A 66,975-nucleotide genomic window follows, 5' to 3' on the forward strand; every position below is an offset into this window, starting at 1 on the left:
TAGTGATAGAACCCAGTCTGTTTCAGGTAGTGATGGAACCCAGTCTGTTTCTGGTAGTGATAGAACCCAGTCTGTTTCTGGTAGTGATAGATCGCAGTCTATTTCTGGTAGTGATAGAACCCAGTCTGTTTCTGGTAGTGATAGAACCCAGTCTGTTTCTGGTAGTTATAGTTCCCAGTCTGTTTCTTTTGGTGATAGAACCCAGTCTGTTTCAGGTAGTGATGGAACCCAGTCTTTTTCGGGTGGTGATAGAACCCAGTCTGTTTCGGGTGGTGATTGAACCCAGTCTGTTTCAGGTAGTGATAGAACCCAGTCTGTTTCTGTTGGTGATAGAACCCAGGCTGTTTCTGGTAGTGATAGAACCCAGTCTGTTTCTGGTAGTGATAGAACCCAGTCTGTTTCTGTTGGTGATAGAACCCAGTCTGTTTCAGGTAGTGATCGAACCCAGTCTGTTTCAGGTAGTGATGGAACCCAGTCTGTTTCTGGTAGTGATAGAACCTAGTCTGTTTCTTTTGGTGATAGAACCCAGTCTGTTTCAGGTAGTGATGGAACCCAGTCTGTTTCAGGTAGTGATGGAACCCAGTCTGTTTCTGTTGGTGATAGAACCCAGTCTGTTTCAGGTAGTGATGGAACCCAGTCTGTTTCAGGTAGTGATAGAACCCAGTCTGTTACTGGTAGTGATAGAACCCAGTCTGTTTCAGGTAGTGATGGAAACCAGTCTGTTTCTTTTGGTGATAGAACCCAGTCTGTTTCAGGTAGTGATGGAACCCAGTCTGTTTCTGGTAGTGATAGAACCCAGTCTGTTTCTGGTAGTGATAGAACCCAGTCTGTTTCTGGTAGTGATAGAACCCAGTCTGTTTTAGGTAGTGATAGAACCCAGTCTGTTTCTGGTAGTGATAGAACCCAGTCTGTTTCAGGTAGTGATGGAACCCAGTCTGTTTCTTTTGGTGATAGAACCCAGTCTGTTTCAGGTAGTGATGGAACCCAGTCTGTTTCAGGTAGTGATGGAACCCACTATGTTTCTGGTAGTGATAGAACCCACTATGTTTCTGGTAGTGATAGAACCCACTATGTTTCTGGTAGTGATAGAACCCACTATGTTTCTGGTAGTGATAGAACCCAGTCTGTTTCTGGTAGTGATAGAACCCAGTCTATTTCTGGTAGTGATAGAACCCAGTCTGTTTCTGGTAGTGATAGAACCCAGTCTGTTTCTGGTAGTTATAGTTCCCAGTCTGTTTCTTTTGGTGATAGAACCCAGTCTGTTTCAGGTAGTGATGGAACCCTGTCTTTTTCGGGTGGTGATAGAACCCAGTCTGTTTCGGGTGGTGATAGAACCCAGTCTGTTTCAGGTAGTGATAGAACCCAGTCTGTTTCTGTTGGTGATAGAACCCAGGCTGTTTCTGGTAGTGATAGAACCCAGTCTGTTTCTGGTAGTGATAGAACCCAGTCTGTTTCTGTTGGTGATGGAACCCAGTCTGTTTCAGGTAGTGATGGAACCCAGTCTGTTTCTGGTAGTGATAGAACCTAGTCTGTTTCTTTTGGTGATAGAACCCAGTCTGTTTCAGGTAGTGATGGAACCCAGGCTGTTTCTGGTAGTGATAGAACCCAGTCTGTTTCTGGTAGTGATAGAACCCAGTCTGTTTCAGGTAGTGATGGAACCCAGTCTGTTTCAGGTAGTGATGGAACCCAGTCTGTTTCTGGTAGTGATAGAACCTAGTCTGTTTCTTTTGGTGATAGAACCCAGTCTGTTTCAGGTAGTGATGGAACCCAGTCTGTTTCAGGTAGTGATGGAACCCAGTCTGTTTCTGGTGGTGATGGAACCCAGTCTGTTTCAGGTAGTGATAGAACCCAGTCTGTTTCAGGTAGTGATGGAACCCAGTCTGTTTCTGGTAGTGATAGAACCCAGTCTGTTTCTGGTAGTGATGGAACCCAGTCTGTTTCTGGTAGTGATGGAACCCAGTCTGTTTCTGGTAGTGATGGAACCCAGTCTGTTTCTGGTAGTGATAGAACCCAGTCTGTTTCTGGTAGTGATAGAACCCAGTCTGTTTCTGGTAGTGATGGAACCCAGTCTGTTTCTGGTAGTGATAGAACCCAGTCTGTTTCTGGTAGTGATAGAACGCAGTCTGTTCCAGGTAGTGATGGAACCCAGTCTGTTTCTGGTAGTGATAGAACCCAGTCTGTTTCTGCTAGTGATAGAACCCAGTCTGTTTCAGGTAGTGATAGAACCCAGTCTGTTTCAGGTAGTGATGGAACCCAGTCTGTTTCTGGTAGTGATAGAACCCAGTCTGTTTCTGGTAGTGATAGAACCCAGTCTGTTTCTGGTAGTGATACAACCCAGTCTGTTTCAGGTAGTGATAGAACCCAGTCTGTTTCTGTTGGTGATAGAACCCAGTCTGTTTCTGGTAGTGATGGAACCCAGTCTGTTTCTGGTAGTGATGGAACCCAGTATGTTTCTGGTAGTGATAGAACCCAGTATGTTTCTGATAGTGATAGAACGCAGTCTGTTTCTGGTAGTGATGGAACCCAGTCTGTTTCTGGTAGTGATAGAACCCAGTCTGTTTCTGGTAGTGATAGAACCCAGTCTGTTTCTGGTAGTGATAGAACCCAGTCTGTTTCAGGTAGTGATAGAACCCAGTCTGTTACTGGTAGTGATAGAACCCAGTCTGTTTCAGGTAGTGATGGAACCCAGGCTGTTTCTTTTGGTGATAGAACCCAGTCTGTTTCAGGTAGTGATGGAACCCAGTCTGTTTCTGGTAGTGATAGAACCCAGTCTGTTTCTGGTAGTGATAGAACCCAGTCTGTTTCTGGTAGTGATAGAACCCAGTCTGTTTTAGGTAGTGATAGAACCCAGTCTGTTTCTGGTAGTGATAGAACCCAGTCTGTTTCAGGTAGTGATGGAACCCAGTCTGTTTCTTTTGGTGATAGAACCCAGTCTGTTTCAGGTAGTGATGGAACCCAGTCTGTTTCAGGTAGTGATGGAACCCAGTCTGTTTCAGGTAGTGATAGAACCCAGTCTGTTTCAGGTAGTGATGGAACCCAGTCTGTTTCTGGTAGTGATAGAACCCAGTCTGTTTCTGGTAGTGATAGATCGCAGTCTATTTCTGGTAGTGATAGAACCCAGTCTGTTTCTGGTAGTGATAGAACCCAGTCTGTTTCTGGTAGTTATAGTTTCCAGTCTGTTTCTTTTGGTGATAGAACCCAGTCTGTTTCAGGTAGTGATGGAACCCAGTCTTTTTCGGGTGGTGATAGAACCCAGTCTGTTTCGGGTGGTGATTGAACCCAGTCTGTTTCAGGTAGTGATAGAACCCAGTCTGTTTCTGTTGGTGATAGAACCCAGGCTGTTTCTGGTAGTGATAGAACCCAGTCTGTTTCTGGTAGTGATAGAACCCAGTCTGTTTCTGTTGGTGATAGAACCCAGTCTGTTTCAGGTAGTGATGGAACCCAGTCTGTTTCAGGTAGTGATGGAACCCAGTCTGTTTCTGGTAGTGATAGAACCTAGTCTGTTTCTTTTGGTGATAGAACCCAGTCTGTTTCAGGTAGTGATGGAACCCAGTCTGTTTCAGGTAGTGATGGAACCCAGTCTGTTTCTGGTGGTGATGGAACCCAGTCTGTTTCAGGTAGTGATAGAACCCAGTCTGTTTCAGGTAGTGATGGAACCCAGTCTGTTTCTGGTAGTGATAGAACCCAGTCTGTTTCTGGTAGTGATGGAACCCAGTCTGTTTCTGGTAGTGATGGAACCCAGTCTGTTTCTGGTAGTGATAGAACCCAGTCTGTTTCTGGTAGTGATGGAACCCAGTCTGTTTCTGGTAGTGATAGAACCCAGTCTGTTTCTGGTTGTGATAGAACGCAGTCTGTTTCAGGTAGTGATGGAACCCAGTCTGTTTCTGGTAGTGATAGAACCCTGTCTGTTTCTGGTAGTGATAGAACCCAGTCTGTTTCAGGTAGTGATAGAACCCAGTCTGTTTCAGGTAGTGATGGAACCCAGTCTGTTTCTGGTAGTGATAGAACCCAGTCTGTTTCTGGTAGTGATAGAACCCAGTCTGTTTCTGGTAGTGATAGAACCCAGTCTGTTTCAGGTAGTGATAGAACCCAGTCTGTTTCTGTTGGTGATAGAACCCAGTCTGTTTCTGGTAGTGATGGAACCCTGTCTGTTTCTGGTAGTGATGGAACCCAGTCTGTTTCAGGTAGTGATAGAACCCAGTCTGTTTCTGGTAGTGATAGAACCCAGTCTGTTTCTGGTAGTGATAGAACCCAGTCTGTTTCAGGTAGTGATAGAACCCAGTCTGTTACTGGTAGTGATAGAACCCAGTCTGTTTCAGGTAGTGATGGAACCCAGTCTGTTTCTTTTGGTGATAGAACCCAGTCTGTTTCAGGTAGTGATGGAACCCAGTCTGTTTCTGGTAGTGATAGAACCCAGTCTGTTTCTGGTAGTGATAGAACCCAGTCTGTTTTAGGTAGTGATAGAACCCAGTCTGTTTCTGGTAGTGATAGAACCCAGTCTGTTTCTGGTAGTGATGGAACCCAGTCTGTTTCTTTTGGTGATAGAACCCAGTCTGTTTCAGGTAGTGATGGAACCCAGTCTGTTTCAGGTAGTAATGGAACCCAGTCTGTTTCAAGTAGTGATAGAACCCAGTCTGTTTCAGGTAGTGATGGAACCCAGTCTTTTTCGGGTGGTGATAGAACCCAGTCTGTTTCAGGTAGTGATAGAACCCAGTATGTTTCAGGTAGTGATAGAACCCAGTCTGTTTCTGTTGGTGATAGAACCCAGTCTTGTTCGGGTGGTGATAAAACCTTGTCTCTTTCTGCTAGTATTTATATTTGTATTTATTATGGATCCCCATTAGCTGCTGCCTGCTGTCTAGTCTTCCTGTGGTCCAGCAAAAATAAGGCAGTTTTTAAAATGTTTAAAACATTACAATCCATTTTCAGCACAGAATACTCAACACATTAAGTCACTTTTAATTTTTTTGAAATTTTATTTCACCTTTTATTAAACCAGGTAAGCCATTTGAGAACAAGTTCTCATTTACAACTGCGACCTGGCCAAGATAAAGCAAAGCATACATACATTGGCAAGAAGAGTACTGAAAAAAAGGGGAAAAAAAGTATGCATTCACTCTGGATAAGAGCGTCTGCTAAATGACTAAAATGTAAATGTAAATGTAAGAAAAAGTATGTGAACCCTTTGGAATTACCTGGATTTCTGCATACATTTGACATCTGATCTAAATCTAAGTCACAACAATAGACAAACACAGTGTGCTTAAAATAATTTTAAACTAATAACACACATTTTTGTTATTTGTTATTTATTTGTCTTTATTGAATACATAATTTAAATATTCACAGTGTAGGTTGGAAAAAGTATGTGAAACCCTAGGCTAATGACTTCTCCAAAAGCTAATTGGAGACAGGAGTCAACTAACCTGGAGTCAAATCAATGAGACGAGATTGGAGATTTTGGTTAGAGCTGTCCTGCCCCATAAACACTCACAACATTTGAGTTTGTTATTCACAAGAGGCATTTCCTGATGTGAACCATGGCTAGAACAAAATAGATGTCAGAAGACAGCTAAAGACTTACAGACATCTCTGGAAGATGTTAACATCTCTGTTGACGAGGCTACAATACGTAAAACACTAAACAAGAATAGTGTTCATTGGAGTACACCTTAGAAGAAGCCACTGCTGTCCAAAAAAACCATTGCTGCACGTCTGAAGTTCGCAAAAGAGCGCCTGGATGTTCCACAGCGCTACTGGCAAAATATTCTGTGGACAGATGAAACAAAACTTGTGTTGTTTGGAAGGAACACACAACACTATGTGTGGAGAAAAAAAGGCACAGCACTCCAACATCAAAACCTCATCCCAACTGTAAAGTATGGTGGAGGGAGCATCATGGTTTGGGGCTGCTTTGCTGCCTCAGGGCCTGGACATCTTGCTATCATCGACTGAAAAATGTATTCCCAAGTTTATCAAGACATTTTGCAGGAAAATGTAAGGCTATCTGTCCACCAATTGAAGCTCAACAGAAGTTAGGTGATGCAACGGGACAACAACCCAAAAGACAGAAGTAAATCAACACCAGAAAGACTTGAACAAAAGAAAATACGCCTTCTGGAGCGGGTGGCCCAGTCAGTCCTGACCTCAACCCGATTGAGATGCTGTGGCATGACCTCGAGAGCGGTTCACACCAGACATCCCAAGAATATTGTGGAAATGAAAGAGTTTTGTAAAGAAGAATGGTCCAAAATTCCTCCTGACCGTTGTGCAGGTTTGATCCGCAACTACAGAAAACGTTTGGTTGAGGTTATTGCTGCCAAAGGAGGGTCAACCAGTTATTAAATCCAAGGGTTCACATACTTTTTCCAACCTGCACTGTGAATGTTTACATGGTTTGTTCAATAAAGATGTGAAAAATTATAATTGTTTCTGTGTTATTAGTATAAGCAGACTGTTTGTCTATTTTTGTGACTTCGATGAAGATCAGATACCAATTTATGCAGAAATCCAGGTAATTCTAAAGGGTTCACAAACTTTTTCTTCCCACTTTACGTGTACATATTACCTCAGTTACCTTGACTAACCTGTGCATCCTCACATTGACTCTGTACCGGTACACCCTGTATATTGCCTCGCTACTGTTATTTTATTGTTGCTCTTTAATTATTTGTTATTTTTTTCTATTTTCTTTCTTCTTAATTTTTTACCTCAATTCATTTTAGTAAATTCTTTTCTGAGAAAAAATAAGAAACCCGCACACTGCTCTTTAATAAGCTTTATGTATCGACCTCAAGACCTTTGTCAAAGAGTTGACGAAAGCCTTGAAGCCGACACGTAAAGCTTATTAATTTTTGTTTAAATTTAACTAGGCAAGTCAGTTAAAGAACAAATTCTTATTTACAATGACGGCCTAGGAACAGTGGGTTAACTGCCTTGTTCAGGGGCAAAACAACAGATTATTACCTTGTCAGCTCAGGGATTGTTCCAGAAACCTTTCAGTTACTGACCCAATGCTCTAACCACTAGGCTACCTGCCGACCCCACTAAAGAGCAATGATACTATCAAGAGCAGTGTCCGGGTTTCTTCTTTTTTCTCATTTTATTCAACTGTTACCATGCACCTGAAAAAAAGATAGCTCAGATGTGCGAGTGCCTTTTGAATAGTAAATATTTGCATTGTTGGTTAAGGGCTTGTAAAAAAGCATTTCACTCTAAGGTCATTTTACTGTAAGATTTGATTTGAAGTGTGCCCTCGGGCCACTACTCCAGCATCACCTATCTACAACACTAAATCCGTGTGTACGTGTGTGTGTGTGTATAGTGCGTATGCTTTCATGTTTGTGTGAGCATGTGTCTGTGCATGTGTGTGTGTCTCTTTACAGTCCTCGCTGTTCCTTAAGGTGTATTTTCATCTGGTTTTAAATCTGATTCTACTGCTTGCATCAGTTACTTGATGTTGAATAGTGTTCCATGTAGTCATGGCTCTATGTAGTACTGTGCGCCTTCCATAGTCTATTCTGGACTTGGGGACTGTGAAGAGACCTCTGGTGGCATGTCTTGTGGGGTATGCATGGGTATCCGAGCTGTGTGCTAGTAGTTCAAACAGACAGCTTGGTGCATTCAACATGTCAATACCTCTCACAAATACAAGTAGTGGTCATGTCTTTGGCATCATTAAAGTGAAGTCTGTTATTTTATCAAATCAATTCCCTGTAATTATTATTATTATGTGAATAAACTTATCATGTAAATGTCATTAACTAGGAAAATCTTCAGATTACAAAGTTATAATTTTCCTAATATAACTCTTCAGGTATTTTAATATCTGATCAATTAGTCTTCTAATTAATGAATCATTCTTTACCTCATGTTAGTCTCATTCCAAACATTGTAAATTGTTGGTTATCTGCACGAACCCAGCCTTTACTATGAATCATCCATAGTCATTTATTTACTAACTAAATAATCACAGAAATGCATAAACACACAAACAGTAGATATGCTTACAAGGAAATTATTATCCACTAGGGAACCTCCCCTGAGCCGATATAACGGCTTGGTGGACAAAGGGAAGTGGGTGTGGCCTGAGAAGGGCGGGAAAGACAAAAGGGCTCACTACACACAGTACTACTATAATTATATTAATTGAAAAGCTAATCCTTTGCACATGAACACTCACTCATTCGGGAATAATTGCAATCAATATATATTTACACCAAGTGTGTCGTCATGATCTCTGTTGGAATCGTCAGTCCTTCTGTTGGAGAGTCAGTTCATCATCGTCTCTCTCTCTGCTTCCCTGAAGATCAGTCTTTCATGGTTAGAATGGTTACTTCAGAGTACCATTCAGAATGTTCTCATAGAATAGATGTTTCGGCGGTTGTCGGTCTTCGCATCCCAGGTTGACATAATTTCTAGCTGCAGACTAGTAATTATTATCTACGATTTGCTCTTATTCTGTAGGGATTTCCAGCTGTATAGCCAATGCTCCATGTGGTATGGTTAGGAATTCAATAACTATTCGCAATCACAGCTCACGCTTTGGGTTTGCTTAGTCTAAACTGAAATCTGTGCCACTTCAGCTTACACCGAGGCACTCGTGGTCTGATGAGGATTTCCTCAGGAGGGGTTTTTATTAATAACAATAGAAAAGGCGGGTCTATGACGCCAGATCATGTCTGTGCTCACGGGGGCGGGCCAATGACTTAGTTAAACTTTAAAGGGAATACAATCCTCTTTCATTCAAGTTTTAACATGACCTTACATCATTTCACAAATCGTTTCATCTTTACTCATTCATTTTATACAAGAATTAGATGCAAACCCCATAATTGTGAAATGTACATATTCAGAGATATAGTTACGTGTGTTTCCTGTCCTCTCTGAGGTCACCAAATGAAGGACACTCGTTATACCTGTCCCTTAAGTGTCCATGGACCATTGCCATCTTCTCACAAGTGTTTGGCCCTGTCCGGGGGTATCATCGGATGGGGCCACAGTGTCTTCTGATCCCTCCTGTCTCAGCCTCCAGTATTTATGCTGCAGTAGTTTATGTGTCGGGGGGCTAGGGTCAGTCTGTTACATCTGGAGTATTCTCTTGTCTTATCCGGTGTCCTGTGTGAATGTAAATATGCTCTCTCTAATTCTCTCTTTCTTTCTTTCTCTCGGAGGACCTGAGCCCTAGGACTACCTGGCATGATGACTCCTTGCTGTCCCCAGTCCACCTGGCCATGCTGCTGCTCCAGTTTCAACTGTTCTGCCTGCGGCTACGGAACCCTGACCTGTTCACCGGACGTGCTTGTTGCACCCTCGACAATTACTATGATTATTATTATTTGACCATGCTGGTCATTTACGAACATTTTAACATCTTGACCATGTTCTGTTATAATATCCACCCGGCACAGCCAGAAGAGGACTGGCCACCCCTCATAGCCTGGTTCCTCTCTAGGTTTCTTCCTAGGTTTTTGGCCTTTCTCAGGAGTTTTTCCTAGGGAGTTTTTCCCAGCCACCGTGCTTCTTTCACATGCATTGCTTGCTGTTTGGGGTTTTAGGCTGGGTTTCTGTACAGCACTTTGAGATTTCAGCTGATGTACGAAGGGCTATATAAATAAATTTGATTTGATTTGATTTGATTTGATTTGATATTTTGTATCAAATCCCCATTTTGAGGATTTAGGAGTTCGCCATCTGAAATCCTTTGTTCTCTCTGTGTCTCTTTCTGCATGGCCAGAGGGAGAGAGTCTCCTCCAGGAATTTACGACTTGAGATAACAGAACCTGGGTGTAGAAGAGAGGGGGAAGCCACTAGCTATACCCAAAAAGGGCCACGTCATGACATAATGATGAAGTCAATCTCTCCTCCACTTTGAGCCAAGAGAGATTGGCATGCATATTATTAATATTAGCTCTCTGTGTACATCCAAGGGCCAGCTGTGCTGCCCTGTTCTGAGCAAATTGAAATTTTTCCTAAATCCCTTTGTGACACCTGACCACATGACTGAACAGTAGTCTAGGTGCGACAGAACTAGGGCCTGTAGGACCTGCCTTGTTGATAGTGTTGGGGCTAGGGGGTAGCCTTAATCCCCCAGTTGGGATTGCTAGCAAGGCGGGAAATTCAAAACATCAAAAATCTAATAATTTCAATTTCTCAAACAATCAACTATTTTACACCATTTAAAAGATAAACATCTCCTTAATCTAACCACATTGTTCGATTTTCAAAGAGGCTTTATGGCGAAAGCATAAAGTTAGATTAAGTTAGGACAGTACATAGCCAAAAAAGTACAAACATCCATTTTCAATTCAAGGACAGGCGTCACCAAAAGCAGAAACCAGCTAAAATTATGCACTAACCTTTGACAATCTTCCTCAGATGACACTCCTAGGACATTATGTTATACAATACATGCATTTTCTCACTCTGCCCCTACTCGGATGGTATTGCGTCGTCCCAACCTTCGCTCTCTCTCTCCCGCTACTCTCTCCTCTTCCATCCTATCATCTCTTCCCTCTGCTCAAACCTTCTCCAACCTATCTCCTGATTCTGCCTCCTCAACCCTCCTCTCCTCCCTTTCTGCATCCTTTGATTTTCTCTGTCCCCTATCCTCCAGGCCGGCTCGGTCCTCCCCTCCTGCTCCGTGGCTCGACGACTCACTGCGAGCTCACAGAACAGGGCTCCGGGCAGCCGAGCGGAAATGGAGGAAAACTCGCCTCCCTGCGGACCTGGCATCCTTTCACTCCCTCCTCTCTACATTCTTCTCTTCTGTCTCTGCTGCTAAAGCCACTTTCTACCACTCTAAATTCCAAGCATCTGCCTCTAACCCTAGGAAGCTCTTTGCTACCTTCTCCTCCCTCCTGAATCCTCCTTCCCCTCCCCCCCCCTTCCTCCCTCTCTGCGGATGACTTCGTCAACCATTTTGAAAAGAAGGTTGACGATATCCGATCCTCGTTTGCTAAGTCAAATGACACCGCTGGTCCTGCTCACACTGCCCTACCCTGTGCTTTGACCTCTTTCTCCCCTCTCTCTCCAGATGAAATCTCGCGTCTTGTGACGGCCGGCCGCCCAACAACCTGCCCACTTGACTCTATCCCCTCCTCTCTTCTCCAGACCATTTCCGGAGACCTTCTCCCCTACCTCACCTCGCTCATCAACTCATCCTTGACCGCTGGCTACGTCCCTTCCGTCTTCAAGAGAGCGAGAGTTGCACCCCTTCTGAAAAAACCTACACTCGATCCCTCCCATGTCAACAACTACAGACCAGTATCCCTTCTTTCTTTTCTCTCCAAAACTCTTGAACGTGCCGTCCTTGGCCAGCTCTCCTGCTATCTCTCTCAGAATGACCTTCTTGATCCTAATCAGTCAGGTTTCAAGACTGGGCATTCAACTGAGACTGCTCTTCTCTGTGTCACGGAGGCTCTCCGCACTGCTAAAGCTAACTCTCTCTCCTCTGCTCTCATCCTTCTAGACCTATCTGCTGCCTTTGATACTGTGAACCATCAGATCCTCCTCTCCACCCTCTCCGAGTTGGGCATCTCCGGCGCGGCCCACACTTGGATTGCGTCCTACCTGACAGGTCGCACCTACCAGGTGGCGTGGCAAGAATCTGTCTCCGCACCACTCGCTCTCACCACTGGTGTCCCCAGGGCTCTGTTCTAGGCCCTCTCCTATTCTCGCTATACACCAAGTCACTTGGCTCTGTCATATCCTCACATGGTCTCTCCTATCATTGCTATGCAGACGACACACAATTAATCTTCTCCTTTCCCCCTTCTGATAACCAGGCGGCGAATCGCATCTCTGCATGTCTGGCAGACATATCAGTGTGGATGACGGATCACCACCTCAAGCTGAACCTCGGCAAGACGGAGCTGCTCTTCCTCCCGGGGAAGGACTGCCCGTTCCATGATCTCGCCATCACGGTTGACAACTCCCTTGTGTCCTCCTCCCAGAGTGCTAAGAACCTTGGCGTGATCCTGGACAACACCCTGTCGTTCTCCACTAACATCAAGGCGGTGACCCGATCCTGTAGGTTCATGCTCCACAACATTCGCAGAGTACGACCCTGCCTCACACAGGAAGCAACGCAGGTCCTAATCCAGGCACTTGTCATCTCCCGTCTGGATTACTGCAACTCGCTGTTGGCTGGGCTCCCTGCCTGTGCCATTAAACCCCTACAACTCATCCAGAACGCCGCAGCCCGTCTGGTGTTCAACCTTCCCAAGTTCTCTCACGTCACCCCGCTCCTCCGCTCTCTCCACTGGCTTCCAGTTGAAGCTCGCATCCGCTACAAGACCATGGTGCTTGCCTACGGAGCTGTGAGGGGAACGGCACCTCCATACCTTCAGGCTCTGATCAGGCCCTACACCCAAACAAGGGCACTGCGTTCATCCACCTCTGGCCTGCTGGCCCCCCTACCTCTGAGGAAGCACGGTTCCCGCTCAGCCCAGTCCAAACTGTTCGCTGCTCTGGCACCCCAATGGTGGAACAAGCTCCCTCACGACGCCAGGACAGCGGAGTCAATCACCACCTGAAACACCTGAAACCCCACCTCTTTAAGGAATACCTGGGATAGGATAAAGTAATCCTTCTAACCCCCCCCTTAAAAGATTTAGATGCACTATTGGAAAGTGGTTGTTCCACTGGATATCATAAGGTGAATGCACCAATTTGTAAGTCGCTCTGGATAAGAGCGTCTGCTAAATGACTTAAATGTAAATGTAATTTTTGTTCCATCAAGTTCATATTTATATCCAAAAACAGCATTTTACAGTGGCAGAATTTTTTTTTCCCTCAAATGCTTCCGGTAAATCAGGTTACAATTTACAAAAGTACTATTCGAAAACATTGGTAAATTATAATATTGTCATTCAAAGAATTATAGATTAACATCTCGTAATGCTACCGCATTGCCAGATTTCAAAATAACTTTACTGGGAAATCACACTTTGCAATAAACGGGGTCCTATGCTAAGAACATGCTAAGAACAATAGGCTAGGATATACAGGTTAGCACCATCTAATATCAAAAATACTATTGTTAATAATCCCTTACCTTTGATTATCTCCATCAGAAGGCACTTCCAGGGATCCCAGGTCCACAACAAATGTGGTTTCTTTTGACAAAGTTCATAATTTATGTCCAAATAACTCCAAATTGTTCCATGTTGTTAGGCGTTCAGTAGGCTCCTCAAAAGTAGGACGGGGGGAAGTCACGACAAAAAGTTTAAAAAAAAATCTATTTACGTTCGTTCAAACATGTCAAACGTTGTTTAGCATCAATCTTTAGGGCAATTTTTAGCGTGAAACATCAGTAATATTTCAACCCGACCTCTCCTGTGTCTCCTATGTCTTGAAAACCGTTTTTGATAAATGTCTCGCCTCACATGCATGCGCAGGTGCGCACAATAATGAAGTGACGACATCCCAGGGACGTCAACTTCCCTTGCTTGTCATCCGGTCTCTGTTCATCATAGACGCTTCAAACAACTTTATAAAGATCGTTGACATCTAGTGGAAGCCGTAGGAAGTGCGAAATGAATCCTTTGTCACTGTGTGATCTATTAGCAATGACTCGAAAATAGTACAGCCACAAAATTCTAATTTCCTGTTTGTATTTTTCTCAGGTTTTTGCCTGACATATGAGTTTTGTTATACTTACAGACACCATTCAAACAGTTTTAGAAAATTCAGAGTGTTTTCTATCCAAATCTGTCAATAATATGCATATCCTAGCTTCTGAGTTGGTGTAGGAGGCAGTTAAAAATGGGCACATATTTTTTTCAAAATTCTCAATACTGCCCCCTAGCCCCAACAGGTTTTAAGAAGGTAGAAACTAGGGCCTGTAGGACCTGCCTTGTTGATAGTGTTGTTAAGAAGGTAGAGCAGTGCTTTATTATGGACAGACTTCTCCCAATCTTAGCTACTGTTTTATCAATATGTTTTGACCATGACAGTTTACAATCCAGGGTTACTCCAAGCAGTTTAGTCACCTCAACTTGCTCAATTTCCAAATTATTCATTAGAATATTTAGTTGAGGTTTACGGTTTAGTGAATGATTTTCTCCCAAATACAATGCTTTTAGTTTTTGAAATATTAGGACTAACCTATTCCTTGCCACCCATTCTGAAACTGACTGCAGCTCTTTGTTAAGCATTGCAGTCATTTCAGTCGCTGTAGTAGCTAACATGTAGTGTTGAGTCATCCGCATACATAGACACTCTGGCTTTACTCAAAGCCAGTGCCATGTCATTAGTAAAAATTGGAGAAAAAAAATATTTTTCTTGTGGTCATAGAACCCAGTTCTACCCAGTCTGTTTCTGGTGGTGATAGAACCCAGTGTTTCCCTACGTGGAGAACACCATAATACCATGGAGCGTGAGGAACAAGATGATGATGAAGAGGACAATGATGAAGAGGCTGATGATGATGTGTCCAATGCCCCTCAGTGCTCACACTCAGATGTCTGTAGTGATGCAATGAGTATCTGATACTAGCTTGAAATACATGTCTGCCTCAAGACGTTTATCATTGCTTTCAGACACATGAAATATTTCTTAATGTGTTATTTTTTCCTATAAATTGTTTTATTTTATGAATTAGATTCTCAGAAGTCGGAAATATGATTTATTTTGAATTATAAAAAGATATTCAATCCCATACCATCATGGATCAAGATATGAACTGGATCATAGGCAGCGCAAATTGATTTGAACTTGACAAAATTATATACTGTAATTAGACTACTCCTGTCTATACAAAACTAAATAAAATCCTTCAAAACACTACACATGATTTAGCCACAGAGTATCATTAGCTTCCTTTAAATTTGGGCCAGCGCACGCAGCCTTTCAAATATCTGATTGTTGATCTGCGGCTGTCAGTGAAAAGCATCTCAATAGTCTATCGCAAAGTTTAACAACACAATAGCTGGAAAAACACAAGAGAGAGGAGACAAAGAAAACCTCTAACCTGTCTTTAGTTTGGCTATCAATAGGCTTTTGAAAGAACAGTAGTCTATCTTATCGGCACTAGGCCTATAGCGTAAGACATCGGCCATATCCCAGGTGAGTGAGCATATTCACTGTCTTTATCAGTGGGTGAGTTCGTTCTCCTGGATTTTTTTTTTTTTTTTTTACAATAATTTTTTCCTCCAGGCTAGATGGACGTCATAGCCTATAATATGTCTCCCCTTTTCATAGGCCTCCATTAGATGGTTGCATTCAGTTAGTCAGTGTCAGCATGGTATTACAGATTGTCTCCAATCATGGAGAGTGAAGTGTTGTAGACTTGCATGAGGCCACATTTTTGGGGGATCCTGATAAATAATGTCCCTCTAGCTGGGGCTGGGCTAGCTGGGGCTACAGGATGTGTGGAAAGGAGAAGAAAAGCAGAACAGAATTTTTGCGAACAGTGAGTCAGTTATATTATTAGCCTAATTTATCCAATCTACTCATCACATTAGGAATAGTAGGCCCTCTTCCGTTAGTCTGGGAATGTGATGATAGATGCATTCAACTGGGCCCACACTGGTTGAATCAATGTTGTTTCCACGTCATTTCAATGACATTTCAATTTTCTATTCCACCCATGTGGAATAGAAAATGAATTGATGTCTCTCTTTATAAAGGTGTTTTTTTCCCCGTGGATTTATTTTAGTTTCCACCTAAAATGATATTGTGTATGATTTGTGTCTAAAGAACATTATATTCTGTATGAGGCGTGTCTAAAGAACATTAAATTCTGTATGAATTGTGCATAATTAAGCAATTAGACCCAAGGGGGTGTGGTAGCAGCAGCCCTTACCCTAACCCTTAGCCGTGTCGGCCCTTAGCCGTGTCGGCCCTTAGCCGTGTCGGCCCTTAGCCGTGGCGAGTCGGCCCTTAGCCATGCCGAGTCGGCCCTTAGCCGAGTCGGCCCTTAGCCGTGGCGGCCCTTAGCCGTGGCGGCCCTTAGCCGAGTCGGCCCTTAGCCGTGGCGGCCCTTAGCCGTGGCGGCCCTTAGCCGTGGCGGCCCTTAGCCATGCCGAGTCGGCCTTTAGCCGAGTCGGCCCTTAGCCGTGGCGGCCCTTAGCCGTGGCGTCCCTTAGCCGTGGTATATTGGACATATACCACAAACCCCCGAGGTGCCTTACTGCTATTATAAACTGGTTACCAAAGTAATTAGAAGAGTAAAAATAAATGTTTTGTCATACCTGTGGTATATGGTCTGATATACCACAGATGTCAGCCAATCAGCATGCAGGGTTCGAACCACCCAGGTTATAAAGAACATTTTATTCTGTATGAGTTGTGTCTAAAGAACATTATATTCTGTATGAGGTGTGTGTAAGTAACATTTTATTGAGTAAGATGTGTGTCTAGTTTTGTCTGAAGAGCATTCGAACATTACCATGCCTCCTTGAGGTTTATTATCTGGTTGACAAATGCTCTGTCACTTCCTGATGGTTTTCCCCCAACGAGGACCCTGGGTAATGGAATCCTAGCGAGGAATCTGGGTAATGGACATGAGCAGGTGCTGCTAGCCCGATGACATCACAGGGGAAGACGCCAAGACAATAATTTTAATGAATTTCAATTAATGGAATATTAAAGCTAATGAGGAAAACGATCAGCCAGAAGACATGTACTAGAGACTGAAAGACAGAGACAAGACAAGGGCCTTACTGCAGGGTGGAGTTGGGATGCAGACAATACGTGTGGGTACAACAGATGGAGTTATACTGTAATATATATAACAGATGGAATTATGCTGTAGTACATATAACAGATGGAGTTATACTGTAGTCCATATAACAGATGGAGTTATACTGTAGTCCATATAACAGTTGGAATTATACTGTAGTACATAACAGTTGGAGTTATGCTGTAGTACATATAACAGTTGGAGTTATGCTGTAGTACATATAACAGTTGGAGTTATGCTGTAGTACATATAACAGATGGAGTTATACTGTAGTACATATAACAGTTGGAGTTATGCTGTAGTACATTTAACAGTTGGAGTTATGCTGTAGTACATATAACAGTTGGAGTTATGCTGTAGTACATATGACAGATGGAGTTATACTGTAGTCCATATAACAGTTGGAATTATACTGTAGTATATATAACAGTTGGAGTTATGCTGTAGTACATATAACAGTTGGAGTTATACTGTAGTATATATAACAGATGGAGTTATACTGTATTCCATATAACAGATGGAGTTATGCTGTAGTACATATAACAGTTGGAATTATACTGTAGTATTTATTACAGTTGGAGTTATACTGTAGTACATATAACAGATGGAGTTATACTGTAGTCCATATAACAGTTGGAGTTATGCTGTAGTCCATATAACAGCTGTAGTACATATAACAGCTGGAGTTATCCTGTAGTATATATAACAGATGGAGTTATGCTGTAGTCCATATAACAGCTGCAGTACATATAACATTTCGAATTATGCTGTTGTCTTGACGTTGGCCTGTGGGTAAGGTTTATGACCCCCCCCCATAAATAACTTTCTCCCTTCCCTCTCTCTCTGACTCTACTGAAGGACTCTTGAATAGCCTTTGTTAGCTTCTCAGGGCTACGTGGGACGCGGGACACACTATTCAACAGCCAGTGAAATAGCATGGCGCGAAATACAAAACAGCAAAAATCTCATAATTTCATTTTCTCAAACAATCAACCATTTTACACCATTTTAAATATAAACTTCTTGTTAATCTAACCACATTGTCCGATTTCAAAAAGGCTTCACAGCGAAAGCAAAACATTAGATTATGTTAGGAGAGTACATAGACAAAAATAACCACACAGCCATTTTCCAAGCAAGGATATATGTCACAAAAACCCAAAACACAGTTAAATGAAGCACTAACCTTTGACGATCTTCATCAGATGACACTCCTAGGACATCATGTTACACAATACATGTATGTTTCGTTCGATAAAGTTCATATTTATATCCAAAACCAGCATTTTACATTGGCGCGTGATGTTCAGAAAATGTATTCCCACCAAAACGTCCGGTGAATGTGCATCAATTTACAAAAATACTCATCATAAACGTTGACAAAATATATAACAATTATTTTAAAAATTATAGATAGACTACTCCTGGATGCAACCGCTGTGTCAGATTTTAAAATAGCTTTACGGAGAAAGCACATTTTTCAATATTCTGAGTACATAGCTCACCATCACAGCAAGTTATACAGACACCCGCCAAGTTCGGGGTCACCTAAACTCAGAATTAGTATTATAAATATTCTCTTACCTTTGCTGATCTTCGTCAGAATGCACTCCCAGGACTGTTACTTCCACAAGAAATGTTGTTTTTGTTCGAAATCATCCATATTTATGTCCAAATACCTCCGTTTTGTTCGTGCGTACAGAGCACTATCCAAAGGCATAACGCGCGAGCGCGGTACCAGAGACGAAAAGTCAAAATGTTCCATTACCGATCTTAGAAGCATGTCAAACGTTGTTTAAAATAAATCTTTATGGTATTTTTAACGTAAAATTGCGATAATATTCCAACCGGACAATAGCATATTCATTCAAGAAGAAAAAGAAGGAAAGATGCGCGCGGGATCGCGCATATCCAATCCCTTTGTCCCCAGGCAGTCCACTCATTGACTGAGCTCCTATACTCTGCCCGGATACAGGAGACGGATGAAACAACTTTCTGAAGACTGTTGACAGCCAATGGAAGCCTTAGGAAGTGCAACGTGACACCACAGACACTGTAGTTTTGATAGAGATTCAAAAGAAGAACTACAATTCTCAGACTTTCCAATTCCTGGTTGGATTTTTCTCAGGTTTTTGCCTGCCATATGAGTTCTGTTATACTCAGACACCATTCAAACAGTTTTAGAAACTTCAGAGTGTTTTCTATCCAAATCTACTAATAATATGCATATTCTAGTTTCTGAGCCAGAGTAGTAACCAGTTTAATTTGGGTATGTTTTTCATCCGGCCGTGAAAATACTGCCCCCTATACTTTAAGAAGTTAAACATAGAGAGTCTGGGAACATCAAAGAAGTGGGGGGAAAGGAACCATATTTCGGTAATAGAACCAGTTGAAAATATGCGTTGGTACTTAATGAATATGATGTCAGTTCGGTTGTCATCTGAGACATTATGACTGATGACAGGATGACAAAAACTGTATCTGGGAAAGTCTACACATTATAGTTATCAGATTCACATGGAATTGTTGTGCAATTTAACTTCTCTAGGGCCAGTGGGACGATTTCGTCCCACCTACGTAACAGCCAGTGGAATCCTGTGGCGCGTTATTCAAATACCTTAGAAATGCTATTACTTCAATTTCTCAAACATATGACTATTTTACACCATTTTAAAGACAAGACTCTCGTTAATCTAACCACACTGTCCAATTTCAAAAAGGCTTTACAACGAAAGCAAAACATTAGATTATGTCAGCAGAGTACCCAGCCAGAAATAATCAGACACCCATTTTTCAAGCTAGCATATAATGTCACATAAACCCAAACCACAGCTAAATGCAGCACTATCCTTTGATGATCTTCATCAGATGACAATCTTAGGACATTATGTTATACAATACATGCATGTTTTGTTCAATCAAGTTCATATTTATATCAAAAAACAGCTTTTTACATTAGCATGTGACGTTCAGAACTAGCATACCCCCCGCAAACTTCCGGTGAATTTACTAAATTACTCACGATAAACGTTCACAAAAAGCATAACAATTATTTTAAGAATTATAGATACAGAACTCCTCTATGCACTCGCTATGTCCGATTTTAAAATAGCTTTTCGGTGAAAGCACATTTTGCAAAATTCTAAGTAGATAGCCCGGCATCACAGGGCTAGCTATTTAGACACCCAGCAAGTTTAGCCTTCACCGAAGTCAGATTTACTATAAGAAAAATGTTATTACCTTTGCTGTTCTTCGTCAGAATGCACTCCCAGGACTTCTACTTCAATAACAAATGTTGGTTTGGTCCCAAATAATCCATAGTTATATCCAAATAGCGGCGTTTTGTTCGTGCGTTCAAGACACTATCCGAAAGGGTAAATAAGGGTTATGCGCCCGACGCATTTCGTGACAAAAAAATTCGAAATATTCCATTACCGTACTTCGAAGCATGTCAACTGCTGGTTAAAATCAATTTTTATGCCATTTTTCTCGTAAAAAAGCGATAATATTCCGACCGGGAAAGCGTGTTTACGTTCAAAGAGAGAGAAAATAAAAACATGGGATCCCCTCGTGCACGAGCCTCAGTCTGATGGTCCTCTGATCGGCCACTTACCAAAGGCGCTAAAGTTTTTCAGCCAGCGGCTGGAATTACATCATTCAGATTTCTTTTTCCCAGGTTCTGAAATCCTATGGGAGCCGTAGGAAGTGTCACGTTACAGCAAAGATCCTCAGTTTTCAATAAACAGAGCCAAGAAGCTCAAGGAATGGTCAGAGAGGGCACTTCCTGTACAGAATCTTCTCAGGTTTTTGCCTGCCATATGAGTTCTGTTATACTCACAGACACCATTCAAACAGTTTTAGAAACTTTAGGGTGTTTTCTATCCAAAGCCAATAATTATATGCATATTCTAGTTTCTGGGCAGTAGTAATAACCAGATTAAATCGGGTACGTTTTTTATCCGGCCGTGTAAATACTGCCCCCTAGCCCTAACAGGTTAAATGCAATTTAAATGAAACTATTTGTGAAAAGATTAAATGTAATTTTAGCTTCCAAATGAGAGAATTGTGTTTTCATAAGGTTAGAGCCCTGCTCAATCAGTGGTCCGCCCCTGTGAAGAGACATGAGTTATAAACTATGAAACACACCCTTCTCTCCCGTCACTATATAAACCCTTGATGAAAATGTAACCTCCTGTTCCAAGGACGATAGGACGACGGTCCATACGTTAAAAAGGACTAACATGTCAACTACAGAACTAAGCCAACCTCAGCGTGAGCTTTGGTTGTGAATGGTATGAACTTTGAACTCTTATTCACTAAAGAAGTGAGACATCCTAGCCATTGAGTTAGGAACAGCAACTGTAAATGTGGGCTAGGAAAGGACGGACGACGTATCCAGTCTAACACACACCGAATATAGTACAACGTATCCAATTTACCACCAGAGACATTCTTCCGAGGACAGGAAGATCTCTGTTGGCCAACCCGGCCAGCATCTACGACCAACCTACCAAAGCGCAGCTCAAAGTAAATATTTATTGCATTTTCCTTTTCCAAATGGGCGGTAATTTAGAATGCATAAGATACTGTATTTACGATAGCACAGCTTCTCCCTTTGTTCCTCAGTCTTCCCGCTCTTTCATTCAAGCCCAACCCCCTCTCTTTGTGTAACAAGCCATCATACAGGTTCCGTCCACCAGGGACGTTTTCTGTATGACATAATTAGCATTCTGTGTATATGTAATTCTGTGTGATTAGCTAGGTATTTAGTAAATAAATAATTAAACCCAATTTTGTATTGCTGATTCAACTTGTTAGCCAGGGTTCGTGAAGATAACCAAGAATTTACAACTTTCAGATGAGACTGAAATAAGGTGACGATTAATATTGACTGCTATTGCTATTGATGTAAAATATTACTAGATCTTTAATTGTTTAATCGGAAGATAACAGCTCTATAAACAGTCTTTCGTGGTGCCCCGACTTTCTAGCTAATTACATTTACATGATTAGCTTAATTAGGTAATATTAATTACAGAAAAAGGATTTTATAGAATAGCATGTCATATCACTTAATCCGGCATAGCCAAAGACACGACACTGTAGTACATATAACATCTGTAGTTCATATAACAGTTGCAGTTATGCTGTAGTATGTGTAACAGTTGGAGTTATGCTGAGTATATATAACAGTTGGAGTTATGCTGATGTACATATAACAGCTGTGGTATATAAAACAATTGGATTTATGCTGATGTACATATAACAGCTGTTGTACATATAACAGTTGGAGTTATGGTGTGGTACATGTAACAGCTGTAGTACATTTAACAGCTGTACTACATACAGTGCTGTGAAAAAGCATTTGCACCCTTCCTGATTTCTTTTTTTTTGCACATTTGTCACTCTTAAATGTTTCAGATCATCAAACACATTTTAATATTACACAAAGATAACCCAAGTAAACACAAAATGCAGTTTTTAAGTGATAATTTGATTTATTAAGGGAAAAAAGCTATCCAAACCTTCATGCCTCTATGTGACAAAGTAATTGCCCCCCCTTGTTAAAACCTGTTGGGGCTAGGGGGCAGTATTGACAATTTCGGGAAAAATATGTGCCCATATTAAACTGCCTCCTACTCAAACTCAGAAGCTAGGATATGCATATTATTAGTAGATTTGGATAGACAACACTCTGAGGTTTCTAAAACCGTTTGAATGGTGTCTGTGAGTATAACAGAACTCATATGGCAAGCAAAAATCTGAGAGAAATCCTACCAGGAAGTGGAAATCTGGATGCATGGGCTCTCTTCAAGTTGTTTCCTATTGAATACACAGTGACGTAGTAATAATTGTGTACTTCCTATGGCTTCCACTAGATGTCGACAGTCTTTACAAAGTTGTTTGAAGCTTCTATGATGAACAGAGCCCGAATGACAAGGAGGGGAAGTTGTTGAGGCAGGGGGTGACATCCCTTCTTGGGGCGCATTCACGAAGGTGGATCCTCCCATTCCAAAACCTTTTTCAAGACACAGGAACCGTCCGGTTGAAATATTATTGAATCTTCACGTTCTGAAGGCCCTAAAGATTGATGTTTTACAATGTTTGACATGTTTGAATGAACGTAGTGTCGTGTCTTTGGCTATGCCGGATTAAGTGATATGACATGCTAACTTATAAAATTATTTCTCTGTAATTGATATTACCTGATTAAGCTAATCATGTAAATGTAATTAACTAGAAAGTCGGGGCACCACAGAAGAACGTTTATAGAGCTGTTATCCTCTGAATAAACTCTTAAAATACTTAGTAATATTTTACATCGATAGCAGTCAATCTTAACCCGTATGTTGTTTCAGTCTCATCATGAAAGTTGTAATTCTTGGTTATCTGCACGAACCCAGTCTTTACTAAAATCATCCATACATCAATTGTCTTAAAATCATTTATTTACTACACTAAGTAATTAACAGAAAACATACAAACAGTAATTATCGTCACACAGGATTGGTAGGGGAATGTGCCCTACTGGCTAACAAGCATGGCTGGTCTGTTAGACAATGGGTCATAAAACGGTAAGCTGAGAAGTTACACAGAGTTCATTAATATTAACAATTGACAATTGAAGGCTCACTCATTCGGGAACCTTTGCAATCAATATATATTTACGCTCATGTGTCGTCGGGATTCTTGTTGGAGAGTTTTGTTCTGATGGAGAGTTTGTCAGCGTTCTCTCTCTCTCACTCTCGGTTAGAATGGATCTGTCAGAGCGACATTCATGAATGTCGTCATAGAATGGATGTGGTTGGTCTTCGCATTCGATGATATAATTTACTTAGCTGCAGACTAATAATTAATATCAAAGACTTGTTCTTATTCTGTCGATATCGATAGTCTAAAAGTTAACCACGTGGTATGGTTCACTTTCAGTAGAATACTTGGCTGGTCAAACCTCTGGGCCAAACTCACGATGGAGTGGAGGCCTGGTCTGTAGAAATGTAAATCAGGGGGTCTTTTATAGTACCCAGAGAACAGGCTTGTCAAATGACGCCTGGTCCTGTATGTGTCCCTGGGGGCGTGCCTATGACTGAGCTAGACTTGGTTACAGAAATATAATTCTATCACATTAACATCAGTACATAGCATCTCAATGTATTACAAATAGCTTTATCCTTAATAATACATTGTATACACCCATGTGGATTCAGTCTCATCGCTGAGGCTATCATGTAGACCGTTTTAGGGTAATATGGCTATATTGTCTCTTCTGAGTATCACAAAATTGTACCAAGCGGATCAGTTCGTAGCTGGAGTCTTCATCAATCTTCCATATCTTCTCCAGAACACACATGTCGCTAGGTTCTCCAATTCTATGAGTTGGAAGAATTTCCTTTGTCTCTCTATGAAACATGTTGTAGTAGATTCTCCTCTTGGAATTTTTACAACCCTGGGTTGGGGGGGAAGGTAGGTTGGGTGATGGTACAAAGGGGAGGGGGTCAACTGTCCTTCCTGTAGCCAAAGAGGCCAACGTCATGACAGTAGATACAACTTTTTTTAAACTTTTCGTCGCAACATCGTCCGCACGCTTTCTACACTTGGAGTAGCTTACTGGACGCACGAACAACAAGGAGTTATTTGGACATAAATTATGGACTTTATCGAACAAAACAACATTTGTTGTGGACCTGGGATTCCTGGTAGTGCCTTCTGATGAAGATGATCAAAGGTAAGGGAATATTTCTAATGCAATGTATGATTTAAGATGACTCCAAGATGGCGGCTATCTGTATAGCCTAGTGTATTTTTCTGAGCTCAGTACTCAGATTATTGCAAAGAGTGCTTTCCTCGTGAAGCTTTTTTGAAATCTTTCATAGCGTTTGCATAAAGGAGATGTTCATCTATAATTCTTTGAATGACAGTTTAATTTTGTATCAATGTTTATGACGAGTATTTTTGTAAATTGTGGCGCTGATTCACCGGCAGTATTTGAGGGAAAATATTTTCTGAACGTCACGCGCCGATGTAAAATGCTGTTTTTATATATAAATATGAACTTTATCGAACAAAAAATGCATGTATTGTGTAACATGATGTCCTAGGAGTGTCATCTGATGAAGATCGTCAAAGGTTAGTGCTGCATTTAGCTGTGTTTTGGGTATTTGTGATGCATGCTAGTTGCTAGGAAAATGGCTGTGTGGTTGTTTTTGTCGATGTACTCTCCTAACATAATCTAATGTTTTGCTTTCGCTGTAAAGCCTTTTTGAAATCGGACAAAGTGGTTTGATTCAGGAGAAGTGTATCTATAAAATGGTGTCAAATAGTCATATGTTTGAGAAATTGAAGTTATAGCATTTATGAGGTATTTGTATTTCGCGCAACGCGATTCCACTGGCTGTTGACTAGGTGGGACGCAAACGTCCCACCTTGCCCAGGGAGGTTAAACCATGAATTTACTGTGGTTAATCACATTTTTTGGAAAGCTGAGTTCAATTTCACTAGCCACACCCAGGCCTGATTACTTCCAGACCTGTTGAATCCAGAAATCACTTAAATAGAACCTGTCTGACAAAGTGATCTCAAAAAGCAAGACATCATGCCGCGATCCAAAGAAATTCAGGAACAGATGAGGAACAAAGTAATTGATATCTATCAGTCTGGAAAGGGTTACAAAGCCATTTCTAAAGCTTTGGGACTCCAGCAAACCACGGTGAGAGCCATTATCCACAAATTGAGAAAATTTGGAACAGTGGTGAACCTTCCCAGGAGTGGCCGGCCTACTAAAATTACCCCAAGAGCGCAGCGACGACTCATCCAAGAGGTCACAAAAGAACCCACAACAACATCTAAAGAACTGCAGGCCACACTTGCCTCAGTTAAGGTCAGTGTTCATGACTCAACCATAAGAAAGAGACTGGGCAAAAATGGCATCCATGCCAGAGTTCCAAGGCGAAAACTACTGCTGACCAAAAAGAACATAAAGGCTCGTCTCACTTTTGGCAAAAAACATCTTGATGATCCCCAAGACTTTTGGGAAAATATTCTGTGGACTGACGAGACAAAAGTTGAACTTTTTGGAAGGTGTGCGTCCCGTTACATCTGGCGTAAAAGTAACACAGCACTTCAGAAAAAGAACATCTTACAGTGGAGGAAAAAAGTATTTGATCCCTTGCTGATTTTGTATGTTTGCCCACTTACAAAGAAATGATCAGTCTATAATTTTAATAGTAGGTATATTTGAAAAGTGAGAGACAGAATAACAACAACAAAAATCCAGAAAAACGCATGTCAAAAATTGTATGAAATTATTTGCATTGTAAGGAGGGAAATAAGTATTTCATGCCCAGGGAGGTTAATAAATAAAATAATCACTTAAAAACTGCATTTTGTTTTTACTTGGGTTATCTTGTGTAATATTAAAATGTGTTTGATGATCTGAAACATTTAAGTGTGACAATGTGCAAACAAATAAGAAATCAGGAAGGGGGAAAATACTTTTTCACAGCACTGTATAACAGCTGTAGTTATGATGTAGTAAGTATAACATTTGGAGTTATGTTGTAGTACATATAACAGTTGGAGTGCAGATGTATTAGCCTACATGTACGTACAACATTTGACAGTAAATTGAGTTAAAAGTTCGATTCAATCTTTAATTACTACTAATTCTCTATTAACCAAGATAAAAAGCGATTCCAAATGTTAGACCTTTTCCTCCGGGTGTTTAACATGACAACAGTGACATGACCTCTACTAGTCTAATGATCAGCTCAGGATAAAGAACCCAATAACTGATCAACATAATATTATTCTATGATTGTTTGAATGTTTGCTATAACCACTTTTTTTGAATGTTTCTGCGATTATAGCCTTTGAGGAGTCGCCAGAAAGTGCTAACATCTGTTTTTCCGGTATTTTCAACATAACTTCATTCCCCTTGAAAAAAGGAAGTGGGAACTCCGCTCAGGTGTCTTTCTATGCCTGCTACATTAGGTTACTGAGAGTATTAGACAAATTAAGTGCCATAAGAGATAGTAGAAACTGCAGTATCATCAGCTGGTGGTCATGATGTTTTATTTTATTTTACCTTTATTTAACTAGTCAAGTCAGTTAAGAACAAATTCATATTTTCAATGACGGCCTAGGATGTGAGCATGTACAGTCGTGGCCAAAAGTTTTGAGAATGACACAAATATTAATTTTCACAAAGCCTGCTGCCTCAGTGTCTTTAGATATTTTTGTCAGATGTTACTATGGAATACTGATTTATAATTACAATAATTTAATTAACTTTTATTAACAATTACATGAAGTTAATGCAAAGAGTCAATATTTGCAGTGTTGACCCTTCTTTTTCAAGACCTCTGCAATCCGCCCTGGCATGCTGTCAATGAACTTCTGGGCCACATCCTGACTGATGGCAGCCCATTCTTAAATAATCAATGTTTGGAGTTTGTCAGAATTTGTGGGTTTTCGTTTGTCCACCGGTCTCTTGAGGATTGACCACAAGTTCTCAATGGGATTAAGGTCTGGGGAGATTCCTGGCCATGGACCCAAAATATCGATGTTTTGTTCCCCGAGCCACTTAGTTATCACTTTTGCCTTATGGCAACGTGCTCCATCATGCTGTAAAAAGCATTGTTCATCACCAAACTGTTCCTGGATGGTTGGGAGAAGTTGCTCTCAAAGGATGTGTTGGTACCATTCTTTATTCATGGCTGTGTTCTTAGGCAAAATTGTGAGTGAGCCCACTCCCTTGGCTGAGAAGCAACCCCACACATGAATGGTCTCAGGATGCTTTACGGTTGGCATGACACAGGAATGATGGTAGCGCTCACCTTGTCTTCTCCGGACAAGCTTTTTTCCGGATGCCCCAAACAATCGGAAAGGGGATTCATCAGAGAAAATGACTTTACCCCAGTCCTCAGCAGTCCAATCCCTGTACCTTTTGCAGAATATCAGTCAGTCCCTGATGTTTTTCCTGGAGAGAAGTGGCTTCTTTGCTGCCCTTCTTAACACCAGGCCATCCTCCAAAAGTCTTCGCCTCACTGTGCGTGCAGATGCACTCACACCTGCCTGCTGCCATTCCTGAGCAAGCTCTGTACTGGTTGTGCCCCGATCCCGCAGCTGAATCAACTTTAGGAGACGGTCCTGGCACTTGCTTGACTTTCTTGGGTGCCCTGAAGCCTTCTTCACAACAATTGAACTGCTCTCCTTGAAGTTCTTGATGATCCGATAAATGGTTGATTCAGGTGCAATCTTACTGGCAGCAATATCCTTGCCTGTGAAGCCCATTTTGTGCAAAGCAATGATGACGGCACGTGTTTCCTTGCAGGTAACCATGTTTGACAGAGGAAGAACAATGATTCCAAGCACCACCCTCCTTTTGAAGCTTCCAGTCTGTTATTCGAACTCAATCAGCATGACAGAGTGATCTCCAGCCTTGTCCTCGTTAACACTCACACCTGTGTTTAACGAGAGAATCACTGACATGATGTCAGCTGGTCCTTTTGTGGCAGGGCTGAAATGCAGTGGAATTTTTTGGGGGGGATTCAGTTCATTTGCATGGCAAACAGGGACTTTGCAATTAATTGCAATTCATCTGATCACTCTTCATAACATTCTGGAGTATATGCAAATTGACATTATACAAACTGAGGCAGCAGACTTTGTGAAAATTAATATTTGGGTCATTCTCAAAACTTTTGGCCACGACTGTAGAAGAGCCAATACTGCTGTCTGGACTAATGACTCCATCTACTGGCCTATTATCTTTTAGTAATGGCTCGGTCTACTGGCCTGCTATCTGGACTAATGGCTCCATCTACTGACCTGCAATCTGGACTAATGGCTCCGTCTACTGACCTGCTATCTGGACTAATGGCTCCATCTACTGACCTGCTATCTGGACTAATGGCTCCGTCTACTGACCTGCTATCTGGACTAATAGCTCCATCTACTGACCTGCTATCTGGACTAATGGCTCCGTCTACTGACCTACTATCTGGACTAATAGCTCCATCTACTGACCTGCTATCTGTAGTAATGGCTCCATCTACTGACCTGCTATCTGGACTAATGGCTCCGTCTACTGACCTGCTATCTGGACTAATAGCTCCATCTACTGACCTGCTATCTGGACCAATGGCTCCATCTACTGGCCTGCTATCTGTAGTAATGGCTCCATCTACTGACCTGCTATCTGGACTAATGGCTCCATCTACTGACCTGCTATCTCTACTGACCTGCTATCTGGACTAATGGCTCCATCTACTGACCTGCTATCTGGACTAATGGCTCCATCTACTGACCTGCTATCTCTACTGGCCTGCTATCTGGACTATTGGCTCCATCTACTGACCTGCTATCTGGACTAATGGCTCCATCTACTGACCTGCTATCTGGACTAATGGCTCCATCTACTGACCTGCTATCTGGACTAATAGCTCCATCTACTGACCTGCTATCTGGACTAATGGCTCCATCTACTGACCTGCTATCTGGACCAATGGCTCCATCTACTGGCCTGCTATCTGTAGTAATGGCTCCATCTACTGACCTGCTATCTGGACTAATGGCTCCATCTACTGACCTGCTATCTCTACTGACCTGCTATCTGGACTAATGGCTCCATCTACTGACCTGCTATCTGGACTAATGGCTCCATCTACTGACCTGCTATCTCTACTGGCCTGCTATCTGGACTATTGGCTCCATCTACTGACCTGCTATCTGGACTAATGGCTCCATCTACTGACCTGCTATCTGGACTAATGGCTCCATCTACTGACCTGCTATCTGGACTAATGGCTCCATCTACTGACCTGCTATCTGGACCAATGGCTCCATCTACTGACCTGCTATCTGGACTAATGGCTCCATCTACTGACCTGCTATCTGGACCAATGGCTCCATCTACTGACCTGCTATCTGGACCAATGGCTCCATCTACTGACCTGCTATCTGGACCAATGGCTCCATCTACTGACCTGCTATCTCTACTGACCTGCTATCTGGACTAATGGCTCCATCTACTGACCTGCTATCTGTAGTAATGGCTCCATCTACTGACCTGCTATCTGGACTAATGGCTCCATCTACTGACCTGCTATCTGGACTAATGGCTCCATCTACTGACCTGCTATCTGGACTAATGGCTCCATCTACTGACCTGCTATCTGGACTAATGGCTCCATCTACTGACCTGCTATCTGGACTAATGGCTCCATCTGCTGGCCTGCTATCTGGACTAATGGCTCGGTCTACTGACCTACTATCTGGACTAATGGCTCCATCTGCTGGCCTGCTATCTGGACTAATGGCTCCATCTACTGACCTGCTATCTGGACTAATGGCTCCATCTACTGACCTGCTATCTCTACTGACCTGCTATCTGGACTAATGGCTCCATCTACTGACCTGCTATCTGGACTAATGGCTCCATCTACTGACCTGCTATCTGTAGTAATGGCTCCATCTACTGACCTGCTATCTGGACTAATGGCTCCATCTACTGACCTGCTATCTGGACTAATGGCTCCATCTACTGACCTGCTATCTGGACTAATGGCTCCATCTGCTGGCCTGCTATCTGGACTAATGGCTCCATCTACTGACCTGCTATCTGGACTAATGGCTCGGTCTACTGACCTACTATCTGGACTAATGGCTCCATCTGCTGGCCTGCTATCTGGACTAATGGCTCCATCTACTGACCTGCTATCTGGACTAATGGCTCCATCTACTGACCTGCTATCTCTACTGACCTGCTATCTGGACTAATGGCTCCATCTACTGACCTGCTATCTGGACTAATGGCTCCATCTACTGACCAGCTGTTCCCCGTCCCCCGAAGACAAGGATGTCGATTAAGGCAGCCCCTCGTACCCCTCGTAGATTGGTTAGGTTTAATGTGGAAGACACATTTCAGTTGAAGGCATTCAGTTATACAACTGACTAGGTATCTCCCTTTCCCTTGCTATCTGGACCAAATGGCTTCATCTACTGACCTGCTATGTGGACTAATGGCTCCATCTACTGGCCTTGGCGTGTTTCTGATATTTGTAACAAAATAGAGCATGATATTTGAAAGAATGAGAGGACACTTTTATTGAAAACACTGAAAAACTATTTGGTTTGAAGATAGAAAACCAACATGTTGTATTTCAGAAGATATATAGGTATAGCCTTTGCTACAAAGTGCACTATAGCCACTTAGACAAACTCAGAGCCATATACTGTGTACAGTAGATCTCTTCGTATGACTCTCGGCACTCTCATTAAACACCACACATGGTTCAGGAGTAAACCAGGAGACAACTCAAGCTGCAGTCGAACAGTATCCTGCCCTCTTTCTCTGTGCTGCATCGGTTCCGGAGAAGGTCCAGGATGCTTGCTCTAAGGTCAGGGGTCAGAGACTGGTGGAAGTGGTCCTGCTCTGTCATGAAGTCCAGCAGCAGCTCTCCCATCTCATCCCCAGTAGTGAAGCAGTCTGTGATGTCCAGGGTGTTAGGGATGAGGTGCTCATCATACTGAAGCTCCAGCCGCTCCAGATGAACCTTGATGTCTCCAGCAGACAGGTAGTCAGAGATGGACTTGGTGCAGAGCTCTTTCCTGTAGGTCTTCCACAGGGTGTCCCAGCCGCTGCCAGCTGGAAATAGTATGATAGAGAACAGTGAAATAATGGAGGATATATTTAAAATGTATAACAATCTGTACAAACCCCAGAACATATGTATAAATCTGCAACCAATACTATAGGTTACTACCCTGCTAAAGAGTCTGTAGCTCATGTTACTGTACTGAAAATTATACATTATATGTTGCTGTACTGTATATATATACATATATATATATATATATATATAAAACTATATATATATAATATATATAATATACAGTAACATACTATATATATATATATATATATATATATATATATATATATAGTATGTTACTGTATATTATACATTACAAGTTACTGTACTGCATGTTATACATTAGATGTTACTGTATAATGAATTATATGTTACTGTACATTTTCATTATCTTACTGTACATTATATGATAATGCACTGTACATTATATGATAATGCTACTGTACATTATATATCACATGTTACTGTACATTATCAATTGTGTTACTACTGTATATTATACGTTTTATGTTAATGTGCTGTATATCATACATTGTTACTATTGTATAGCTTACATTAAATGTTACTGTATATTATACGTTACAGTATATTATATGTTACTGTACATTATACGTTACTGTACTGTCTAAGCTAGATGCCCTCAATCTCACACAAATCATCAAGGAACCCACCAGGTACAACCCTAAATCCGTAAACATGGTCACCCTCATAGACATTATCCTGACCAACTTGCCCTCCAAATACACCTCTGCTGTTTTTAACCAAGATCTCAGCGATCACTGCCTCATTGCCTGTATCCGCTATGGGTCTGCGGTCAAATGACCACCCCTCATCACTGTCAAACGCTCCCTAAAACACCTCTGCGAGCAGGCCTTTCTAATCGACCTGGCCCGCGTATCCTGGAAGTATATTGACCTCATCCCGTCAGTCGAGGATGCCTGGTCATTCTTTAAAAGTAATTTCCGCACCATCTTAGACAAGCATGTCCCGTTCAAAAAATGCAGAACTAAGAACAGATATAGCCCTTGGTTCACTCCAGATCTGACTGCCCTTGACCAGCACAAAAACATCCTGTGGCGGACTTCAATAGCATCGAAAAGTCCCCGCGATATGCAACTGTTCAGGGAAGTCAGGAACCAATACACACAGTCAGTCAGGAAAGCAAAGGCTAGCTTTTTCAAGCAGAAATTTGCATCCTATAGCTCTAACTCCAAAAAGTTTTGGGACACTAAAGTCCATGGAGAACAAGAGCACCTCCTCCCAGCTGCCCACTGCACTGAGGCTAGGTAACACGGTCACCACCGATAAATCCATGATTATCGAAAATTTCAATAAGCATTTCTCAACAGCTGGCCATGCCTTCCTCCTGGCTACTCCAACCCCGGCCAACAGCTCCGCCCCACCCGCAGCTACTCGCCCAAGCCTCCCCAGCTTCTCCTTCACCCAAATCCAGATAGCAGATGTTCTGAAAGAGCTGCAAAACCTGGACCTGTACAAATCAGCTGGGCTAGACAATCTGGACCCTCTCTAAAACTATCCGCCGCCATTGTTGCAAACCCTATTACCAGCCTGTTCAACCTCTCTTTCGTATCGTCCGAGATCCCTAAAGATTGGAAAGCTGCCGCGGTCATCCCCCTCTTCAAAGGGGGTGACACCCTAGACCCAAACTGTTACAGACCTATATACATCCTGCCCTGCCTATCTAAAGTCTTCGAAAGCAAAGTTAATAAACAGATCACTGACTATTTCGAATCCCACCGTACCTTCTCCGCTGTGCAATCCGGTTTCCGAGCCGGTCACGGGTGCACCTCAGCCACGCTCAAGGTACTAAACGATATCATAACCGCCATCGATAAAAGACAGTACTGTGCAGCCGTCTTCATCGACCTGGCCAAGGCTTTCGACTCTGCCAATATCGTATTCTTATCGGCAGACTCAATAGCCTTGGTTTTTCTAATGACTGCCTCGCCTGGTTCACCAAATACTTTGCAGACAGAGTTCAGTGTGTCAAATCGGAGGGCCTGTTGTCCGGACCTCTGGCAGTCTCTATGGGGGTACCACAGGGTTCAATTTTCGGGCCGACTCTTTTCTCTGTATATATCAATGATGTCGCTCTTGCTGCGGGTGATTCCCTGATCCACCTCTATGCAGACGACACCATTCTGTATACTTCTGGCCCTTCCTTGGACACTGTGCTAACAAACCTCCAGACGAGCTTCAATGCCATACAGCAAAATTGTTATCAAGGCAAAGGGTGGCTACTTCGAAGAATGTCAAATATATTTTGATTTGTTTAACACTTTTCTGGTTACTACATGATTCCATATGTGTTATTTCATAGTTTTGATGGCTTCTTTATTATTCTACAATGTAGAAAAATAGTAAAAATAAAGCAAAACCCTGGAATGAGTAGGTGTCCAAACTTTTGACTGGTACTGTATATTATACATGCTATGTTAATGTCTACTATACATTATGTTACTGCACTGTATAATATATATTGTTACTGTACTGTATATGTAACTGTGTAGGTTCCGTCCCTCTCTTCGCCCCAACCTGGGCTCGAACCAGGGACCCTTGCACACATCAACAACTGACACCCCATGAAGCATTGTTACCCAAGGGGAAACCCTACTTCAAGTCTCAGAGCGAGTGACGTCACCGATTGAAATGCTATTAGCGCGCACCACCGCTAACTAACTAGCCATTTCACATCGGTTACATATATGCTACTATACTGTAATATACATTATATATTACTGTATATTATACATGTTGTTACTATACATTATATGTTACTGTACATTATATGTTACTGTATATTACACAGTTTGTGACTGAACTGGTATACTAACCTGCTTCATGAACTATGAGCAGTTTGCTGTTTTCCTTCAGAAGATTGTGGAAGAACTTGATGGTTCCTGGATAGTCATCTACGTAGTATAGCATCTATGGGGTTGAATAGGGATGCATGTGAGGTTGAGGATGGAAGAGAAATACTGTTACCACTTAGACTAGTGGCCAATTCTCTCACTTTCAGATATTTGAAAAGGAAATCATCTCCCAAATATCTCTATTTTAAAACAAGCCATAGAAAGTAGGTTGCCATTTCAATTTAATCAGAAAAGACAGAACAAATAATACAATAAATGTGGTTATACTCAAATATACTAATTGATCAAAAAAACGTTATTGGTTGTACTAGATTTTAATCCACCAGAACAAATAATACAACACATAGAGTTAGAGTGAGTTAAACTCAAATATACTAATGATTAAAAAAAAGTTATACTCTTTGTAAATTATATCATAAATACCACTGGTAAAACATATGGAAATGTCTACTCTACCTAAAATTACAACCAACTAATTGCAGCATTACCGCAAAAATGGAAGAGGAAAGTGGAAGGGGGAAAAAGGAACTTGTCTGTCAGCCTTGTCTGTCACCCTGCATTAAAGACCATAATTGGTTAAAGAAAATTGTGATAAATAAAAAAAGTATACCAGTTTCATTTAAGGACCAAAAAATGTACAGCCGTTCCATATAGATTGCAAAATAGTTGGGAAGAGATTTTTGACGTACCGATTCCATTGCACATGGTTTATGAACTGATGCGCTAAGACACCGGATTCAAAACTTTGAATTTTTAAACAGAATTCTTGCAGAATGTTATTTATATGGGGGATACAATCTTCCCAGCTCTGCAGATTTGGCTGTGAAGAGTAAGAATCATTAGATCATTTGTTTTGGTACTGCCCATATGTAGCTTGTTTTTGGTCACAGGTCCAGGAATGTTTGAAGAACTGCAATATTTACCTGGAGCTAAACCTGCAGATAGCACTACTGGGCGATCTAAAAAGTCATAGTCAATCGATCAATAATATAATAATACTTCTGGCAAAAAATGTTTATTTTCAATTTACAATCTGTACAAAGAATGAGAATAGAAAGGTTCAGAACATTTGTGAACCATCCCAGCACAGTTGAAAAATATATGGCAAATATAAATACAATATGGATGGTGTTAAGAGATAGACGGGAGGGGTTGGGACTAATAACAACAAGATAACTAATGGAAAACATACTGTGCCCGTAAAACGTATATGGGTTAGGTTAAGAACTTTTGTAAAAGAGCACCGTTTGAAAGATATGGCAAATAGAAATCAAACCGGATGGACATCATAAATCAAATCAAATGTTATTTGTCACGTGCCGAATACAACAGGTGTTACAGTGAAATGCTTACTTACAAGTCCTTAACCAACAATGTAGTTAAGAAAATACCTCCCCCCAAAAAGTAAGAGATAATAATAACAAATAATTAAAGAGCAGCAGTAAATAGCAATAGCGGGGCTATATTCAGGGGGTACCGGTACAGAGTCAATGTGTCAATGTGCGGGGGTACCGATGTCGAGGTAATTATGTACATGTCGGTAGAGTTATTAAAGTGGCTATGCATAGAAAAGAGAGTAGCAGCGGGGGAGGGGGGGGCAAGGCAAATAGTCTGGGTAGCCATTTGATTACCTGTTCAGGAGTCGTATGGCTTGGCGGTAGACGCTGTTTAGAAGCCTCATGGACCTAGACTTGGCGCTCCGGTACCGCTTGCCGTGCGGTAGCAGAGAAAACAGTCTATGACTAGGGTGGCTGGAGTCTTTGACAATTTTCAGGGCCTTCCTCTGACACCACCTGGTATAGAGGTCCTGGATGGCAGGAAGCTTGACTCCAGTGATATACTGGGCCGTACGCACTACCCTCTGTAGGGCCTTGCGGTCAGGGGGCCGAGCAGTTGCCATACCAGGCAGTGATGCAACCCATTTACATTTTACATTTTAGTCATTTAGCAGACGCTCTTATCCAGAGCAACTTACAGTAGTGAATGCATACATTTCATTATTTTTTTATTTTTTTTTCCCTGTGCTGGCCCCCCGTGGGAATCGAACCCACAACCCTGGTGTTGCAAACACCATGCTCTACCAACTGAGCTACAGGGAAGGCTACCGTCAGGATGCTCTCGATGATGCAGCTGTAAAACCTTTTGAGGATCTGAGGACCCATGCCAAAATCTTTTCAGTCTCCTGAGAGGGAATTGGTTTTGCCATGCCCTCTTCACGACTGTCTTGGTGTGCTTGGACCATGTTAGTTTGTTGGTGATGTGGATGCCAAGGAACTTGAAGCTCTCAGCCTAGTCCACTACAGCCCCGTCGATGAGAATGGGGGAATGCTCGGTCCTCCTTTTCCTGTGGTCCATGATCATCTCCTTTATCTTGATCACATTGAGGGAGAGGTTGTTGTCCTTGCACCTCACGGTCAGGTCTCTGACCTCCTCCGTGTCTCATTGTTGTTGGTGAACAGGCCTACCACTGTTGTGTCATCGTCAAACTTAATGGTGTTGGAGTCGTGCCTGGCCGTGCAGTCATGAGTGAACAGGGAGCACAGGAGGGGACTGAGCACACACACCCCTGAGGGGCCCCCGTGTTGAGGATTAGCGTGGCAGATGTGTTGTTACCTACCCTCACCACCTGGGGGCGGCCCATCAGGAAGTCCCAGATCCAGTTTCAGAGGGAGGTGTTTAGTCCCAGGGTCCTTAGCTTAGTGATGTGCTTTGAGGGCACTATGGTGTTGAACGCTGAGCTGTAGTCAATGAATAGCATTCTCACATAGGTGTTCCTATTGTTCAGGTGGGAAAGGGCAGTGTGGAGCGCAATGGAGATTGCAACATCTGTGGATCTGTTGGTGCTTTATGCAAATTGAGGTAGGTCTAGGGTTTCTGGGATAATGGTTTTGATGTGAGCCACGACCAGCCTTTCAAAGTACTTCATGGCTACAGATGTGAGTGCTACGGGTTGGTAGTCATTTAGGCACGTTACCTTAGTGTTGTTGGGCCCAGGGACTATGGTGGTCTGCTTGAAACATGTTGGTATTACAGACTCAGACAGGGAGAGGTTGAAAATGTCAGTGAAGACACTTGCCAGTTGGTCAACACATGCTCGGAGTACACGTCCTGGTAATCCGTCTGGCCCAGCGGCCTTGTGAATGTTGACCTGTTTAAAGGTTTTACTCACATCGGCTGCGGAGAGTGTGATCACACAGTCGTCTGGAACAGATGATGCTCTCATGCGTGTTTCAGTGTTACTTGCCTCGAAGCGAGCATAGAAGTTATTTAGCTCGTCTGGTATGCTCGTGTCACTGGGCAGCTCTCAGCTGTGCTTCCATTTGTAGTCTGTAATAGTTTGCAAGCCCTGCCACATCCGATGAGCGTCGGAGGCAGTGTAGTACAATTCGATCTTATGCCTGTATTGAAGCTTTGCCTGTTTGATGGTTCGTCGCAGGACATAGCGGGATTTCTTATAAGCTTCCGGGTTAGAGTCCCGCTCCTTGAAAGCGGCAGCTCTGCCCTTTAGCTCAGTGCGAATGTTGCCTGTAATCCATGGCTTCTGGTTGGGGTATGTACATACAGTCACAGTGGGGATGACGTCCTCGATGCACTTATTGATAAAGCCAGTGACTGATGTGGTGTGCTCCTCAATGCCATTGGAAGAATCCCAGAACATTTGAGTCTGTGATCGCAAAACAGTCCTGTAGTTCAGCATCTGCTTCATCTGACCACTTTTTTATAGACCGAGTCACTGGTGCTTCCTGCTTTAATTTTTGCTTGTAAGCAGGAATCAGGAGGATAGAATTATGGTCAGATTTGCCAAATGGAGGGCGAGGCAGAGCTTTGATAGCGTCTGTGTGTGGAGTAAAGGTGGTCTAGAGTTTTTTTTCACCTCTGGTTGCACTTTTAACATGCTGATAGAAATGATGTAAAACTGATTTAAGTTTCCCTCCATTAAAGTCGCCGGCCAGTAGGAGCTCCACCTCTGGATGAGCGTTTTCCTGTTTGCTTATAGCAGAATACAGCTCATTGAGTGCGGTTTTAGTGCCAGCATTGGTCTGTGGTGGTATGTAGACAGCTACGAAAAATACAGATGAAAACTCTGGATAGATAGTGTGGTCTACAGGTTATCATGAGATACTCTTCCTCAGGTGAGCAAAACCTTGAGACTTCCTTAGATATTGTGCACCAGCTGTTGTTTACAAATATACATAGGCCGCCGCCCCGTGTCTTACCAGAGGCTGCCGATAGAGTGTTTAACCCGCCAGCTGTATGTTGTTAATGTCGTTGTTCAGTCACGACTCGGTGAAACATAAGATATTACAGTTTTTAATGTCTCGTTGGTTTGATATATATATTACACAATGAGTTGTTAATCATGGAACATACACCCCTCGCCCTTCTTCCCGGAGAGATGTTTATTCCTGTCGGCGCGACGTACAAAGAATCCAGGTGGCTGTACCGACTCCAACGGCATATCCCGAGAAAGCCATGGTTCCGTGAAACAGAGTATGTCTCTCTGGAAAGCAACTCTTGCAACTAATTTCGTCGACCTTGTTATCTAGAGACTGGACATTAGTGAGTAATATACTCGGAAGCGGTAGGTGGTGTGCGCGCCTCCGAAGTCTGACCAGAAGACCACTCCGTCTACCTCTTCTCTGGCACCGTTGTTTTGGGTCAGCCTCTGGAATCAGTTCAAATGCCCTGGGTAGTTCAGACAAAGGATCCTCTTCGGGAAAGTCGTATTCCTGGTTGTTGTGCTGGTAAGTTGACGCCGCTCTGATAACTAATAGTTCTTCCCGGCTGTATGCAATAACACTTAAGATTTTCTGGGCTAACAATGTAAGAAATAATAGACAAAAAAACAAAATACTAAGGACTAGAAGCAAGACAGCCCTCTGTCGGCGCCATTGTTGACTGGTTAAGATCACTGGGTATTTCCAAAGCAACTTCAAGCCTTTCACCTGAATCATGTGTATTAAGTAAAGCCGTTTACATGAATCATTTGTATATAGTCAAGCTTTTTACCTGAATCATTTGTATATATAGTCAAGCAGTTTACCTGAATCATGTGAATGAAGTCAAATCTTTTGATCTGTCTTTTGTCTTTGACCTGTTTCTCATATTCTCCACACGTCACGGTGTGCCAAGAGAACGGGATCTTCTGAAGGCTGGGAGTCTTTTCCACTAACGCTACAAAACAGTTACAAGACAAACAGGCAAAACATCTAGTGAGAGTATTTGATCAAAGTCATGACTCTGTATGGTATCACAATAACTCCTGGAACAGATGACAATGCAGACGTGAATCTGTAGCTCTTTGACCTGTAGCTCTTTGAGAATCAGGTCTCCCTAGCAAAAGAGACACCAATCTCAATGTGACGCCCCTGTATAAATACATGTGAAATAAATCAGTACCTTTGAAATTGTCAGTGAGGTGGATGCTGGGTTCCACTATGTCTGCAGTAAGAGCGGTGGCTGGCAGTTTAGACTGTAGAATAGACAGGATGTGGGCATCTATCTCCCCTGAAATACCATAACACTTTAACTAGAACACCATAGCATTATAACCATGAAGCCATAATCAGTCCACCGCAGGACGCGATTGTAGAATGTGCTGCAAAATCAACAATTCCCTGCATATTATGTGAGGGCTTGCACATTTGACCAATCACCGCTCTATTACAACATACAACTGTCAAATCACAGCAATATTACCATATAAAACTGGAGGGACTGAATAATTCTATACTAGTATTACTAGGACTATATAGGCTGTCACTGTGGCGGTATAAATCTGGAGAAACAGTTGAGTATTAATAGTTGAGTGCAACTCAGACTAAATTACGTACCGCCACCACTTCCAACACCTAGAACATCCATTTTGGATTTCCCCTCTCCAATTCTACAGAAATCAAAGAGAACAGTTTACTATAAATATATCCCAGATGATCATTAGTAAAGTACTAACCAAACTAGATGAGTTATAAATCATTACCTGGTGAATTCTCCAGGGAGAACCTTGTCGACATACCCAAGGATGGCCTTGTGTTCCTCCGAGTGTTTCAAGTAAAACTGGAACCCCTGAACATAACGGCCCTCGTACCCCGCTGGCTTCACAGTGTCCATGGCTGCAGCCTGTTGATGTAAAGACCAAACTGACATTAACCTTAGTATGCAGTTAGAATACTGTTATTTTAAGTTCTACATGTCACAATTCAACATAACATATGTCATATAAATCATCAAGATCAGTCAATTGAGAAAGTACCGTGAGAAGCATTGATTACCTTGCCGTAGTGTACAGTGAAATGAGAAGTCTCTCCTGAGTAGACCTGAAAGCCCTCCCTCGCTCCCTCTGACTGGGTGGACTCTGTCCCCAATAATATAACTAGACAGACTGTCTGTATGCACAGTACTGGTCTGTTCATAGAGTCCATGCAGCTGTGCTGTCACATTCCATTCCCATCCAGTCTATGAGTCAAATATCCATGGATCCATTTCCAGAACCAAATCAAAGTGCCCGGAATACAACCTCTCAAGGTTAATCCATCTTTCAACCACATCTACATTAATTATTTTTACAGACAACAATCATTTCACACACTGAATGGCTATGTTAAGCATCTTGAAGGACACAAGGAATGGATTGAGAACAAATGCATTGCCTTATTTTAGCTGACGTTATACTATACTTTACAGTGGCAAGTCTCTCAGACTTACGGCTCTATTCAACCTGTATTGCTGAAGCGTTAGAGATGGCGTGATAGAAATATAAAGGTAATTTCAAATTGAACCAACATATGCAGCATTTACCGTGACTGCAGTCTCCGCTAATGTGGGAACATTGAAATTTAAAGGCAATCACACTGTAACCCTGAACGCTGCTGCTACTCTCTGTTTATCATATATGCATAGTCACTTTAACTATACATTCATCTACATACTACCTCAATTGGGCCGACCAACCAGTGCTCCCGCACATTGGCTAACCGGGCTATCTGCATTGTGTCCCGCCACCCGCCAACCCCTCTTTTACTCTACTGCTACTCTCTGTTCATCATATATGCATAGTCACTTTAACCATATCTACATGTACATACTACCTCAAACAGCCTGACTAACCGGTGTCTGTATGTAGCCTCGCTACTTTTATAGCCTTTCTTTTTACTGTTGTTTTATTTCTTTACCTACCTATTGTTCACCAAATACCTTTTTTGTGCTATTGGTTAGAGCCTGTAAGTAAGCATTTCACTGTAAGGTCTACACCTGTTGTATTCAGCGCACGTGACAAATAAACTTTGATTTGACTTCTGCAACACGGATTGAATAGAGCCCATACTCCCCTACTGTACTCCTCTGCCTTTGGCTGGCATCCAAACATAGCCTGCTTCCTATTGGATGGACCCAGACTGTTTCAAGGAACCCACACATTAGTAAACAACCAAAGGGCATCCTTAGTTCCCATTATCAATTCACTCAATTCACAGCGCTCTGTGAACCTCTTTCCCCCATAGAGGGAATCCAGCACTGCTAACAGCTAACTAAGGAATAGCTGTGTGTTAATGTGAGCAGTGCATTGTGCTTACAGACTATGAACACACAGATCTCTTAGGATTTACATGTTGCTCTTCAAATAGGAGACATCTGAAAGTGGTATCAAGACAATTGATATCTACATTTTAAACATGGAAGGATATAAGAGCTGCCTGTACAGTGTTATATAAGCATTCATTTGATACATGTGACCTGTAGCCCAGATAGAACTGGTACACTAATGCAGAGCTTTTCCTGAGTATAAAATTAAAGACTACTAATCTTTCTAATTACAGTGCAGGTATATTATGTACATAAATACATATACTGAACAAAAATATAAATGCAACAATTTCAAAGATTTTACTGAGTTACAGTTCATATAAGGAAATCAGTCAATTGAAATTAATTAGGCCTTAATCTATGGACTTCACATGACTGGGAATATAGGTATGCATCTGTTGGTCATAGATACCTTATAAAAAAGGTAAGGGCGTGGATTAGAAAACATGCATGTACATGCATAAACAGGGCATAGGTTAGATATACTTACAATATGTCACTTATTCAACAGCACTGCCCCAGAGACTCCAACCACAGCCGACGTGTTACAGCCCTGCCCCAGAGACTCCAAACATGGCTGAAATGTTAAATCAAATAAAACTTTGTCACATGCGCCGAATACAACAGGTGTAGACCTTACTGTGAAATGCTTACTTACAAGCCCTTAACCAACAATGCAGTTCAAGAAAGAGTTAACCTGTTAGGGCTAGGGGGCAGTATTTACACGGCCGGATAAAAAACGTACCCGATTTAATCTGGTTACTACTCCTGCCCAGTAACTAGAATATGCATATAATTATTGGCTTTGGATAGAAAACACCCTAAAGTTTCTAAAACTATTTGAATGGTGTCTGTGATTATAACAGAACTCATATGGCAGGCAAAAACCTGAGAAGATTTCATGCAGGAAGTGGCCTGTCTGACAAGGTGTTGTTGTTCTTGCATCTGTTTATTGAAGACTCAGGATCTTAGCTGTAACGTGACACTTCCTACGGCTCCCATAGGCTCTCAGAGCCCGGGAAAAAGCTGAACGATATCGAGGCAGCCTCTGGCTGAAACACATTATCGCCTTTGCCAAGTGGCCGATCAGAGGACAAAGGGCTTAGGCGCGTGCCCGAGTCGACACCATGCTGTATTTTCTATAGAGGGTTTACATAATTGCAGATTCCCGGTCGGAATATTATCGCTTTTTTACGAGAAAAATGGCATAAAAATTTATTTTAAACAGCGGTTGACATGCTTCGAAGTACGGTAATGAAATATTTAGAAATCTTTTGTCACGAAATGCGCCGTGCGCGTGACCCTTATTTACCATTCGGATAGTGTCTTGAACGCACGAACAAAACGTCGCTGTTGGAACATAACTATGGATTATTTTGGACCAAACCAACATTTGTTATTGAAGTAGAAGTCCTGGGAGTGCATTCTGACGAAGAACAGGAAAGGTAATCAAACTTTTCTAATAGTAAATCGGAGTTTGGTGAAGGCTAAACTTGCTGGGTGTCTAAATAGCTAGCCCTGTGATGCCGGGCTATCTACTTAGAATATTGCAAAATGTGCTTTCACCGAAAAGCTATTTTAAAATCGGACATAGCGAGTGCATAGAGGAGTTCTGTATCTATAATTCTTAAAATAATTGTTATGCTTTTTGTGAACGTTTATCGTGAGTAATTTAGTAAATTGTTAGTAAATTTGCCGGAAGTTTGCGGGGGGTATGCTTGTTCTGAACGTCACATGCTAATGTAAAAGGCTGTTTTTTTATATAAATATGAACTTGATTGAACAAAACATGCATGTATTGTATAACATAATGTCCTAGGTGTGTCATCTGATGAAGATCATCAAAGGTTAGTGCTGCATTTAGCTGTCTTCTGGGTTTATGTGACATTATATGCTAGCTTGAAAAATGGGTGTCTGATTATTTCTGGCTGGGTACTCTGCTGACATAATCTAATGTTTTGCTTTCGTTGTAAAGCCTTTTTGAAATCGGACAGTGTGGTTAGATTAACGAGAGTCTTGTCTTTAAAATGCTGTAAAATAGTCATATGTTTGAGAAATTGAAGTAATAGCATTTCTAAGGTATTTGAATATCGCGCCACAGGATTTAACTGGCTGTTACGTAGGTGGAACGATTTGGTGCCACCTGCCCTAGAGAGGTTAAAAGAGGTGTTTTTCTTGTCCTTTGCAGAAGCTTGAATTGTTTACTGTGTGCGTTTGAGACTTAGTGTTTGTTGTTTTTCAAGTGTACTGTGATCCTGCAACTACCGTTTCACAGTAAAGTATTATGCTTATCCTTAACCACTGATTCCTCGTCTGGTCTCTTCTCTGCACCTGGGTCCAACCTCACCACGTCACATATATAGGTCCTGGATGGCAGGAAGCTTGGCCCAAGTGATGCACTACCCTCTGTAGCAGATTACGTCAGATGCTGAGCAGTTGCCATACCAGGCGGTGATGCAACGGTCAGGGTGCTCTCGATGGTGCAGTTGTAGAACTTTTTGAGGAGTACATGTCTTGGTAATCCATCTGGCCCCACGGCCTTGTGAATGTTGACCTGTTTAAAAGGTCTTGCTCTAATCGGTTACAGAGAGAGTGATAACAGTCGTCCGAAACAGCTGGTGCTCTCATGCATGCTTCAGTGTTGCTTGCTACGAAGTGAGCAAAAAAGGCATTTAGCTCATCTGGTAGGCTTGAGTCACTGGGCAGCTCACGGCTGGGTTAACCTTTTGATAAGTGAAATAAATGATTATAGGTAAATGAGTAAAGAATCCACCCTGAAAACAGTATTTTCACGGCCGGATAAAAAACGTACACGATTTAATCTGGTTACTACTCCTGCCCAGAAACTAGAATATGCATATAATTGTTTGATTTGGATAGAAAACATCCTAAAGTTTCTAAAACTGTTTGAATGGTGTCTGTGAGTATAACAGAACTCATATGGCAGGCCAAAACCTGAGAAGATTCCAAACAGGAAGCGCCTTCTTGATCATCTCTATCCAAAACAAAGGATCTCTGCTGTAACGTGACATTTTCTAAGGCTCCCATAGGCTCTCAGAAGGCGCCAGAACGTTGAATGATGACTCTCCAGTCTCTGGGCGAAAAACAGTAGGGCATTTGGTAAGTGGTCGATCTGAGAACAATGAGACGGGCGCACGCATGCACGTGAAGAGTTCATTTTACTTTCTCTGTCTTTGAACGAAAACAACGACTCCCGGTCGGAATATTATCGCTTTTTTATGAGAAAAATCGCATAAAAAAGGATTTTAACCTCTCTAGGGTATGTGGGACGAAATCGTCCCACCTACTCAACAGCCAGTGGAATCCCGTGGCGCGATATTCAAATACCTTAGAAATGCTATTACTTCAATTTCTCAAATATATGACTATTTTACACCATTTTAAAGACAAGACTCTCGTTAATCTAACCACACTGTCCGATTTCAAAAAGGCTTTACAACGAAAGCAAAACATTAGATTATGTCAGCAGAGTACCCAGCCAGAAATAATCAGACACCCATTTTTCAAGCTAGCATATAATGTCACATAAACCCAAACCACAGCTAAATGCAGCACTAACCTTTGATGATCTTCATCAGATGACACTCCTAGGACATTATGTTATACAATACATGCATGTTTTGTTCAATCAAGTTCATATTGGTGGCAAATAGACAGCTTGGTAGATAGTGTGTAGTCTACATACAAACTGTAGGCTATCATGAGGTACTCTACCTCAGGCGAGAAATACCTTGAGACCTCTTTAATATTAGACATCGTGCACCAGCTGTTATTGACAAATGGACACACACCACCACCCCTCGTCTTACCCGATGTAGCTGATGCACGGAAAATCTAGCCAACTGTATTCGTGTCGTCGTTCAGCCACAAATTACTGCACCTGTACATAGCCCATCTATAATTTAGCCCATACAACTACCTCTTCCCCTACTGTATTTATTTTGCTCCTTTGCACCCCATTATTTCTATTTTGCACTTTCTTCCACTGCAAATCTACCATTCCAGTGTTTTACTTGCTATATTGTATTTACTTTGCCACCAAGGCCTTTTTTGCCTTTACCTCCCTTATCTCACCTCATTGCTCACATTGTATATAGACTTATTTTTCTACTGTATTATTGACTGTATGTTTGTTTTACTCCATGTGTAACTCTGTGTTGTTGTATGTGTCGAACTGCTTTGCTTTATCTTGGCCAGGTCGCAGTTGTAAATGTTGTTCTCAACTTGCCTACCTGGTTAAATAAAGGTGAAATACAAAATAAAAAAATATATTGTAATTACTTCGCCACCATGGCCTAATTATTGCCTTAACCAACCTCATTTGCACTCACTGTATATAGACTTTTTGTTTTCTTTTGTTCTACTGTATTATTCACTGTATGTTTTGTTTATTCCATGTGTAACTCTGTGTTGTTGTATGTATCGAATTGCTACGCTTTATCTTGGCCAGGTCGCAGTTGCAAATGAGAACTTGTTCTCAACTAGCCTACCTGGTTAAATAAAGGTGAAATAAATAAAAACTCATCCCCGTACTGTTATTTTATTATTTATTTTCGCTCCTTTGCACCCCAGTATCTCTACTTGCACATTCATCTTCTGCACATCGATCACTCCAGTGTTTAATTGCTAAATTGTAATTACTTCGCCACTATCGCCTACTTATTGCCTTACCTCCCTTATTCTACCTCATTTGCACACACTATATATAGACTTTTTTTATTGTGTTATTGACTGTTTCTTTATTCCATGTGTAACTCTGTTGTTGTTTGTGTCGCACTGCTTTGCTTTATCTTGGCCAGGTCACAGTTGTAAATGAGAACTTGTTCTCAACTAGCCTACCTGGTTAAATGAAGGCGAAATAAACAAATGAAAAAAATAGAAAAAGTCTTTACACAGTGTGTGTAAATGAGGTAAGATAAGGGAGGTAAGGCAATAAATAGGCCATAGTGGCAAAATAATTACAATTGAGCAATTAAACACTGGAGTTAAATCATAAGGCACACACCCCCGCACTTCTTCTTACCAGAGAGATGTTTGTTTCTGTCGGTGCGATGCGTGAAGAAACCAGGTGGCTGTACCGACTCTGATAACGTATCCCGAGTGAGCCATGTTTCCTTGAAACAGAGAATGTTACAATCTCTGATGTCTCTCTGGAAGGGAACCCTTGCTCGAATTTCATCTACCTTGTTTGGTGGCTACTTCGAAGAATCTCAGATATAAAATATATTTTGATTTATTTAACACTTTTTTAGTTACTACATGATTCCATGTGTGTTATTTCATAGTTTTGATGACTTCACTATTATTCTACAATGTAGAAAATAGTAAAATAAAGAAAAACCCTTGAATGAGTAGGTGTCAACTTTTGACTGGTACTGAATATAATATCTTTGTCATGTGAATGCTCTATATAAAAGTACCATGTATTTAAAATGTATATGCTAATAAAAAAAAATACAAAATTAATTATATGGAGGATGTGCTGTTTCTGTGTGTTAATGTATATGTGCAGGTGTTTTATTTTTTTAAATTCCAAACCTTTTCCTTGGGAATAAAAAAAAAGTTGGAAGGAAATTGGGTTGGGAAAGAGTTGAGTTATTGACTAGACTGGTGAGGGTTGGGAGTGCGTGCGGTTGGTCGGACTGCCTGAAATTTGATATAGATGTCTTCATAAAGATAATCAAAAGTCTTTGTACTTTATTTTTTTAAGTCTTGTTCATTTGTTAGGCTATTGGTTAAAGGTGCAACACAATATTGATTATTAAATTGCCTTTCATGTAGTTCAGTTTTATCAATCACTTAAACATATTTAATAATTATCTCTTATCTGGCTTGATGACTGTGGGCATTTTTGCTTACTTTTTGTTGTACTAAATAGAGACGGCTAGAAGGGCCTTGCGTCATATCGGCTTGTGCAGAAATGCAGGAAATTTGCTTTACATGCCCAAAATAATTCTGGGGGAGGACACCCCGCCATGATATGTCCCTCCCACTTCTAAAACCAAAGTAGCGTCCCCCTAAAAGCAACTGTGTATCATGTTTTAGGTTCTGATGTGTTGTTAAAGTGAGGTAAAACATTGTTTTCACATGACAAACATTATTTGTGATGGATGAAATACTGACTTTATACACTGATTATACCAAACGTTAGGAACATTTTCCTAATAATGAGTTGCACCCCCACAGAACAGCATCAATTCATCGGGGCACAGACTCTACAAGGTGTCGAAAACGTTCCACAGGGATGCTGGCCCATGTTGACTCCAATGCTTCCCGCAGTTGGCTGGATGTCCTTTGGGTGGTGGACCATTCTTCATACACGTGAAAAACCCATCAACATTGCAGTTCTTTACACGAACTGGTGCACCTGGCCCCTACTACTCCGTTCAAAAGCACTTAAATCTTTCATCTTGCCTATTCACCCTCTAAATGGCACACATAAAAATCCATGTCTCAATTGCCTCAAGGCTTTAAAATACTTATTTAACTTGTCTCCCCCCCTTCATCTACACTGATTGAAGTGGGTTTAACAAGTAACATCAATAAGGGATCATAGCTTTCACCTGGATTCACCTGGTCAGTCTGTCATGGAAAGAGAAAGTGTTCCTAATGTTTTGTATACTCAGTGTTTATCAGTGATACACATTGTTGCTACAGCCTTTTGAGATCTATTCCTGTGTTACTGTAGAGGGTCAACCACCAGCACCTCCAGGGTGTTATTGAAGATGACCCTCCCATCCACCTCCTTGCTACAGTCTGAGGTCATCAGCAGGTCTAGAACTCCTCTCTTCAGCTCAGGAGGAGCAGTGGCGCTGAAGTCTAACACCTCAGTCAGGAAGTCCAGAAGCAGTTCTCCTCTCTGGTCCCCCTCAGTGAAACACTCAGTGATGTCCATCTGAGACAGCAGCTTGTAGCTCTGGTAACTCGTTGTCTTAGAGTCCAGGTAGGCTTTAATATCACCTGTAGTCACACACTGACTGATCTCGGTGTTACACAGCTGGGTCCTGAAGGTCCTCCACAGCTTTCCCCAGCCACTCTCATCTACAGACATTATACACATTATAACCTCCCATAGTAACAGAACCCCACAGTGTAACCACCACATAAATGCTATTAAATGACTTAGTTCTAATAGTAACTCATTATTAATTAGTTGTAATATGTAATTCCATGTTAACTACCTAAAGTAAGTATAACAGTCATTGTCCATGTGACAAATAAAATTAGATAATTTTTTATTTGGGCTGCAATCTGAGGCTGGTAACTCTAATGAATTGATCCTCTGCAGCAGAGGTAACTCTGGGTCTTCCTTTCCTGTGGTGGTCCTCATTAGAGCCAGTTTCAAAATAGCGCTTGATGATTTTTGCGACTGCACTTGAAGAAACTTTCAAAGTTCATGAAATTTTCCAGATTGACTGACCTCCATGTCTTAAAGTAATGATGGACTGTCGTTTCTCTTTGCTTATTTGAGCTGTTCTTGCCATAATATGGACTTGGTCTTTTACCATATAGGGCCATCTTCTGTATACCACCCCTACCTTGTCACAACACAACTGATTGGCACAAAACGCATTAAGAAGGAAAGAAATTCCACAAATTAACTTTTAACAAGGGTTGGTCAGGATCCACGTGTACGAAAAGCATGCTTGTACACGTGAAATGCATTCCAGGTGAGAGAATGCCAAGAGTATGCAAAGCTGTCATCAAGGCAAAGGGTGGCTACTTCGAAGAATCTCAAATATAAAATATATTTTGATTTAACACTTTTGGTTACTACATGATTCCATATACACTGCTCAAAAAAATAAAGGGAACACAAACAACACAATGTAACTCCAAGTCAATCACACTTCTGCAAAATCAAACTGTCCACTTAGGAAGCAACACTGATTGACAATAAATTTCACATGCTGTTGTGCAAATGGAATAGACAACAGGTGGAAATTATAGGCAATTAGCAAGACACCCCCAATAAAGGAGTGGTTCTGCAGATGGGGACCACAGACCACTTCTCAGTTCCTATGCTTCCTGGCTGATGTTTTGGTCACTTCTGAATGCTGGCGGTGCTTTCACTCTAGTGGTAGCATGAGACAGAGTCTACAACCCACACAAGTGGCTCAGGTAGTGCAGCTCATCCAGGATGGCACATCAATGCGAGCTGTGGCAAGAAGGTTTGCTGTGTCTGTCAGCGTAGTGTCCAGAGCATGGAGGCGCTACCAGGAGACAGGCCAGTACATCAGGAGATGTGGAGGAGGCCGTAGGAGGGCAACAACCCAGCAGCAGGACCGCTACCTCCGCCTTTGTGCAAGGAGGAGCAGGAGGAGCACTGCCAGAGCCCTGCAAAATGACCTCCAGCAGGCCACAAATGTGCATGTGTCTGCTAAAACGGTCAGAAACAGACTCCATGAGGGTGGTATGAGGGCCCGACGTCCACAGGTGGGGGTTGTGCTTACAGCCCAACACCGTGCAGGACGTTTGGCATTTGCCAGAGAACACCAAGATTGGCAAATTCGCCACTGGCGCCCTGTGCTCTTCACAGATAAAAGCAGGTTCACACTGAGCAGGTGACAGACGTGACAGAGTCTGGAGATGCCGTGGAGAACGTTCTGCTGCCTGCAACATCCTCCAGAATGACCGGTTTGGCGGTGGGTCAGTCATGGTGTGGGGTGGCATTTCTTTGGGGGGCCGCACAGCCCTCCATGTGCTCGCCAGAGGTAGCCTGACTGCCATTAGGTACCGAGATGAGATCCTCAGACCCCTTGTGAGACCATATGCTGGTGCGGTTGGCCCTAAGTTCCTCCTAATGCAAGACAATGCTAGACCTCATGTGGCTGGAGTGTGTCAGCAGTTCCTGCAAGAGGAAGGCATTGATGCTATGGACTGGCCCGCCCGTTCCCCAGACCTGAATCCAATTGAGAACATCTGAGACATCATGTCTCGCTCCATCCACCAACGTCACGTTGCACCACAGACTGTCCAGGAGTTGGCGGATGCTTTAGTCCGGGTCTGGGAGGAGATCCCTCAGGAGACCATCCGCCACCTCATCAGGAGCATGCCCAGGCGTTGTAGGGAGGTCATACAGGCACGTGGAGGCCACACACACTACTGAGCCTCATTTTGACTTGTTTTAAGGACATTACATCAAAGTTGGATCAGCCTGTAGTGTGGTTTTCCACTTTAATTTTGAGTGTGACTCCAAATCCAGACCTCCATGGGTTGATAAATTGGATTTCCATTGATTATTTTTGTGTGATTTTGTTGTCAGCACATTCAACTATGTAAAGAAAAAAGTATTTAATAAGATCATTTCTTTCATTCAGATCTAGGATGTGTTGTTCCATTCCTGTCCAGGAGGCTCTGGTAGAATGTGACTGTAGCACCTGGATCCTTCACATAATACAACATCTGGATGGAGTACAGGGGAACTATCATGTTATTGTGATATAAGACTGAATATGATGAAATAAATACACTGAACAAAAATATAAAAATGCAACATGCAACAATTTCAAACATTTTACTGAGTTACAGTTCATAAGGAAATTAGCCTATTGAAAGAAAGAAATTAGTCCCTCATCTGATCTATGGATTTCACATGACTGGGAATACAGATATGCATCTGTTGGTCACAGTACCTTAAAATAAAGGTAGGGGTGTGGATCAGAAAACCAGTCATTATTCAGTGTGACCCCCCCATGCAGCGTGACACATCTCCTTCACATGGAGCTGGTCAGGCTGTTGATTGTGGTCTGTTGAATGTTGCCCCACTCCTCTTCAATGGCTGTGTGAAGTTGCTGGATATTGGCGGGAACTGGAACATGCTTCCGTACACGTGCATCCTGACCAACCCAAACATGTTCAATGGGTGAGTATGCAGGCAATGGAAAAACTGGGACATTTTCAGCTTCTAGAAATTGTGTACAGATCCTTGTGACATGGGGCCATGCATTATCATGCTGAAACATGAGGTGATGGCAGCGGATGAATGGCACAAAAATGGGCCTCAGGATCTCGTCACGGTATCTCTGTGCATTCAAATTGCCATCAATAAAATGCAATTGTGTTCGTTGTCCGTAGCTTATGCCGGCCCAAACCATAACCCCACCGCCGAGCAAGGGACACTCTGTTCAAAACGTTGACATTAGCAAACCGCTCACCCGGTACAGTTGAAAAAAAGGATTAATCCGTGAAGGGCACACTCCAGCGTGTCAGTTGACATCGAAGGTGAGCATTTGCCCACTGAAGTCAGTTACGATGCCAAACTATAGTCAGGTCAAGACCCTGGAGAGGATGACGAGCACGCAGATAAGCTTGACGGTTTCTGACAGTTTGTGCAGAAATTCTTTGGTTGTGTAAATCCACAGTTTCATCAGCTGTCCGGGTGGCTGGTCTACGACGATCCCTTAAGTGAAGAAGCTGGATGTGGCGGTCCTGGGCTGGCATTGTTATACGTTGTCTGCGGTCGTGAGGCCGGTTGGACGTACTAACAAATTCTCTAAAACAATGTTGGAGGAAGTTTATGGTAGAGAAATTAACATTAAATTCTCTGGCAACAGCTCTGGTGGACAATCCTGCAGTCGGTGTGCCAATTGCACACACCCTCATAACTTGAGACATCTGTGGCATTGTGTTGTGTGACAAAACTGCACATTTTAGAATGGCCTTTTATTGTCCCCAGCACAAGGTGTACCTGTGTAATGATCAGTGGTGACCTGTCATTCAGGGCAGGGCTGGATGTAAACAAACTTTGAGAGCAATAAGCTTTTTGTGCATATGGAACATTTCTGGGATCTTTTATTTCAGCTCATGAAACATGGGAACAACACTTTACATGTTGTGTTTATATTTTTGTTCAGTGTAGCAATGTATGGCACATATTGTAGTATACACACTATCCCCTATATACAGTTGAAGTCGGAAGTTTACATACACCTTAGCCAAATACATTTAAACTCAGTTTCTCACAATTCCTGACATTTAATCCTAGTACAAAATCCCTGTCTTAGGTCAGTTAGGATCACCACTTTATTTTAATAATGTGAAACGTCAGAATAATAGCAGAGAATTATTTATTTCAGCTTTTATTTCTTTCATCATATACACTCATTTAGTATTTGGTAGCACTGCCTTTAAAATTGTTTTACTTGGGTCAAACGTTTCAGGTAGCCTTCCACAAACTTCCCACCATAAGTTGGGTGAATTTTGGCCCATTCCTCCTGACAGAGCAGGTGTAACTGAGTCAGGTTTGTAGGCCTCCTTGCTCGCACACACTTTTTCAGTTCTGCCAACAAATTTTCTATAGGATTGAGGTCAGGGCTTTGTGATGGCCACTCCAATACCTTGACTTTATTGTCCTTAAGCCATTTTGCCACAACTTTGGAAGTATGCTTGGGGTCATTGTCCATTTGGAAGACCCATTTGCGACCAAGCTTTAACTTCTATGGGCTACGTGGGACGCAAGCATCCCACCTGCGGTACACAGCCAGTGAAATATCAGGGCGGCAAATTCAAAAACAACAAAATGTCATAATTCAACTTTCTCAAACATACAACTATTTACATCATTTTAAAGATACACTTCTCCTTGATGTAACCACCTTGTCCGATTTCAAAAAGGCTTTACAGCGAAAGCAAAACATTAGATTATGTCAGGAGAGTACCCAGCCCAAAATAATCACACAGCCATTTTCAAAGCAAGCATATGTCACAAAAACCCAAACCACAGCTAAATGCAGCACTAACCTTTGATGATCTTCATCAGATGACACTCCTAGGACATTATGTTATACAATACATGCATGTTTTGTTCAATCAAGTTCATATTTATATCAAAAAACAGCTTTTTACATTAGCATGTGATGTTCAGAACTAGCATACCCACCGCAAACTTCCGGTGAATTTACTAAATTACTCACAATTAAACGTTCACAAAATACATATCAATTATTTTAAGAATTATAGATACAGAACTCCTTTATGCAATCGCGGTGTCAGATTTTAAAATAGCTTTTCGGCGAAAGCACATTTTGCAATATTCTGAGTAGATAGCCCGGCCATCACGGCTAGCTAATTTGACACCCACCAAGTTTGGCCCTCACCAAACTCAGATTTACTATTAGAAAAATTGGATTACCTTTGCTGTTCTTCGTCAGAATGCACTCCCAGGACTTCTACTTCAACAACAAATGTTGTTTTGGTTCGAAATAATACATAGTTATATTGAAATAGCTCCGTTTTGTTCGTGCGTTGAGGTCAGTATCCGAAGGGTGACGCGCCGGCACATTTCGTGACAAAAAATGTCAAAATATTCCATTACCGTACTTCGAAGCATGTTAAACGCTGTTTAAAATCAAATTTTATTCGATTTTTCTCATAAAATAGCGATAATATTCCAACCGGGCGACGTTGTATTTGTTCAAAGAGAGAAAGAAAAAAAATGTGTCCTCTCGTGCATGCGCGCTCCAGTGTCAGTGTTCCCTGCCTGACCACTCACAAACACTCCTGCTGTTTTTTGCCCAGAGACTGCAGAGCTCTCATTCCACTTTCTGGCGCCTTCTTAGAGCCAATGGAAGCCTTAGAAAATGTCACGTTACAGCAGAGATGCTGTATTTTTGATAGAGATGCCCTAGAAGGACAACAAATTGTCAGACAGGGCACTACCTGCATGGAATCTTCTCAGGTTTTGGCCTGCCATATGAGTTCTGTTATACTCACAGACACCATTCAAACAGTTTTAGAAACTTTAGAGTGTTTTCTATCCAAATCAACTAATTATATGCATATTCTCATTTCTGGGTAAGAGTAGTAACCAGTTTAAAATCGGGTACGTTTTTTTAACCAGCCGTGAAAATACTGCCCCCTAGCCCCAACAGGTTAACAAGAAATTTGTGGAGTGGTTGAAAAACGAGTTTTAATGACTCCAACCTAAGTGTATGTAAACTTCCAACTTCAACTGTAACTCCATCTGGGTAGTTCTACCTGTATCATGTGAATGAAGTCCATCTTCTTGGTCAAATGGTTCTCTTTCCAGTGCTTCTCAAACTCAGTGGCCGTCATCTTGTTCCAAGTGAATTTAATGTAGTCTAGGTTTGGTTTCTGGGACACCAACACTACACAAGATAAAGATATATGAAGTAACAGTACATTCATATAATTACAGAGCTAATCATCCTGAACTACATACCCGTATAGAGATGTAATCATCCTGAACTACATACCCGTATAGAGATGTAATCATCCTGAACTACATACCCGTATAGAGATGTAATCATCCTGAACTACATACCCGTATAGAGATGTAATCATCCTGAACTACATACCCGTATAGAGATGTAATCATCCTGAACTACATACCCGTATAGAGATGTAATCATACTGAACTACATACCCGTATAGAGATGTAATCATCCTGAACTACATACCCGTATAGAGATGTAATCATCCTGAACTACATACCCGTATAGAGGTGTAATCATCCTGAACTACATACCCGTATAGAGGTGTAATCATACTGAACTACATACCCGTATAGAGGTGTAATCATACTGAACTACATACCCGTATAGAGGTGTAATCATCCTGAACTACATACCCGTATAGAGATGTAATCATACTGAACTACATACCCGTATAGATGTAATCATACTGAACAAAAATATTAAATGCAACATGTAAAGTGTTGATCCCATGTTTCATGAGCTGAAATAAAAAAAATCCCAAAATGTTCAATATACACAAAAAGCTTATTTCTCTCCAACTTTGTGCACAAATTTGTTTACATTAATGTTAGTGAGCATTTCTCCGTAACCAAGATAATCCATCCCTCTGACAGGTGTGGCATATCAAGAAGCTGATTAAAACAGCATGATCATTACACAGATGCACCTTGTGCTGGGGACAATAAAGGTCACTCTAAAATGTGCAATTTTGTCACACCACACAATGCCACAGATGTCTCAAGTTTTGAGGGAGCGTACAATTGGCATGCTGACTGCAGGAATGTCCACCAGAGCTGTTGCCAGAGAATTGAATGTTCATTTCTCTACCATAAGTCGCATCCAACTTCGATTAAGAGAATTTGGCAGTATGCCCAACCAGCCTCACAACCGCAGACCATGTGTAATCACGCCACCCCAGGACCTCCACATCCGGCTTCTTCACCTGCGGGATCGGCGTTGCATGTTGCATTTATATTTTTGTTCAGCGTATATACCCTTAGAGATAATTCAGTATGGTTATATATACCCTTATAGAGGTGGAGCTGCTGGGCGCTGGGTTCCACCACCTGGTTGTCCACGGTTACTGCAGGATGCTTCAGATGCAGCTGAGAGAACATCTCAAGGTCAATCTCACCTGAGGAGAGGACAGGTGATGTTGGTAAAATGAGAAACACATACTGTAGGTCTCACCTGAGAACAGCTGAGACAATCCTACAGGTATGTCTCTCTCACCCGAGGAGAGGACAGGTAATGTGGGCTGTACAGTATGTATTATGTTGTGTATAATGACCAGTGTCCAGTTTTGTATACAGCAGTACTGTGTGTTTAAATCCGTCAATGTCCCCCTTCGGGACATTAAAGTTCCTCCTATTCTATCCTATTATAGGAAGAGAAACACTGTGCGGGAATGAGGGCTTTTCTACTAGATACAGATTCAGAGCCCGTGAACTGAAAGTAAATCAGAGTCCTCATAGTTTCATTGATTGGATTGAAACATGATATAGGAGTAATGGAAACATATTTCTTTAGCTACTTGGAAACCCAGGAAGAGACTCACTCTGCCGAAAGACTTGTGAAAGGTGACATTGAGGTGAATGAGTATCTGACGGTGAATGAGTATCTGATAGCTGGATAGAGGTCTACAAGATGGAGAATGATTACAAGTGTTCAACAGTGCAACAATCAAAAAATAAATGCGATCCTAATCAGGTATGAAGCAAATATCAAAAAGTGTTTGTCCTCCAAACATAAAGCGTAAGATCTACAGGAAGTTTCAAAGTCATGTCATTTTATCATAAAGCGTAAGATCCACAAGACGTTTCAAAGGCATGTCATTTTATCATGACTAATCATGTCAGCTACCCAATAAGTAAATCATGGATATCAGTGATCATTTGTCATCAGTTATGATTAGCTGAAATTAGTGGCTGCTAATTACTCCACCTGGTATCAACATTGGTAACCCTTTTACACCTGTGGGAATTGGCTTATGGATAGGGCTGAATTGAAACGTTTCTTACAGAAGAAATATGAAACGCATAACCATGGCAGCAATTGAAAGGAAACAGTTTGGAGATTATGGGAAATGTATTAGACCAAAAGGTGAGGAGACAACAGTTCACCTGACACCAGACTCAATCCAAACATTATACTGTTGATTTTATGTGCATTTTACATTTAATGTACTTTGCGCCACATTTGTTGATAATGACATCTGAAAATACTCTGGATGCATTCAGTAACATGATCAGAATATGTGGGGTAGGTACAACATAAGAAAAAACAATGACAAGGGTTTGAATGAGAGGACTAACTAGTGTCTTGTCGTGTCTTTGGCTATGCCGGATTAAGTGATATGACATGCTATTCTATAAAATCCTTTCTCTGTAATTAATATTACCTGATTAAGCTAATCATGTAAATGTAATTAACTAAGAAGTCGGGGCACCACGGGAGAACGTTTATAGAGACGTTAGCCGTTAGTAATATACAGCTATGCTATCGTAAATACAGAATCTTATGCATTCTAAATTACCGCCCATTTGGAAAAGGAAAATGCAATAAATATTTACTCTGAGCTGCGCTTCGGTAGATTGGTCGTAGATAGTAGGCCGGGTTGGCCAAGAGCGATCTTCCTGTCCTCGGAAGAATGTCTCTTTTGGTAAATTGGATACGTTGTAGTATCTTCGTCGTGTGTTAGACTGGATCCGTCATCCGTCCTTTCCTAGCCCACATCTACAGCGGCCGCTGCTAACTCAACGGCTAGGAAGTATCACTTCTGTAGTGAATAAGTTCAAAGTTTATACCATTCACAACCAAAGCTCACGCCGAGGTTGGCTTAGTTCTGTACTTGACATCTGTGTCCTTGTAACGCAGAGGCTGCAGACCTCACGTAGTGGAACTCCTGAAGAACATTGGTCATTGTGTTATATAGTGGCGAGGGGAGGAGGGTGTGTTTCATCGTTTATAACCCCTGTCTCTTCACAGGGGCGGGCCACTGATCAAGCAGGGCACTTTCCTTATGAAAACCCAATTCTCTCAATTGGAAGCTAAAATTACATTTAATCTCCAAACAATTTCAATATCAAACATTTCAATTGCATAACAATTCCATGTGACTGATAACTAGAGGGTGTATACTTTCCCAGGTACAGTTTATGTCGTCCTGTCATCAGTCATAATGTCTCAGATGACAACCGAACTGACATCCATACTCATTTAGTTCCAAAGCATATTTCCAAATGGTTTTATTACCAAAATATGTTTCCTTTTCCCCATTTGTTTGATGTTCCCAGACTCTCTATATTTAACAAAGGCTATTCAACAGTCCTTCAGTAGGGTCAGAAAGAGAGGGGAAGGGAGAAAGGTATTTATGGGGGGTCATAAACCTTACCCACAGGCCAACTTCATGACAGTCTAAGTGGGGACACACCTCTCCACTGTGTGCTCAGTTCCTAAGTCATTTCAACGTACCTTTATAACTCAAAAGAAGAGGATTCAACTAAAAGGTACTTTTTTGAGCACTTTGAGCCGTTGAGGAACTAAAGCAAGCACACTTGTAGTTATGTTTGAAACAACGCTGCATCTCCACCATTACTGTTGTTTACACAATCCAAAAACAGTCCATTATAAATCCCAATCTGGGTCAGCTGGGAATCATTTGAAAGCCTGTTCCATTTCCAGCATGAAAAGCTAAGTTCTAAAATACGATAATACAGCGTTAAGCTTTCCCAATGCAATTCAGGGAAACAGATCATCATTTTGGTGCGAACAGAAAGTAGTCGAGTACATTCAGGTGCGTGTTCAGCAGCAACTTCTCTTCACAATAAACAAATATAGGCTCATTCTGTTCAGAACAACCCAGGGTTTGACGCCATGTCATCTTGTAAACTGTACATCAAGATAGTCATCATAAACATTGACACTGGATACCATTTGAGTTTGGCTTGCTTATAGGACATCAAAGCGGTAATTATTATAATCCTCAGTCTCATCTTTCAAAATACATAGAGTCCTCTTAATGTACAGCATTTCACTCAGACAACAAGAAATGCACCAACGTTGCCCAAATAGCGGGAGGGATGGGGGCAACTTCTTGCCACTGGAGGTGCTCAAGTTCAGAACGACTGACAGTCAAAACCCATACAGCAGTATGAAGCCCAGAGACAGAGCTCTGACATAACTTAGGTAGCCTAGCGGTTAAGAGTCTTTGGACAGTAACCAAAAGGTCGCTGATTCAGATCCCCGAGCCGACTAGGTGAAACATTGTTGATGTGCCCTTGAGCAAGGCACTTAATCTTAATTGCTCCTGTAAGTCGCTCTGCATTTGATTTGATAAGTGTCTGCTAAATAATTAAAATGTATAGCATGTTACTGTACAGTCACTGGTAACTGCATTCCAATTTAGGCTTTAATCAGTGCCTAAATCAGCCATTTTCAACCCATACAATTGTAGAGGGTTAAACAATGAGTAAATATTTGAATTTGCTCAACAAATGTTTATCTATGATAGTTTAATCCTTTGTGACACCATGGTTCTTTCTCACCTGCTCCACTTCCAACTCCCATCATATTAAGATTGGCTTTTCCCTCTCCAATGCTGGGGAAGAAACAGGCAGGGCATTAGGCTTTCAGGAAAGGTACTAGTACTACCATGAAACATATACTGTGTAAGATCCTCAGACTTAATTATATCCAAAGTTATGCCCTTGTGATGTTCTGTCTAACATGGGGTTATATCCTTGGAATTGTAGCCATAATTGGGCTAATATGTCAATACTGTTACATGGCTAGTATATCAGAACTGTTACCTGGCTAGTATATCAGAACTGTTACCTGGCTAGTATATCAGAACTGTTACCTGGCTAGTATATCAGAACTGTTACCTGGCTAGAATGTCAGGCAGGATGCCATGGATAAAGTCCTGCATGCACTTGTGTTCAGAGGAGCGCTCCAGGAACAGCTGGAAGGACTTCAGGTATCTGTCATCATCCTCCACCAGACTTCTCATAGCACACGACATGGCTAAATGGTCTGTCAAAACAATCACAACTTACTATCCTTTCACAGATGAGAATGACACATATGTATTTATATAAAGTCAGTTCATGTAAACATAAGCAGTGCTAGTGCAGGAATATAGTGAGCCTGTGAGTTTATTCAACTGGAACTACTGTCAGGTTGGCATTCGGCCTGCCTTGTCACAGCTCTCATTCTGCATTTCTCAACAGACAGTTTTGAATGAACATAGCGTGGCTGGTAAAGACAAACAAGGCAAAGTTCACAAAATCTATTTGAAAATGACTCCCAATTGTCATGAATTCTACAGATACAGTTTGAAGCATGTAGTTTTACAATATTGTAGCTACATTATAAACAATAGGTAAAAACTCACTTTCCTTTCAAGACGACTACAGAATCACTCGTAAGTCATGTGTTCTGACTAAAACAACGCAGCACAGCAGAGTAACGTCTTGTGACTTAAGCAACGCAGCACAGAAGAAACCCCTCCCACTGTATTTTTTCCTTTGTGGAAAAGGAGAAGGCTGATCCTTTTAAAGCTACAGCGTATTTTATTTCCAATGATGATACATGCATCTGCCTTAACACACATTTTAATCAGAGAGAACAAAACATTGGACAAAACATGTGAGAATGCACTTTGTTTCTAACACCTTAGTAATTGCACTAGCTAATCAAGTTCTTGATGATTAGAGGAGTTAAGTGCTGGAACAAAAGCCTGCACACCCTGTGGATACCCAGGCAATCTGCCTCACTGTTCATCCTCTGAAAATCTCCTAAATATTCATTATCTTCTTGCTTTTCACTCAAAACAGTCAAACCACATTAACATTTATAAAGTGATTTGTCTGGTGTAACAGATAAATCATGATTAAACTGAAGTCTAGATCTCCTAGCTGTTCAGAATTAGGTGATGCCTTAGAGAGACTGGACTAGACTGAACCAGATGAATTAGTTGTGACAAAAACCTGTGTCCAGCGCTGCACATCTGGGTGGCCCTGACAATAGTGACAGTCTTAACCAGATGAATTAGATTAAACAAAAGATTTAAACTGCATTTCCCCCTTCACTTGAAAAGAGATTGAGAATAACAGCGAGGCTATATGGCAATCCATGCAGCGCTTATAAGGCTGTATCCATCTGCAGGGTCTGGCCAATCATCTTCAACTAGTGTTTCCATCTGCAGGGTCTGGCCAATCATCTTCAACTAGTGTTTCCATCTGCAGGGTCTGGCCAATCACCTTCAACTAGTGTTTCCATCTGCAGGGTCTGGCCAATCACCTTCAACTAGTGTTTCCATCTGCAGGGTCTGGCCAATCATCTTCAACTACTGTTTCCATCTGCAGGGTCTGGCCAATCATCTTCAACTACTGTTTCCATCTGCAGGGTCTGGCCAATCATCTTCAACTACTGTTTCCATCAGCAGGGTCTGGCCAATCATCTTCAACTAGTGTTTCCATCTGCAGGATCTGGCCAATCATCTTCAATCAGTCATTACTGTTCAAATCCAGACATAAAGCTCTATAGAAATTACTTAAACCATATCACTACTGAGGAAGATGGATCTCTCAGATATCCTAGTTCAACCCAGGAAATTGATTTGTTTTGTTACAGAATAGTCTAATGAAACTTCCTGTTATCCAGGTACAGTGGGGGTTGAGGACATAAGGCTGAGGACAGAGGGTTAGGGCTGTGTTTGTTAAGGAATCCACTAGGTTGATCTGATGCCTTCAAGCTAATGCAGAGACCAGGGGGAGGGTTAGGGTTGTGTTTGTAAGGAATCCACAAGGTTGAGCTGATGCCTTCAAGCTAATGCAGAGACCAGGGGGAGGGGGGTTGCACTCCGCTTGCCGAATGGGGGAGTGGAGGGGTCCGGGCACTGATCTGCCCAGGTTGTAGAACCCTATAGTTGCCCACTTTAGTAGAGTTGGTTTAGGTGTCTTCATCATTGGTCTTTCATCCGTTTTAAGTCCAGGTAGGGGATAGGGTTAGAGTGGGGGTTAGGGTTAGGGTTAGAGTGGGGGTTAGGATAAGGGTGGGGTTAGGGTTAGAGTAAAGGTTAGGGGAGTCCTTCTATTGATCAAGGTGTCAATGGTGGTGAAAAAGGGCCACCAGTGAGGAAGTCGCCCACGGAACCGTCCTTCATTGCTGGTTGGCCAAGTGTCACTCCGTGTCCGTCAGTCATTGGGTCCTAGATGTTTTGGTTAGTCAATACATTTAAGAGTAATTCCCTTCCAGGATCCTTACTCTGAAGTGATTGCCATTGATTCACATCTAGCTGGTGCTGTCGTGGCGTGCTTGGTGTAGGATCAGGCAACGCGGTTGAGTTGCGTACGCTGTGCGGGTCTGGTGTCTCAGTTGCTTGCCATGTGTCCATACAAATATGGTCTGTCATTGAGTTCTTGTGGTTTGAGCAGACAAAAACCCAGAAGGTGAACCTCCTCTACGGTTGTCATGCATCCACCCTTTGAGCTCTGTCCATCATCCTCATAGATACATACTTGGTTTAGGGTCAGGCAAAATCCATAGAGGGCTGCTCCCTTCCAGGAACCCAGCTTCTCAGTTGGTTGCCATGTCTTCATCTCAAGCATGTCAGTCAGTCGGCCTTGAGAGTTTGAGCACACAAAAATTAGAACTAGTGAGGCCACTCCCTTCCAGGATTGTGGGTCCCCATAGGGTGTCATTCTTAGCCAGTGAGTTATTGTCGCTATGTTGTTCAAGTCTTGTAGTGGTCGGATCAGTATGAGCGAGACGGGCCTGGTGTCTGCAGAGTGTCCGAAGCTGGTTTTTATATCTGACGGATCCTCTTCCCCATCAAACTGCACCTGGTCTCCCTTCCAAGTTCTAAGGCCCCAACCAGGTTCCGGCGCGCCGAGCGATCCCAAGCCCATTTCACCAACACTCCATCGGAGACATCGAGGGCCACCAACCGGTCAGTGGCTGAACTTCCTGACTCATTCTGTCAAGGTACTAAATCAGCAGGCTTACAGGGTAGCTCTCCCGGGAGCGAAGGTGTGTCATTGGCCGCTAGTCAAGCCCCACATACTCTTCGCTAAGAGTATCTGGCATTTTTTTTAAAGAGATATGGAATGGATATGCGTAGGGCAGCATCGCTTTGTTAGAGCGTCTTATCTCGGGCATGAATCCAAGCTGCACTCCAACTCTGAGCCCCTCGGAGCAGCGGGGAGGAGGCTCACGTGAAGGCCTTAAAGATGTGGTTGAAGGGTAGATTTGGAGAGGGGAAGACCCTCCGTCCAGTCCCACAGGTGTATTTAGATGGTTCCCTTTTTACCGTAGTTTTCGCCCTTTTGTGTTAGGATTTGGACGGGCCTGATTTGCTAGGGAGGCTCAGCGCACAGACTGCCCGTTGGGGGGGCAAGAGACCGAAGGTTGGAGGAGTGTTTAGGTCCTCTCTGTCGTAGGGTTTGTTGGTGAGTTGTAGTGGGTTGATTTTAGTTGAGGTTGATGAGAGGCTTGATTGGAGAGTGGATGGGTTGGGTGCTGCTGTTAAAACACAGGAGGGCTGTTGCCTCCGTGTGTTTTTGTTGCTCCCTTGATGGCTAGTGCCTTGGGTCTGTTGCTGGGTCCACCCTTAGCTCCGTAGCTTGTTGAGTAGAGTGTTGATTGGAGTCTGTGGTGTCGTTTGTTGTGGTTTATGATGGGATGTGGTAGGTGTAGGTGTTGGGTTGGTCCGCAATGGCAGAGGTTTGGATGGAGATGGTGATGATAGGAGCACATCAAGGATGAGAAGGTGGAGGAGGAGAGGGATGATGAGGAGGTGGTGGCGACAGAGGTTGAGGTGAGGAAGGAGATGATGGTGGCGGTGGTGGTGACGATGATGTTGATGGTTGTGTTTTGTCTTTGTTGAAGGTGGGTTGGGGATCGTCTATATGGGATGGAGTCTTGTGTTGAGTCCGAGAGGTGGGGTGTCTGTGCGCAGTCGAGTTATCCAGTGTTCTTTGCGGGATAGTCGTTGTTGTGAGGTCAATCGTTGGTTATGTTTAAGTCCCGTCATGTGGAAGTGGTTTCCAGGATGTACTTGGAGGAAGTGTAGGTCTAGCAGGTAGTTGTTGATTGTTGGAGGGGTCAGCTGCGTTGAGGAGGTTGAGTTGTTGTGGGTCGGGGGTGAAGAGGCGTGACAGTACTACTACATCAGTGCCGATTTCAGAACAAGTAGAGTCCGGTGGATGTGGTATGGTCTGGTCCAGCCCCCTGTCAAGTCTTTTCTTGGGGTGTCATTGGTGTGTTGATGGTGGTGTGGGTGTTCCTCCTCATGGTGGTATAGTGTTGTTGGTGTAGGGAAGGTCTTGCAGTGGGGTGCCAGGTGGGGAGTGGAGTACCAGCTAGGCTGTCACACTCCCCCTGCTCTGGTTAAGAGAGCGGCGCTTCTAGTTTAAATAGCGTTGCCACCATAGCCACATAGCTGCTGCCGTCGTCGGGGTCCAATGGATACAATCTTGTCGGGTGTAGAAGTCTGATGAGGGTAGGAGGGGGATGTGATGTCTGTTACCAATGAATCTGTTTATGATGTCCAGGTTTAGTCTCTCCAGCAGTGGCATCTTGGGGGAGTAGTTGATCTTCGGCATGAAGATCGTGGCGTTGGGGAAGGCTTTCGTCGCTGTGTTGTAGAGAGTATCGATGTCCGCCTGGTAGGAAGCCACAGAGCCTTTCTCCCATTTGTTGATTGCCGAAGGAGAGTATCACCTTGGTGACCAAGGGGCATCCCTCCTGGGGTAGGAGTTGGAGGATGTCAATGGCATGGCATAGGCGGGCTCCGGGGTAAGCTTCGACCTGTATAAGGTCTGAGTGGATGTCTGGGAGTCTGCTGAAGTTGGAGTCTCCCATAATAAGAGTTGGTCTCCTGGGCTGGACTCTCCAGTCTGCTCTGTAGCGTGATCCTGGGTGTCGTCTGAAGCTACTGGTCCCCTGAGGCGGTGTCGTGTAGGGAGTAGTGGTCATCGGAGGGGGTCGAAGTGTTTTCCCGGGGTGTGGAGGAGGTGGTGGTGGCAATGTTTCCAGACGAGTGTGTAGAGGAGTCATTGCTGGTGAGGGTTGAGGTGTTGAGGAGCTGCTCTTGGTCTGTGCTGGTGTGATGGTCTTGCTGTTGGTGGGTGGTTGGTTGATGCTGGGGGTGTTGTGTCCCTTTCAATGTTTTCTGGTGTTCGCCGTGGAGGTGGTGGAGGATTGTGGAGGAGGTAGAAGAGGAGGTGCCATGGTAGTGGTTGTAGTGGTGCTCTTCTTCCTTATGGAGGGTAGTGGTGCCTCTTGTGTCTGGGTTGAGTGGGGTTTGGTGGCTGTTGTGTTCTCTCTTCTAGCCTGCTGGGAGAGTTCTGTCACAGCACTCATGAGGAGGGTGTCATCCTCTGGAGCCAGTGGAGATGGTAGTCCGGTGGAGTGAAGAGGTGATAGTGGGGGTCCGGTGAGGACTGGAGGGCTGGTGGAGTGAAGAGGTGATAGTGGGGGTCCGGTGAGGACTGGAGGGCTGGTGGAGTGAAGAGGTGATAGTGGGGGTCCGGAAAGGACTGGAGGGCTGGTGGAGTGAAGAGGTGGTAGTGGGGGTCCGGTGAGGACTGGAGGGCTGGTGGAGTGAAGAGGTGATAGTGGGGTCCGGAGAGGACTGGAGGGCTGGTGGAGTGAAGAGGTGATAGTGGGGGTCCGGAGAGGACTGGAGGGCTGGTGGAGTGATGAGGTGGTAGTGGGGGTCCGGAGAGGACTGGAGGGCTGGTGGTGTGAAGAGGTGATAGTGGGGGTCTGGAGAGGACTGGAGGGCTGGTGGAGTGAAGAGGTGGTAGTGGGGGTCTGGAGAGGACTGGAGGGCTGGTGGAGTGAAGAGGTGATAGTGGGGGTCTGGAGAGGACTGGAGGGCTGGTGGAGTGAAGAGGTGGTAGTGGGGGTCCGGAGAGGACTGGAGGGCTGGTGGAGTGAAGAGGTGATAGTGGGGGTCTGGAGAGGACTGGAGGGATGGTGGTGAGGTCCAGAAAGGTGGGGAGCCCGTCTTCTAGTGCGGCGAGTTGGTTAATGGTCTCTGCAATGCCGGTGGATAGGCTTGAGGGTGGAGGGGGCTTGGTCTTTTGGTGAGGTACCAGGCGTATCTTGGAGTACTGGTCGAGTCGTTTCTTGGTCTTTTTGTAGGTAGTTGTTGCTGGCGGGTCTGTAGGTTCTGGTAGGTGGTGGTCTCTGTCCAGGGTCGGGTGGAGTGTTGTGGGCTCAGAGGTAGTAGGTTGAGCCTTGGTTTCCTCAGGTGCGGTCTTCCTGGTCTGGGCCGTACTGGTGGTCGGCGGTGGGTCGGGTGCAGTCTTGTTCTGAAGGTGGCTGGTTCTGTCAGGATCTGGAGAGGGGGTAAAGGCCCTGTTGGTCTTGTGGGTTCTTTTGCGTCCTCTAGTAGCGGTCTGTGGGCATCTTGTCGGGTTCTTCCGTGGTGTGGGAGGTAGTGGCTTTGTCCGGAGGGTCGAAGTTTGGTCCTGCCGGATCTTCTTCTGTGGAGAGGGGCCGTTTCAGGCCTTGGTATGGCGAAGTAGGTCTCTCCTCAGTTGGGGTGGCGTGTAGAGAGGTCTGGAGAGGTGAGTCGCCCTCTGCTTCGCTGCCTGGGGGGGGATGAATTGGCCGTTGTCTCTGGTTGGCCAGTCTCTTTGAAGATCAAATCAATGTTTATTTGTCACGTGCGCTGAATACAACAGGTGTAGACCTTACAGTGAAATGCTTACTTACGGGCTCTAACCAATAGTGCAAGGTGTTAGGTGAACAATAGGTAAGTAAAGAAATAAAACAACAGTAAAAAGACAGGCTATATACAGTAGCAAGGCTATAAAAGTAGCGAGGCTACATACAGACACCGGTTAGAGGGAGGGAGTTCCGCAGGCTCTCCAGAAGAGGTAGTAGTGGGGGTCTTTGAAGGACTT

General features: G+C 42.7%; 3 protein-coding genes across 6 annotated transcripts; all 3 read right to left on the reverse strand.

The window, feature by feature from the left end:
• Positions 1-28,814: 28,814 nt before the first annotated feature.
• LOC115156256 (uncharacterized) lies at positions 28,815-30,841 on the reverse strand. The gene is made up of 5 exons (XM_029703715.1): positions 30,836-30,841; positions 30,517-30,662; positions 30,137-30,433; positions 29,691-30,053; positions 28,815-29,574 (listed from the first exon to the last, which is right to left on the reverse strand). The coding sequence occupies exons 1-5, from the start codon at positions 30,839-30,841 to the stop codon at positions 29,352-29,354; spliced, it is 1,035 nt and encodes a 344-aa protein (XP_029559575.1). The 3' UTR covers positions 28,815-29,351.
• Positions 30,769-42,328, reverse strand: LOC115155375 (histamine N-methyltransferase). 4 transcript variants are annotated; one of them, XM_029701938.1, is made up of 7 exons: positions 42,307-42,328; positions 40,216-40,355; positions 40,070-40,122; positions 39,636-39,743; positions 39,280-39,410; positions 34,197-34,290; positions 30,769-31,334 (listed from the first exon to the last, which is right to left on the reverse strand). In XM_029701938.1, the coding sequence occupies exons 2-7, from the start codon at positions 40,344-40,346 to the stop codon at positions 30,982-30,984; spliced, it is 870 nt and encodes a 289-aa protein (XP_029557798.1). In that variant the 5' UTR covers positions 40,347-40,355; positions 42,307-42,328; the 3' UTR covers positions 30,769-30,981. The 4 variants fall into 4 exon arrangements, with proteins under 4 accessions (XP_029557798.1, XP_029557795.1, XP_029557797.1 ...); XM_029701935.1 differs by lacking the exon at positions 42,307-42,328 and adding an exon at positions 40,508-40,672; XM_029701937.1 differs by lacking the exon at positions 42,307-42,328 and adding an exon at positions 40,489-40,515.
• Positions 42,329-48,446: 6,118 nt separating this feature from the next.
• On the reverse strand, positions 48,447-60,566 carry LOC115155377 (histamine N-methyltransferase). The gene is made up of 7 exons (XM_029701939.1): positions 60,450-60,566; positions 59,941-60,088; positions 59,602-59,654; positions 56,082-56,189; positions 54,816-54,946; positions 51,173-51,242; positions 48,447-48,905 (listed from the first exon to the last, which is right to left on the reverse strand). The coding sequence occupies exons 2-7, from the start codon at positions 60,075-60,077 to the stop codon at positions 48,517-48,519; spliced, it is 888 nt and encodes a 295-aa protein (XP_029557799.1). The 5' UTR covers positions 60,078-60,088; positions 60,450-60,566; the 3' UTR covers positions 48,447-48,516.
• Positions 60,567-66,975: the final 6,409 nt, after the last annotated feature.

This window comes from Salmo trutta, chromosome 20 (genome assembly GCF_901001165.1).
Source record: "Salmo trutta chromosome 20, fSalTru1.1, whole genome shotgun sequence".
Classification (NCBI taxonomy): domain Eukaryota; kingdom Metazoa; phylum Chordata; class Actinopteri; order Salmoniformes; family Salmonidae; genus Salmo; species Salmo trutta.

Bases quoted from the DNA above. Each gene is read 5' to 3' on its own strand.
- LOC115156256 (XM_029703715.1), bottom strand. The intron at 30,434-30,516 runs GTCAGTAGATGG...TAGAGATAGCAG, and splicing joins CGGGGGACGGGGAACAGCTG to GTCAGTAGATGGAGCCATTA. The intron at 30,054-30,136 runs GTCAGTAGATGG...TAGAGATAGCAG, and splicing joins GCCATTACTACAGATAGCAG to GTCAGTAGATGGAGCCATTA.
- LOC115155375 (XM_029701935.1), bottom strand. From the start codon at position 40,657: ATGGACTCTATGAACAGACCAGTACTGTGCATACAGACAGTCTGTCTA. The intron at 40,123-40,215 runs GTAATGATTTAT...TGATTTCTGTAG, and splicing joins CTCCCTGGAGAATTCACCAG to AATTGGAGAGGGGAAATCCA. The intron at 39,411-39,635 runs GTACTGATTTAT...ACTGTTTTGTAG, and splicing joins CCTCACTGACAATTTCAAAG to CGTTAGTGGAAAAGACTCCC.
- LOC115155377 (XM_029701939.1), bottom strand. From the start codon at position 60,077: ATGTCGTGTGCTATGAGAAGTCTGGTGGAGGATGATGACAGATACCTG. The intron at 59,655-59,940 runs GTAACAGTTCTG...TTTCTTCCCCAG, and splicing joins CTGCCTGACATTCTAGCCAG to CATTGGAGAGGGAAAAGCCA. The intron at 54,947-56,081 runs GTATATATAACC...TATCTTGTGTAG, and splicing joins GCAGCTCCACCTCTATAAGG to TGTTGGTGTCCCAGAAACCA.